Genomic DNA, 55,546 nt, shown 5'->3' with positions numbered 1-55,546 from the left:
CCTAAACTAGTTTAAGATAACCACACAGGCATTCAAGCATTCTGCCCAGAAAAAAACAAGACAGAAACAACCCAACAAAAACAATAGCAAGGAAGAGAACAACACAGCAAGTAGCCAACCATGAACAAGCCAAACCAACACCCTTGTCAACCCGTAAAGCACAACACAGACATTCCAGTTTCTCCCTCACTAAACACATGCCAACCGATTCTTTCTCCCTGCAAACACCAGCCACACCAGAATACAGCAAAACCAAAGCATAACCAGCAATAGGCCTTACCAGTCAAACCCATCCGGAAATCCACAAATTTTGAAAAAGACAGCAAAACACAATGACAGCAACCAATCCAAATAACACACCCTAAACACAGCAAACCTTAACACCGCTAAATGTTTCAGACCAGCAAAAAACACCAGACAGCAATAACCCAGCAACAACACCCTAAACACAGCATACTCAACACCCTAAATGTTTTTAAGACGAGCAACAACACAGCAAAACCCTAGCAACCAGAGTATCACAGCTACCCAACAACCAAACAACAGACACCTAAACTCAAAAAAAAACAAACAACCTAAATGATTTAAAGATAACCAACCAGCATCATTTCAAGACATCTGCCCGAAAAAAACAAGACATGAAACCAACCCGCACTAGCAAGGAAGAAACAACACAAGCCCGACCATCTCCCTCCCACACAGCCGACCACTCCCAGTTCTCTGGCTGTATATTTCTGTGCAGTTATTTACTATTTGTTCAGTTCAGCCAAACCAAGGAATAGAAAATAGTTCATACATCAATTAAAAGGGAAAAATTAAACAAGCAAAATTAAACTGAATGTTCATCAATAAACTTCACCAACATCTCCTTCATTGTTTGTTTCACATCTAAATTTAGGATATCATCAGTTATTGCGTTCAATTTCAGGGTCCTTTACTGCGCTGCAATAATACATGTATTAAAAAAATTAGCATATTGAGATTTAAACAAAAACAATAAAATATAAGCATGAATGAATTATCACCATGCTCTCCGTAATAACCACTCCATTAACCAAATTAGTGCCTCGACAATATCATTTTTAATGCACTATCGTATTGATTCTAAAAATTCTACCACTATTGCTGAATGCACTTTCAGATGCTTACTGTTGTTAATTGCGAATGCATGAGTATATCACATGCATGCTGAAAGACTGTAAGAAATCTATATTGGTTCCCCTTGCAAACTATAAATGTCTAAATCAAATATGCTATCAATCTTAGGTTCATCTAGGTAGATGTCTAATTCAGATTTCCTAGTTAAAGGCATCCTTCTGGAATGAAGCCAACATCCTGTATTTTTGAGAATTGAGTATTAGAAATAAAAAAATGGAAATAAAGTGAATGATAAATATACATATAAAGATCAACAATGAACCTGCAAAAATTTAGAACTTACATCTTTGTTAGGACACCCTTGTGCACGACATTTCTTCTTGTACTTTTTCTCCTATTGGGGATTATTCGTAATTGTATTAAGCACACAATGAAATTAAACGTGAGTTTCACGCTTTCCAAGTTCGGAGTTGGAGTTTGCTCCAGGCCAATACAATTTTATAACACCACTCAAACAAAATTTCATTTTATATTCTCGAGACATCTAGAATCGACTGCCACAAGTGCAAAATATCACTTGAATTCTGACAGTACTTTTTCAAATTTCACAACTCATTCAGCAGACCATTTTCTTTAGAGACTGATGCGAGCCTACTCAACAAAACATTTTTTAAAGTTCGCGCATAAGCTGTTGAAATCAAGGAAGATAAAATTTTGCTGTGTAGGATATTTGACCAAGAAAATGAGAGCAAGTATTTCAATAGAAAGATTCCAAGAACTTGCAATTCTCTTCAGCTTTTATCCCATTCCGATAGATGTTGGACAAGTCTTGCTAATTGAATCAACCAATCTCTAAATGATTGAAAGCGCGTTTAAAATAATAGCACTGTCAAGCCTTTAAGGAGAAGGTGGAATTCCATCGCGGTTGGTAACATCCTGACGTAACCTTCGTCTCCCATCCAAGCAACTTTGTGAAGCAACCAAATCAAGAAATTTTGTTTTCTAAGGCCTGAGATCCCCTTAACATACCTTAACTGCTCCTCTTATTTTCCCCATTGCACTATCAATCGTCTTTCAAACCCTTCTTGAACTACAAAGATAGATTGAATGTGCTGTGCAACGTATATGAAAAAAAGCGACCCCTCCATTATCAAGGCACCAACCACAAATTTCAAATGATTTTTAGAAATCTACACAATAATTTGCAGAAGCATTATCCAAAGTAATACTAAAATAGCTTGTTCTCTATCCATTCAACCAGAAGCAACGTGTAACTGCCTCAAATATGAAAATGCCATCATGGGGAGTGGCATGGAATGAAAAAGTAATAATTTTTCTTGTTGCAAATGCCCAATCTTATCAATATAATGAACAGTCAAACAAAATAAACCATCAGTATTACTATAGATGTCCAAAGTCGGGATGCTTAAAACAAATTCTGCGTTAGTGGACTTTTAGATAACTGTTCCATTTTAAATTACACTTCTCTTAGAGAGAATAATTTTTTCAATCATTTCTAGCAGTATTTCTAGAAATTAAATTGCAAGTCCTGGCGAACATTATAACAGAATGCTCGAAGCCCAACCCATTTCCACCACATTTCCATCATGCAAATAGAAGGTAATCAATCCATTATTTAGCATGAATGTGATAGAAGCACGTAAAGCAAGTCACTGAATTCAGCATGATCAAACTTAGTCCAGTACACATAGATATTGAAGATTTCATGGTTAGGTTTGTAAAGATCACACTGTCCTATATCAGCCATATAAATTTCTTTATCTTACAATTTTCAAGGTGGCGTCTAAGAATTAACCGTTCCATTTTTGCTATCGACTAGATAAGTAGCTAGTGACAATTCTGTGCATTTACATTTTGTTTCGCAATCCAACTCGTATTAGGTACATCTCATAATTTGGACCCTCAGAAACCATTCTGGGAGGTCATTCTTCGTACGTTCTTAGTAAATTAGTACGCATCATTACAGCTTAGCTAATAGTGCATAAGTACTCCGCGGCATTCCTTACGGAGGTACGTATTCGTGTTAACTAAGTCTTGTAATCTCTGCATACCCCGATTGTGTCAGCAATATAGGAAAGAATTCTCTCTCATATTGGTCATTTTGGAATTACTTCATCTAACAAAAAAATTAAAAACAATAAACTATCAATACTTAATGGAATTGAATAGCGCACTGAAACTAACAGCAGATTACTGCAGCTAGTTACTAGATTACAGAAGAACTACACTGAATCAACTAGTGACAACTCCAGAAATAACAGTAGAAACTGCATCAGAAAAACGAATCACTCTAGAAGCAAGGGCTAGTTTGCATAGAACTAACAGCAGAACTGCATAAAATAACAGCAGAAGTCCTGCACAAGAATAACGATGGCGACTTGCCACAAATAATACCAGCACATAGAGCATCGACAGTGCTCAATCCATTTGCACAGAATTAATAGCAGTTAGGAATAGAAATAACAGCCAGAAACTAAACAGAAATAGATGCATGATGATAGAGCTCGCTTGGCTCGTTATCAACCACATAAGAATGACACTGAAATAACCTGAACAGAAAAAACCAGCAGAAACTGAACAAAGAAAAACTAGAAAATCGTAGCTCACTTTTGCTCGTCGTCCACCAGAAAATAACAGCATAAAATTGCCACAAAAATAACCACAACATAGAGCACGACATGGCTCCAGATCTCGATTGCACAGATTAACAGTAGTAAAGTGACAGAAAAAAACCGTCGAAACTTAACAGAAATACGATAGCATAGAGCTCGACTTGGCTCGTTTCAACCACATAATGACATAAGTGCATCACTGCAATAACCTAACAAAAAAACTAGCAGAAACTAAACAAAGAAAACTACAAAATCGAGCTCGACTTGGCTCATTTGCACCAGAATATCGGAAAAACCCTAACCCCAAAAGGAACTTCGCATTTCACAACATGTAGATCAAAGGAAAAAGGAGAAGAAAGGAAAGAAGATGAGAGATACAAACAACAAGAGAGGTAAGTGTTCTTGTTGATCCAAAGCAGATGTGCACGATGAACACCACGAAACCACGGACCAAGAATCTGCCACAGAAGGAGAAGAGAGTAAACCGTCGACAGATCGAGGAGATCTGTAGAGAAGAAAACGATATTCGGAAACGGGAAACCCTAGATAAAGCAGCGAAGCAGCGAAGGAGAGGAGAGCTCGACTTTACGGCGCGTGAAATGAGAATGACGAAACCCTAACCCTTAAGGCATTAAGTCGTAATGAATCCCGCTTACGCACGCGGCACGCCGGCACACGTTTTACGCCGCGTAAAATATACCGCGGGTCGAAACGGGTCGTTAGCGGGTTACCGGGTTAACCCAGACCCGACCCGAAATTTCATCCGGGTCACTTTTATGAACCCGAACCCGACCCATTTTTCGAACGGGTCGTGTCCAACCCAAAAATTCCGGGTCGTGTTCGAGTCGGGTTTTCGGGTCGTGTCAATTATTGACAGCCCTATTTATACATATATCATCTTATGGCATTAGTTTTTAATATATTAGATAGTTTTTAGATCTAAAAATTTCTTTCATTGTTATCAATATTATAGTTTTTTTTTTAAGTATTTATTCTTTTTCCAATAAGTCATTCTAATGTGTTTTGATCTTTCCTACAAATTTTAGTTTGACAAAGTTATTTTTTTATAGTCATCCATATTTTACCAATAAAAAAAATCATATAATTGTTGAAGTCAGCATAATAATTTATTAATATTATACTCACCATCAAATATAAAAGTTCCAATTTTTTAATATGTATGGAGTTTATATTATGATGTGAAGGGGTTCTTGGTTGCAATAATGTATTTTAAAAAATATAAAATTACCAAGAAGAAAGGATAGATGAAAATAATACTTAATGATTTGAATAATGTTCTATTAAAATGACTTATAGGTGAGGAGAGGGTACAATAAACCACTTCAGTTTTAAGTTCTTCTTAGACAATTTTGATCTTTTTGATAAAACCCTTTGTCTTACAAATACACAAACTACTTGTTTTTTAGTAAACATTAGAAAATATAAATTCAAGTACGTGTGTCAAAATCTGATCCAACCCGAAAAATTCTGGGTTCAGGTGAACCCCTTTGTCAGATGGGTCAGGTTTAGGATTCCTACCTATTTGTAAAATCGGGTCGGGTACGAGTTGACCCGGAAATCCAAAACCAACTCAGGTTGACCTGAAAACCTCTCGGCCACACTCACATCGCATCGAAGATGGAGAGAGAATCCTTGCTAGCTGCCTGGCTCGTTTCCACCTGCAGGCTGCATTAACACAGTTCTCAAAAACCCTGCTACTGTCTGGAGTTCTCGTCAAAATCGGCCAAACCCGTAGTCTGCAGGGATCTACACAATCTTAAGCTACCCGTAATTCGTTGATGCGTTCATGCGTCGAGTGCAATCTCAACTCCCACACCCCCCAGATCTTATCTCTAGGTCCTGCCTCGCATCCAACCAATCCCCACAAGCCCGCACCCCGGCCCCCTGTCCCCACAGTCGGGTTCGCGTACCTCGTGCTCGCTCAATCGTGCTCTCACAACCAGGTCAGCGGGTCATGTCGGGTCAACCAAGTAACCTGGCGGATCGGTCCGGGTTGGAATTCCTATTCCATTTGTAAAATCGAGTCGGGTTAGGATCAACCCGTTTGGACCAAGGTAAATTCAGGTTGGACCTAAACCAGACTTGTTGACCCATTTTGACACCCTAACTTCAAGTTTTATATCTTAAAATGCATCCAATATGTGTTATAGATTTTTTGGTTTGTAGCATAGCATGCTAAATCTTATATTTTCTTAGCAAAAATTTCTACCAAAGTAAAGAAATTTAATTAGCAAAGAAATTGAAAATATTACCACTAAATTTAAAATATCTTGTTAATGAAGAATAAGTTCTCAAATTTTAAAACAAAAAAAAAAATTGCTAGATAGAAATTGCATGGAGAAGTTCCAAAGGTATGGCTACTTCTTGTTATGATTGCACCTCTGTTGATTGTTAAATTTCTCTTCTTTTATGCAGACTATAGAGTTTAAAACCTTCTTTTTCTCTGATATTAAGATTTTTAAGAGATTTCTAAGGTCGTTAGAGTAGAGTTGGAAGATTAAAGGTTGGTGAAAGGTGGAGAGAAAATGTTGACAAGTTTAAAATTTATTGGTATATTTTTGGATTATAGAGGTATTAAGTTAATGTGTCATACTTTAAAACTATGGGAGCAAGTTATGGAGCATAGATTGCGGCGTGATACTAATGTTTCTCAAAATCAATTTGGATTCATGCCGGGTAGGTCGACTATGGAAGCCATACATTTATTAAGAGGTTTGATGGAGAAATATAGAGAAAATAAGGAGGATCTACATATGATATTTATTGATTTAGAAAAAGCATATGATAAAGTTCCAAGAGAAGTGCTATGGAGAGTTCTTGAAAAGAAAGGAGTCAATAATGCTTATATTCAAATCATTAAATATATGTATGCATGAGCTATTACTTGTGTTCAAACACAAGGTGGATTGTCCAAGTATTTCCCTATTTCGGTTGGGTTACATCAAGGATCAGCCTTAAGCCCATATCTTTTTGCTTTAGTCATGGATGTTCTCACTAGACATTTGCAAGAGGATGTACCTTGGTGTATGCTTTTTGCTGATGATATTCTTCTTGTTGATAAGACTAGAGAGGGAGTTGAAGGTAAACTTGAGTTATGGAGGTCAACCTTAGAGTCTAAAGGTTTTCGCTTGAGTAGATCTAAAACGGAATATATGGAGTGTAATTTTAGTAGTAATAGACCTAGTGATGGGATTGTGACTTTGGGCGATCCCCTCAAACTTAAGGGAAAATTCTATAAGATGGTAGTGAGGCCTGCAATGCTTTATGGTGCCGAATGTTGGCCATTAAAAGAGAAGCATAATACTAAGTTAAGTGTGGCAGAGATGAGGATGCTCAGGTGGATGAGTGGCTTTACCCTTAGAGATAGGATACGAAATGAGCATATACGTGGAAAGGTTGGAGTAGCTCCAGTAGAAGATAAGATTAGAGAGAGTCGCCTTAGATGGTTTGGTCACATAAAACGGCGACCTTCCGATGACCCGGTTAGGAGAGTAGAGGTATTAGATTTGACTTATGTTAAGAAAGGTAGGGGTAGACCTAAAAAGACATGGTTAGAAAATATTAGGAATGACCTTTCTTTATTAGATTTATACGAGAATTTGACTTTTAATAGGACACAATGGAGAAAAAGGATTCATGTAACCGACCCCACGTAGTGGGATAAAGGCTTGATGTTGTTGTTGTTGTTGTTGATTTTTGGATGAAATTTTATAGTAGTAGAGGTGGATTTTCTTTCATAAAAAGAAATGGATGAGAACATTTAGATCAAAATATTTGGATGTTAGCGAACAAATTGAGATAATTTTAGTCAACTATTTTTAGGCTATTTTTAGGCATTGGATGAACATTTAGATCAAAGTATTTGGATGTTAGCTTTGGATGAACATTTAGATAATGCATTCAATCAACAATTGTATATACGATCGTCTAGTCAACAATTTTAAGTTAACAAGTCTTCTTGGGATTTATTTGTAGCCATTAGAAAAATTTATAGGCAACTATGTTTATAAATACCCCTTTCAATTTAAAATCATTATAAGGGGTTTTTTTAGTGATAAATCAAACTGAGTATCAAGTGTTCATCCAAAGCACTAATGGACGATGAGTTGGTGGTCATTCTCTTATAATCTATATAAAAAAAAAAAAGATTTGTAAGTAATGTAAGTGTTTATTTCTAACTTGTATCTAGATATTATATTGTATATCATTATTAGCTATTGTTTTTAGGTCACCACCAAAATTCAAGGGAGCTTTGTCTTATGCTTTGTTTTTAAGGATTAGGCCAAATGGAACTTAGAAGGTGTGCTTATTGAACCAAGTATGGTTACTTCTTGCCCTTAGAACTTATAGTGGCAAGTTGGTGGATGGTTTACACAAGGAAAAATGTTGGTCAGATGATCAAAATCACATAACTTTTTGTTTGCATTATCTACAACTTAGTATTTTACAAATTTAATTTGCTTGAGAAGTTGAGTTTATCATTTCTATTGAGCTTCATAGTCCATTGACTCATCACTAGTTTAATCATTTAGCATACACCATAATTTTGCTTGTATGGGATTGATTGTTGTATTTGATCAATTGATTAGAGGTGTCGAAATGAGTTAACAAGTCGGGTTCAGGTCTAACCTAAAATTGACCCGATTATTATTCAATCAATCCAAACCTAACATGTTTAATAAATGGGTCAAAAAGATGATCTCAAACCCAACCTACTAGCAACATGAATGACCCGAACCAAACTCGATAACTCATTTTGATTAAAAGAAATTATAACTTATTAAACAAAAATTTTATGCTAATTGATCATAATAAGAAGATGATACCAACAAATAAAAAATTAAACAAAAAAAGTTAAATCAATCATTTTTCAAGTTAAAGTTGACCCGACTCATTAATAAATAGGTCAAAATGAAAAGAATCAAAAATATTATATACAGTTATTGTTCCTGGACGGGACAAGATGTTAATATGGGTAAATCCAATGTGCTGTTTGGTAAAATGGTAAGGAGAAGTGCCAGGAAGAAGATTTTGAAGCTTTTCAAATTCAAAGAAGCAAAGGAGTTTAACTATCTCGGTGTCAAAATGGCATGCAGGAGAATGTTATCCTCTGATTTTTCTCATATTATTGAAAAGATTGAAGGAAAGCTTAATGTTTGGGGCAATAAATTCATCTCTTTAGCGGGAAGAATTGTGCTGGTTAAATCTGTTATTCTTGCTATACCGGTTTTTTTTTTTTTTTGTGACTCATTCTTTGGTTCCTATAAGCATTTTAAGAAAAGTGGACAAGATTTGTAGAGACTTTATATGGAATAAACCTGGAGGTGCAGTGAACTGTGCAAACCAGTTTCTATAGGAGGAAGGGGATTGTGTTCTACTGTTTCAGTTTCTGCCTCGGGATCTCTCAGAGCAAAGTTTGCTTGGAGTCTTCTCTGCAACTCCAATTCTTTGCTTAACTGAACTATTTTAGCAAAATACGGGAATATGTGGAATGAAGGCTCAAAAAATAACAGCTCTATCACTTGGAAAATTCTCTCAAGTGGTATGAAGGCTCTCAAATCCTTGGTTAGATGGAGAGTTGGTTCCGGATCTTCTATTGACATTATGAAAGATGTTTGGATCTTTGATAAATGTCATGATAAATGGCCCACTTTCATTGCAATTTCTAGTTCTGATGAAGAATTCCCAAATTTAAGAGAATTTATTAAGGATGGGAATTGGAACCTGGTTTTGTTAAGAAGATGGTTTGGGCAGTGTATGGTAGATTGCATTTCTCAAGTTCAAATTCATAACAATTGTAATGACCAATTAGAGATGATTTCAAAGTTATCTGGGAAGATGATTTCGGCTATGTTAGCTAATTCTAATATGGTGGATAAGGATGAAGTTTACAGTTGGATAAAAGACCTTAAACTTTCTTCTCAGGTTGAGTGTTTTTGGTGGCGTTTACTTACCAATGCTCTACCAACTAACGATTTTTTATGCTATAGAAGTGTTAAACAATAGCTTTTGTCCAAGGGGGTGTTTGGAAGTTGAAAACACTAATCACTTAGTTGGGAATTGCTCTTTGATTATCTCAGTAACAACATTGCTCTTATTTTGGGGTTTCAGTATCCCAACTGTTTCTTCTATCAGCCAGTGCATTGTTGAACTGAAAATTTTATCTGGTACAAGTCGGTTCATTGGGAATTTATTCTGCTCTATGGTTTTTGTCTCTTGGAAAAGCAAAAATCAGTTTAAACATAGAGATGATGAATTCAGTGCAAGTTTCATTGCTTCGCAGGCTATCAGTATGGCTTCAAATGCATTGAACTTTGGCAATATTTCAGGAAACTGGGTTCTAACCGGCCAAGGCTGATCTCTTCTCATTGGAACCCCCCTCCACCCGAGTGGATTAAATTTAATTTTGATGCAGCATTGTCACAATCTTATTTGGCAGGCATTGGTGGTGTATTTAGGGACCATAATGGGAGGTTTCTCTCAGCTTTTGGAGTTAAATGCTCTCATTGGGATATAGGAGCATTGGAACTAGCTGCTTTTCGACACTTGAAGGTAGTCATTACAGATATAATGCTGGAAGCTAAAGGTATCTTCATAGAAGGCGAAAATTTCAATGTCATCCAACATCTTCAGAAATCTGTGGAACACTTGGATGGGAGGTATAGTGAAACTAATTTTGAAGACTTATCTTTTCTTAAAGATTTTGGTTTTGTCATTTTTTATTTCTGTAATAGGAGTGCTAATAAGTTGGCACATTATTGTGCTAAATTAGCTTTGGATGGGGATTTTGTTTGGGATAATCTCACTTGTAATAAGGTGCCTCATTGTTTTTTGTCGCTTTTGGTGGAGGATGGTGATAGGGGTGTTATCACCTAGTAGGTTGTATCTAGGTTGTTTTCTTCTTTGCTTTTAATGCATTTGGCATTTCTATAAAAAAAAAAACTTTAATATTTACTTTTCAAGTCATATCCAAATTGAGTTGATAAACTTGGTCATTTATTGACAACCCTACAATTAATAATAATTGTAGATTCTAATATCATTGAGTAAAATCCTTTTTGTTAGGACGGATGGCTTTATTACTGCTTCGTAAAACAACTTTTTAGTATAAAAATTTAACCATCCCAAATAAAGCCTTAATTGATCCCCTAACTTTTTCTAAAAAACTACAATAAACTCTGATAATATAAAAGATCAATTTAATCTATTAATCGGAACTAAATTGATCCTTCCATAGGATCATTTAGATCTCTCTTTAAAAAAAAAAAAAGCTAAAATAAGACTTAAATAATCAAACACCATTTTGATCATTATCTCTAAAGCTAATTTATTGGAACTTAAACACCACTAAATAATCAACTGCACACACCAAGCCCCTTCTCTTGCACGACAGAGAATAATTCTCAGCAAAATACTTGTAATTCTTTCCAGACCCTTACTCAACAGATGTTGTGAGAGAAAATTCATATAAAACGAAAATTTTCATAAAGATCTTATACAAAAGTTCTCAAGTAAACAGCATCAACATAGGGAGTATCTCTAATTCATCATAGAATGCTAAAAAAAATAATAAAGCAAGCTGCTCTGAATCCGAATGCCATGAAAGTTGCCAGCATTAAAAGAACTGAACTCTAGAAAACTGGAAAACATTCAATAAAACACCAGAAAGTGATCAGATTTTTCTGTCAGCCACCCCCAATATCACGAAGCTCCCAAAGAGATTTGTTTTCTTTTCTGACATCCTCTTGGATTGAACGTTGGATGGTCTTTACAACGAATAGGTACTGTTCAGGTGAGGAAAAGAGACATGGATTAGTATTAATGATGAAGATTTAAGAATTATAAACAAGCTTTTTAGCAGAGTAAGTAAGCATATGTGTGACCTGAAAGGCAAGGATAAGGGGTATAAACAGCTTTCCCCTGTTGTTTGGATTTGGCCCTTCTATCAACTTCTGATCCACAGTGATGGATTGGCCGCCACTCGTTACCACATTGATGATTGTTTCCACCAAGTTTGGGATCCATGCAATACCATTTGGAAGAATCTGAATGAAATCTTATGTGTATCATGAAGGATGAGAGCACACAAATAGCATGAAGAGAGAGAGAGAGAGAGAGAGAGAGAGAGAGAGAGAGAGAGAGAGAGAGAGGGAGAGAGGGCTCATTGAATTACCTTCTCCCCGCTATCATTAGTCTTGCATCTGCCACTGTTCTCAACCAAGACCACTGGAATACTATTTTTCTGAAACAATTTAAAGAAAAAATGTTAGAAGTTTAAGAGAAAGTAAACGTCACATCATGTATATCAATCATGGAATGTAGAGAAAATTAAATGGCTGGATCAATTACATGTTTTAATAGATGGGGTTCAATGGCATATCATCAAACATCTGGCACATATTAAGACAGCTAACGCTTATGTTGGATAAAATATGCATGAAGGAAATAAATACATATTCGTTTTGGGATTATAATTCAAAGGGACCAAAGGCAAAAATGCTTTTCAGCCAAGAGGTTGAGTTGAAATTGAAGTAGATAAAAGAGCCTTATAAAATCAGGAATTAAAAAATCTCGGTTTTTTAATATTTAGCTTTACCTACGATCCAAGAGTTCATCAATACAAGTTTCTAATAACTTTGCAAAAGAGTGTATTCCCAGGCTAATTTGTATGGTCATAAGTGTGGTTCTAACTTTCAAATTTAAGTATTCAAATTACAAACAACATTCATGCAACTTCCCACTTGCAATATATGAATAAATTCTTTTGGGTGAGGCAAATTTTTAGGTTGTTCAAGCTTCCTAAAGTTAATGTTATGTGGCACCATTTTTCTTTTAAGCTCATGCCTTAAACTAGATCTAAATATTTAAAAAAAAAAAAATAGTTTAGGATACTTCCTTTTCTGAAAACGTAATAAATTCTCATCAAATTTCCCTTGTTTCAATGATTTAAATTCACCAAGCATTCATTTAAGATAATGTTAATCTTTTTTAACAACAATGTCATTTAAATTCAAACAACACTAAATTTTAGTCCTAATCATTCCCTTTGTCTCTCCACTCATCCAATACATTCCAGTTTGTCCAAATAATTTTAGTTTTGGAAATCTGACTAGTCGATCATTAGACATCAATTACTAATCAAAAGTTATACATACTTCATTATCCCATTAGAAAAAGCCTTAGGATATATTCTCCCATCAATGATGGACACATTAATTTTAACTTTCCTAATTATGTCATCATTATAAGATTACCCTATATTTCTTTCATAATTTCATTTACATACTTCATGACATATCTTGATTATTTCTCACATAGTTGTTGTGAGTATGTTCTTCATTCAGGCTAGATTCAATATCCAGTTCTTGCAAGTGAAGTTTATTAGCTACCGAAGTATTAAGCTAGTCATAAATTTGATTTATTTCAATGCTCATTTGGTCTTAATTTCCTAGCAAAATTTCAATTAATTTTGCAAAGTAATCAAAATATCATCCCATTAGTTATCAATTAATTTATCCTAATATTAAGCACCACTTCTATATGACCTTGGCTCTTTTACCAATTTGATGTAAGAAATCTTAGGTTCAATAATTCAAAGCAAGGATGAGATGCGCAAAAATAAAAAAAATAAAATTAAAATAAAATTAAAAAAATACCCAAGATTCTACATCATAATTCCTCAAGTTTTAATTTAGGCAAAGGTTATACGCTTAATTCGTTCCAAAAATTCCAGAAGAAACCTAAGAAGGAATATAAAATTCCACATTGATTAAAATACACATCACAAAATAATCGTTCCAAAAATTCCAGAAGAAACCTAAGAAGGAATATAAAATTCCACATTGATTAAAATACACATCACAAAATAAAAAATATGAAACAAACCTGCTAAAATCTCAATCACACATATAAACTAATCAAAAAATAGTTTTGATGAAGGATAGCACCAATTAAAAAATTCATGTCTCATCTCAGTACGACAAGAAACATGCCCAAAAAAATTAGCTTCAAAACTTATAAAACGCTCAAATAATCCTTATCCAATAGCATGTAAACATTGATTGGAAAACAACAATTTTATTCAGTCATTTATTGAAAATTACATACCTTTCGGGACTTATTTATAACACAAATATCTAAAACAAAAACTTCACAAGATCGTCCAAAACCTGGCTTATAATTGCAAATTCTTATTCATTCAATCATCAAAACAATAGAAAACAATATTTCCTTCTATGGCCACACCGCCAACCACTGCTCCTGAACTTTAACTACAGAAGAAAACCGCAGACTACAAAGGAAAAAAAATGAAATAGGCAATAAGCAAAGCACATGAAAACTTGAGCAAATCACAAACCAGATATGGCCTGAGTGGTGTATAAGGAAAAAATACAATAAGCAAAGCAAGTGAATCCCAACTTGCGGTCCAAGGCATAATAGGAATGGAGCAATCAAAAGTTGAGCACAGTTGAACCAACGGAAGATGGTTGCAATTAATATAAAAACAAGGTTGGAATTTGAATTTTATGTATATATATATATATGGAGACATTGTAGCTTTTAAAAAACCGCTGATATATCTATCGAATTTAAAATTTCCTAAGAGTTATGCCTCTCAATGAAAATAAAAATAGTATTCTTAATTTAATATAAGTTGTTTTGAAATTACGTAAAATTACAATTATTTAAAAATCAGGTACATTGTAGCTTTTAAAAAACCACTCTAATATATCTATAAAATTTAAAATTACCTTAGACTTATGCCTCTCAATGAAAATAAAAACATTATTCTTAATTTCAGATTAGTTGATTTGAAATTATCTAAAATTACAGCTAAATTACTTTTGTTAAATTACATTTTATTTTCAATAAATTATCTAAACTTGATATTAAGCACTACAACTAGAAATTATTATGATATAACCTAAGCTGTATCAAATCTGATGTACGTCATTTTATATTCTATAATCCTAATGCAGATCTAGCATTTAATGTAGTTTCAGATGGAAAAAAAACAATGCAACAAATGTACAATTTTTACAGGAAACAGAGTTATTAATCTTAAAACAACTATTTGCTACCATTGATTAAACTGAAAAAAAAAAAATTATAGCGTTTAACTAGAAATCTAAATGCAAGTGATAGAAATTTCATACAAAGGAAAATTAAATTACAACAAATCAATCAAAATTTGATCATTTTCAACGAATGACAAAAAAAATTAATTAGAAGAAAAGGAGGAAACGGATAGATACTTAAAAAGCAAGATTTACACTTGCACAAGAAGATAACCTCTCTAAGAATTTCAACTTTCACACTTGATCAAAGAATTGAATCCCAAAAGGAGAAGCATTGACACATCCCAAAAGAAGATTTTATCAACCATAGAACTACTTTTCACATGCTTCGAAGGTCAGAACACCTCTATGTATAAAAACTAACCACAAAAGAAAGTAACCATCTCTAAGTATAAAATTGACAGCATGAGAACCTATTTAAAAATTATGAAATATTAGAAGAAAACGGTCATGGAAACCTTTGCTTACGTTAGAGAGATGGAGGACCAGAAATAGATAAAAGAAGTTGATAGGAAATACTTGAGTTCACAAGTAACCCTAAGGAATACTTGAGTTCGCAAGCAAACCGAATCGAAATCGGTGGGGAAAACAGCAGGAAAACTGCTGTTTTCAGCAGTAGACAGCAGCCAACGCAGGAAAACAGGGAGAAATTCGAAGGAAAAAGCACGAAACAACTTGTATTCCACTAGTAGATGATTGAAAACAGCAAAGATACAATTGTTCTTCGATCCGAGAGGAAGAACGACTCTCCAATTCTCCGGCAACGCCAAGAGCCCAAGCAAGAAACCCTAGATCTCAAATTCTCTTTCAAATTCAAGATAATCCCCAATTCCCTCCTAATCTCCTAATTAACAATAATGGAGAACTACAAATTACCTAAACAACCCTTACATTCAAATTTTTCCCTCCCACCTATGCATTAAGCCCCAAGTGGGCTCCTTATTGCCTTCTTGATCTGATCTTACCCCCATAAGCTCGAGGGGTTCTAACATCACTTCACAATCCTCCGTCATTGTTGCTGGTAACTCGACGCTAACTGCATACTCCCCCAGAGCTCTCCTCAACAGTGACACATGGAACACCGGATGTATAGTAGCGAAGGGGGGTAACTTCAGACGATACGCTACTGCTCCAATCTTCCCTAAGATCTCATAGGGTCCAAAGTATCTCGGGGCCAGCTTCTCGTTCCTCCTGCTATCCACCAATTTCTGCCTGTAGGGCCTTAGCTTCAAGAACACTTTCTCCCCCACTTCATATTGTATGTCTCTTCTGTGTGTATCCGCTCGCTTCTTCATTATTTGTTGTGCCCTCTCCAGATGTTTCTTTAACTCTTCCAACACCCGGTCCCTCTCCTCTAAGTACTATTCGACTGAAGAGACATGTGTGTTTCCCTTCCCATAATGTACTAAATGTGGGGGGTCTCTTCCATAGAGCACCTTGAAAGGAGTCATCTGGGATGCCGAATGGTACGAAGTGTTATACCAGTACTCCGCCCAAGGCAACCATTTAGCCCATTTCCGTGGTGTTTCAGAAGCAAAACACCTCAAATATGTCTCCCACTTCTATCAGCCCGTCTGTCTGTGGGTGGTATGCGGTGCTCCTCTTGAGAATTATGCCCTGCATTCTGAAAAGTTCTCTCCAAAGCTGAGTGAGAAACACTTTGTCTCTATCTGACACAATTAATTCTGGAATCCCGTGTAATCGAACCACTTCCCTGATAAATGCTGCCGCCACTGATACTGCGGTGTAAGGGTGTCGTAGGAGGATAAAATGTGCATACTTACTGAGTCGGTCCACCACAACAAAAATGACTGTGAACCCTTCTGAGAGGGGTAGGCCGTCGATGAAGTCCATAAACACTTCCTCCCATACTCTATTTGGAAGTGCTAATGGTTGGAGTAATCCCCTTGGCGCCATTGTCATATACTTATTTCTTTGGCACACCTCACACCTTGCCACCATCTCCTCAACATCCTTATACATCCCCTTCCAATAGAGCTCCGATGCCAACCACCTATAAGTCTTGTGCACTCCTGGATGACCCCCAACTGCACTGCCGTGGAATTCCTGCATTAGGTGAGGAATGTATACTGATGTTCGTGGCATCACAAACCTTCCCTGGTATAAAAGCCTCTCTCCCTCCAGATAGTACCCTGAATGGTTGCTACTGTCCTTCTTCAAACTTTCCCTGATCTTCTTCAACTCTTCGTTCTGCATGCTCTCTTCCTTGATGGCCCCCCAATCAACCATTAGAGGTACTGAAACTGCCACCTCCTGAAGTTCTCCCACACACCTAGATAAGGCGTCAGTTGCCTTATTCTCCACCCCAAGACGATACTGGATCTCAAAATCATAGCCTAACAGCTTTGACAACTACCTCTGATGCTCAATCACCATCCTTTGCTCCAGCAGGTATTTCAGACTCTGATCAGTACGAACAATGAAATGCCGACCCAACAGATAAGGGCGTCATTTCTGAATGGCCAAGACTATGACCATCAGCTCTCTCTCATACACAAACTTCAATCTAGCCCTGGTCGATAGCACCTGACTGAAATATGTTATAGGTCTGTGATTTTGCATCAACAAAGCTCCTAAGCCATACCCTGACGCATCGGTCTCCACTATAAAGATCTGACTGAAATCTGGAAGAACAAACACTGGGACTGTCGTCATAGCTTTCTTCAACCTCTCAAAAGCTTGGGTTGCCGCCTCCCCCCATAGAAAGTTGTCCTTCTTCAATTGCTCAGTCAACGGCCAGGCGATGGTGCTGTATCCCTTCACAAACCTTCTGTAGTAGCCAGTCAATCCTAGGAAACCCCTCAATTCCCTTATGTTCTTAGGCATTGGCCATTTCTGCATTGCCTCAATCTTTGATTGGTCGGCCGCCACTCCCTCTTCAGAGACCACATGCCCCAAATATTCCAACCTGGACTGGGCAAAACTGCACTTCTTTAGGTTAGCCTTCAGCTGATGGGCTTGTAGGATCCTAAGAACCTCCTTTTAAGTGCTCCAAGTGCTCCTCCTCCGTTCGGCTGTACAGCAAAATGTCATCAAAAAAAGACTAGCACAAACTTCCTTAGATGCTGACGGAACAATCTATTCATCAAGGACTAAAAAGTAGCCGGAGCGTTAGTGAGCTCAAACGGCATCACCAAAAACTCATAGTGCCCCTCATGCATTCTGAATGCCATCTTCTGAATGTCCTCCATTCTGATTTGGTGGTAGCCAGACTTCATGTCCATCTTGGAAAATACTACAACTCCGTTCAACTCATCTAGTAACTCATCGATCACTGGAATGGGGAATTTATCTGGTACTGTCTCCTTGTTTAGCACCCTGTAATCAACACAAAACCTTCAGCTCCCATCCTTCTTTTAGACGAGTAAGACAAGACTGGAGAAGGGACTCACACTAGGTCTGACAATCCCTGCCTCCAACATCTCCCTGATCAGCTTCTCAATTTCATCTTTCTGAATCTGGGGGTAGCGATAAGGTCGAACACTAATCGGTGACACCCCGTCCTTCAGAAGGATGGCGTGCTCCTGCTCTCTGGGTGGTGGCATGCCTTGTGGCGATTGGAACACCTCTTTGAACTGCTGTATGAGTAGTTGCACCACCAGTGGAATGTCTCCTTCTTCACCCACACTGACCTTCTCCAAGCGTTGCAGCCACTAAGTATCCCACTCCCACCTCCTGTATGGATTTGATCATGGATTTGAGAGATACTCCTGCCCTAGATAGCCCTGCATCACCCTAAATCATCATCCTCTGTCTCTCCACCATTAGTTCTATCCTCAAAGCGCCCCAATTAACTTTGGTCTCTAAAGTCTACAGTCATTTCATCCCCAGGATGACATCGATACTCCCCAACTCTAAGGGAAGGGAATCCTCCATGACCTGGATCCCTTGAATGGACAAAATCACTCCCCTACAAACTCCTATCCCCATCTCCACCTTCCCCGTGCCCATCATCACTCCATATCCTCTCGTGTCCACTAATTTCACTCCTAACAGATGTATAATCTGGTAGGGGTGTCAATTCGGGTCAACCCGCCGGGTTCGGGTCGAACCCGACCCGATCCATATCTAAACGGGTCAACCCGAACCCGACCCGTTTTTACAAACAGGTCGGACATTTCAACCCGGACCCGACCCGACCCGACCCGCGACCCGGCGGCGTTCTTCCAATCTCTTTTTTTTTTCAAATTTGGCAAACGTTCTCTCAAAATTGATCCCACCATGAAGGGACTGGAGACGGCTGTGCAGAAACTTGATAAAGTTGCAACAACTGGTGTTGATACTTTCCTTCATCTTGTAAAACACGCAAAGCAGGAGAGTCAGAAGCAGCAGCTTGAGCTGCACGGAGCACGTGAAACAGGTCCTTGCCTAAAAATGATCTCATTGGGCGGAGCAAGGATATGGAGCTTGTTATGGAGTGGCTGAGGAATCCATCAAATGAGCATCGGGGAACTCATTTGTACAGAAACATTTTTTTATTTTTTTAAATTAAACGGGTTTTCGGGTTGACCTGGTAACCCGCCGGGTCAACCCGACCCGACCCGTTTTATCAAACGGGTCAAATCTGTGAACCCGAACCCGACCCGTTTATCAAACGGGTCGGGTCCAACCCGGATTTTCCGGGTCGGGTTGTCGTGTCGTGTCAAATATTGACACCCCTATAATCTGGTTAGAGATAAAATTATGTGTGGCCCCACTGTCGATCAATACCACCAACTCCTGACCCCCTATTTCTCCCCTCACCTTCATAGTGTAATTTGGTGTGAATCCCACCACAGAGTTTAGAGAAACCTCAACTACATCCAGATGTAGCTTCTCCTCTTCTTCCTCCCCTATCCCGCTCTCGCCTCCCTCCTCAGTTTCCTCGTAATCACAGACGGTGAGAATCTGAAGAGTTCGGTCCTTACACCTATGCCCTGGCATGTACTTCTCGTCACATCTGAAGCACAACCCCTTAGCCCGCTTCTCCTGGATCTCCTTCTTCGTCAGCTTCTTAAAATTTCCTCCAGGCCCCCCTCCTCCTGTCCTCTCCTTTGGTGCTTCTCGTAGTCCTCCCTGTGCAGTTCCTTTGGGGGCTAGGAAGGTAGTTATCATCTTGTAGGATCCCCCAGAGGTACTGCCACGAGCTCCCCTCTCCAGGTGCTTCTGGTCCTCCACCAGCTGTGCCAACTCCATGGCCTCCCCCAAGTCGCGTGGTCTCATCACCCTGACGGCTGCCCTGATCTCCGATTTAAGCCCATTCATGAAGTTCCCCTCCAGCACGGTCTCAAAAAGATGGTCTAATCTGCTCGCGAGGTACTCAAACCTATCACGGTAATCGGCTACCATCCCCTCCTGTGTCAGGGCAAAGAACTACTCGTAGAAGTCTCCTCCCCTACTTATTCGGAAACGCTCTAAGAGACAGTCCTTGAACTCCCTACAGCTTCGAATGGGCCTCCTCATGTCCCGCCATTCGTACCACGCTAATGCTTTCCCTTCCAAACACAATCCTGCAGCTGTCAGCTTCTCCTCCTCTGTCAGCCCATTGACTGCAAAATATCGCTCCACCTTATAAATCCACCCATGGCCGTCCTCACCCTCGAAGATGGGCATCTTCAACTTCCTCGCCTTTGGATATCCTCAATTTCTCCAGTATCCTCCATAACCTCCCATTCCTCGAAGTGGAAGAGCTCCCCAAGTGTCCCGATCATCCCTCCGACGATTATACTCGAACCCCTCTTCATACTCTCGCCTTCTTCCTTCAAAATCATCACCTTGACGCTGAATTCCTTCAAATTCAACACCTCGACGATGAAGTTCCTCCCTTCTTCCTTCAAAATCAGCCCCTCGACGTTGAATTCTTTCAAATTCAGCACCTCGGCGATGAAATTCCTCCCTTCCCCTTCAAAATCAGCACCTCAACGCTGGATTCTTTCAAATTCAGCACATCGGCGATGAAATTCTTCCCTTCTTCCGACAAAATCAGCCTCCCGTTTGTCGTATCCCCTACTCAACTCCTCCCTCGAAAGCGGTTCTAGCGGAGGCATCCCATCGTCTCCCTCTAAAACTTCCACTTCCGGATTTTCCCTACCCCTAAACGGGTTAGGGTTTCCTCCCCTTCTATGGTCGCCGACGGTTTCAGATGATGCCGATTTTTGCTTTTCTTCAATCATTTTTTTCATTAATTCTTCTAGCGTGGCAAATCTTCCATCCATCTTCTCATGGATTGATGAAAATTGACTTTGAAAATCTGAGATCTTCTCTTCGAAATCTGTCTTCAATTGTCCTAGCTCTCCTTCCAAGACCTCAACTTTTCTTCTGGCCATAGTTCCTTCTTAGAACTTGAGAGATCTTCTTCCGATTGAGACAAATCTACCACTGTAATTTCAGAAATCCAGCTGCCAAAGGTCCCAAATCGATGCTCTGATACCAATTTGATAGGAAATACTTGAGTTCACAAGTAACCTTAAGGAATACTTGAGTTCGCAAGCAAACCGAATCAAAATCGGTGGGGAAAACAGCAGGAAAACTGCTGTTTTCAGCAGTGGACAGCAGCCAACGCAGGAAAACAGGGAGAAATTCGAAAGAAAAAAAGCACGAAACAACTTGTATTCCACTAGTAGATGATTGAAAACAGTAAAGATACAATTGTTCTTCGATCCGAGAGGAAGAACGACTCTCCAATTCTCCGGCAACGCCAAAAGCCCAAGCAAGAAACCCTAGATCTCAAATTCTCTTTCAAATTCAAGATAATCCCCAATTACATCCTAATCTCCTAATTAACAATAATGGAGAACTACAAATTACCTAAACAACCCTTGCATTCAAATTTTTCCCTCCCACCTATGCATTAAGCCCCAAGTGGGCCCCCTTGGATTTAAATCTTCATTTTATATCTATTTACATATGTTGCAATCACATGTATGTGATTTGTTAACTAGTCGGTTTAGACCGGATCCAACCTAAATACAATTTGTCAATTTGATAATCTGATTAAAACTTGAATTGATAATATATAAAACCAATAAATTTATCTAATAATCTAGATCGACCATCTTCGGCTCCTTTCCTTTTTCTCATCTTCATTACCCATCACATTTATTTCTCCAACTTTTTTCCTAGGTTGCTTACCCAATATAAGAAATTTTGGAAACTTCAAAATCGACCAAAAACTTGAACCAAAAATCCAACTTAATATGGGTCATAGATCATCATTAGCCTTATCCTAACTATTTGGGATAATACTTTATGAATCAACAATTTTTATTCATTCTTACTAAGTGTTGCCGGAGATGTTAAGCCTATCTTCTCAAAGCATTTTAAATTACTTGATCATAATTTCATATAACCTTACAACTACCCGTTCTCCTTACTGATCCTATTGACACTAGTTCTATCTACTTGTCTGATAGTGTATTTTCTACCCTTAATTGTATAGAAGAGTGTAACTAAACCTATTTTCAATAGATCAAACTCTAGTCAATCCTCTGATATAATCATTCATTAATTTATTCATACTAATTTTGTCACACATTCTTGTTAACATTCCCATTTATTGCATGTTCGACTTAAATATGATTGACTTTTTCTTCCACAACAATTGGATTCATAAAAATATCAATGACATACTCTTATAACACAAAACTCCTAAGGCACTTTTCATTTTAACCATCTTACTTTAACCATAGAAATTATATTCTCAAATACTCTTCTATATGATAAATCCAAGATACTTAATCATACCTAAGTACCACATTATCTTCTAGTAATATTAATTGATAGTTGTTAATATCACACCATTAAATATATGCATCATGCTCTCAGCTTTTAATATATTAATTCTATGTCATCTATCTTATAAACATTCTTTCCATTGTTAAAAATTTTCACATCTTTCAATTGATATTTCACAAATTAGAATTATGTCATCTATAAAAACATAAATCAAGGCACCTCACTTTAAATACCATTGTAAGCATCTCCCCAGTAAATACAAAAATATACGGCATCAAAGTCAATCCTTGATATGAAACTATATTAATCGGAAACTCCTGTCAAGATTTAAAGGAATTTATCTACGGAAAAAGATTTTTTGGTTACCAAAATTATTGAGAAGCATATAATAGCATAACTTGGGCTTCTAAATTATGGTTTTAGTCATAATTAAACAAACAACAATATGTTTGGGACCTAACATATTGAAGAATGAATTTAATCCAACATATATTGAATATGATACATATCGAGGACTTCTTTCACAATACATCAACAGGGGAATAAAAGGAAACTTGAATGCAATGATGGATCTAAAATTCTATTCCATACAAAGATATTTGGAGCTCTAAAAATTATGTAGTGAAAATATCTCAAAACTTAAAGCTAAATTAACATTCACATTAGAACAGAGATAAAAAGTGAGGGAATAGTTCAATCCTTGAATATGCAAGATAAATATACCTTAAATTTAAGCGGATCTAGATATATGAGGTTTAGTAAATTATTTTGGATCAAAATTTATGATTTTTATATTTTCATGAAGTGAATGCTTCCAACTTACTTTTATTATTTATCAAAAGCAATTTGGGATCCATTAACATAATTAAGTCAAATCCTTTAAGATATGTGCTCAACACATTCGAGGGAAGATTCCTTATTATAAAGTGAATTGAGTATTTCAATTACATTGCATAAATTAGAAAAAATAATTTCATTTGGTTTCTTCAATTCCATGAAGCACTTTCATATGAACTAATCATATGAGGTAAGAGTTGACCGCTCAGTTGATTAAAATATATTATATGTATGTATCTAAAATATTCAAATAACTATAGATTAATCAATAAAATCGAAAGAACTATAAAAATAAAGTTCATGTAAAAGATTTTATTTGCAAGGCATACATAGCATAAGAAACCTCTCATCTTTGCTCTTACTACTTCAATCCATATATACAATGTAGCCTAACTTGACTTAGCCATAATGATAAGGATGTAAATGATGAGGTATTCCAATCATCTTTATCCATTTTATAGTGCCGGTCAAAGCATCCAATATGTGTACCAAGATTCTTAAGTGATAAAGAGATGGGAGAAGCAACATTATGTCATCCTGAATAGTGAGGACGTGAAACCTTTTCAATAGTAAATTTCATGAAAATATAAACTTTGAAAGCAGGATCCAAGTCAAAGGAATATTTTTACCTAAAAAAAATTTTTTTTTAAAGTACCATCTTTTATAAAGGGGCAAAGGCTTCATAAAGTTTTAACTACACTATATGTCATGACAGTGTAAAATCAACATGAACTAGAAATATAATAAATTTAGGCATTGTATGGTAATACTTTTATCCTGATTTTCTTTTTCAAACCTTGAAATATCATACTGTTAGCCTAATTTTCTTTTTCAAACCATGAAATATCATAGTATGTAAGAAACACACAATAAAAAAAATGTATTATCTCCTCTATGATTTAAATGTGGTAATACTTTTATCCTCCTTAACTTTTCAAAACTTGGAATATCATAATATGTAAGACGACGACAACAACAACAACAATATCAAGCCTTTGTCCCATGACGTGGGGTCGGCTACATGAATCCTTTTTACCTCCAATTTGTCATGTTAAGAGTCAAATTCTCATTTAAATCTAACAAAAAAATGTCATTCCTAACATTTTCTAACCAAATGTTTTTAGGTCTACCTCTACCTTTCTTAACATAGGTCAAATCTAATACATCTACTCTCCTAACCAAGTCATCGAAAAGTCGACGTTTCATGTGACCAAACCATCTATGGCGACTCTCTCTAATCTTATCTGCCACTGGAGCTACTCTAACCTTTTCACGTATATACTCATTTTTCATTTTATCTCTAAGAGTGAAGCCACTCATCCACCTGAGCATCCTCATCACAACAACACCTAATTTTATGCTTATCTTTTAATGTCCAACATGTTGCGCCATAAAGCATTACAGGTCTCACCATCTTATAGAATTTTTTCTTAAGTTTGACAGGTACTTTTCTATCACACACAACAGGCCCGATGCATTCCTCCACTTCAACCATCCAACTTATATTCTACTAATATATCCCCATCTATTTCACCATCATTTTGAACAATAGACTCGAGATATCTAAAACATGTACTCCTATTAATGACCTGATCACCCAAAGCCACAATCCCCCCACCAGATCTATTACTACTAAAATTATACTCCATGTATTCGATTTTAGATCTACTCAAACATAAACCATTAGACTCTAAGGTTAACCTCCATAATTCAAGTTTATCTTCAACTCCATCTCTACTCTTATCAAACAAGAAAAATATCGTCAACAAAAAGCATACAACACGATACATCCTCTTGGAAATGTCTAGTATGAACATCCATGACTAAAGCAAAAAGATATGGGTTTAAAGCTAATTCTTATTGTAATCCAACTAAAATAAATTCTTGTTGTAATCCAACTGAAATAAGAAAATACTTGGTCAAACCACCTTGTGTTTGAACACAAGTAACAGCTTCTACATACATATTCCTTAATGACTTGAATATAAGCATTATTAGTCCCTTTCTTTTCTAGAACTCTCCAGAGCACTTCTATTGGAACTTTATCATATGTTTTCTCTAAATCAATAAATATCATAGGTAGATCTTGCTTTTTCTCTCAATATTTCTCCATCAAACCTCTCAATAAATATATTTCTTCCATAGTAGACCTACCCGGCATGAGTCCAAATTGATTTTGAGAAACATTAGTGTCACGTCGTAACCTACGCTCCATAACTCTCTCCCACAGTTTTAAAGTATGACACATAACTTAATTCATTTATAATTCACATATTCTTGTGCATCATCTTTATTCTTTTAAAAAAAAAGGAATCAACACACTCCATTCATCCGGCATCTTTTTAGTCTTCAAATAATATTGAAAAGTTTCGTGAGCCAAGAAATTCCTTCATCTCCCAAATTTTTCTACACCTCTATTGGAATATCATCAAGTTCAATAGCATTTCCATACTTGAATTTCTTTAAAGCCTCTATAACTTTGATTTTGCTAATATGCCAATAAAAATAAAAATCTATATTTTCATTTAGGGAGCTAATGTCACTAAAGTCTATCATGATTTAAAATTGCGCAATATGAGGCCCGCCTTTGCGCAATTCCAGTGAAAAGCGCCTTGAGGCTTACGCCTCAAGTTTTTTTTATGATGAGGCCCGCCTTAAGGCATGCCTCGCCTCACTGGCATGAGGCTTACGTCTCACCCAATATTATATTAAAACTTACATAAATCCTGAAGTAAAGCCGCGAACAAATCACACTTTGTGTATCCCCTAGTCTCAACAACTTCTTCTCGACTTCCTTAACCTCTAAACCATCGCCTTCGCTACAACCACCAACCTCATAGCCTCCTTCAAGGATCACTTGAAAGCCGCACACCGCCACGACCTCTAAAAATTTTGGAATATTAATCTCATCTTTATGTTGATGAAAAATATTTTTGAAAGAGGAAAATGGTTGAAATAAATGAAGAAGAATTATATTGGGAGGAATTGGACTCAACAGATGAGACGGGAGAGATCAATTTGTTATAATGATGACTCAAACAAAGATCCCCTCAGTGATAACAAAACAGATGATTGTTTAGTTGTTGCCAACTTTTCAGCCTTGTTTAAAAATTAAATGTAGATGAGTAGGGAATTGCGAAATAAAGAGTTTGAAGTTAAACTTAATGTTATATGATATTTTTATGTAATTTCTATATTTAATAATTTTTTACTAATGTAATATTTGTATTTCAAGTATATTCATGCAATTTATCATTAGCTACTTTACGTCTTGTGCAATTTTTTATTTCATATGTATGACATTGTGTTATTTCATAGTTCAATAGAAATATAATGCCATTTTTTAACATATTATTTGAGTATTATATAAAAATTTACTTTTAACATTTATTTGCACTTAAAACAATTTTTTTATTTTGAGGCTCACGCCTCAAAATATCTTAAAGCTTACACCTCGCCTTACAAACAAAAAATGTCTCAATACCTAATTGCGCATTTTTAAACATGGTGATGACAGTGCTGATGACTTATGAGTTCTTATGCAATAAGTTATTGCTATTTATTTTTGGAATTATATGTTAATGAAAAGAATATTGTGATTTGGGAAAGATGGAGTTTGAGTTGAACTATATTTCATGTTGTTTTATTATTGGGATATTTTGATTTCACTTCATATCTTGTGCATTTTTATATTTTATATATTATTTACTCATTAGTATATACAAAATTTATTATTTTATGTTTACGCAATTTTTTGATTTTGAGGCTTACGCCTTAAAACGCCTTGAGGCTTACGCCTCGCCTCACAAATGAAAAACGCCTCAATACCCGATCACGCAATTTTAAACATTGAAGTCAATCATATTCTCACAATCTTCATTAAAAAGCTTATTAAAATATCTCATCCTCCTTTGTTGAATATCTTCTTCTAATAAGAGCGCTTTTTGATCTTCATGATTGATGCACTTCACTTGAATTAAATTATTCTCCTATATTTTTGCTTGGCTAACTTATACATATATATTTGGCCCTCATTAGTATCTAGTGTATCATATAAATCATTAGAAGTAAATTTTTTTGCATCACATATTGATTTCTTAGATTCCTCATGGGCCTCTCTTTATATTTTTTTCCAATTTTTCAAATTTTTACACTTAACTAATTTTTATAATAAATCTTTTTTTTTTTTGCACATTTTGACTCCACCATAAATTTACTTTTCTATTATGAGATTTTCCTTTTGATATTCCAAGTACATCATTTGTTATATTCTTAATATCACTAACTACTTTTTTCTCACATAACATTAGCTTCCTCATGTATAGTCAAAATCTTAAGATGTGAAATCTTACATTCAAAAATATTTGTTGGTGTTCTTTACATGCCCCCGTCATATGTGAAAAACATGTAACAACAAAAATATAGTATCTCCTCCACAATTTCAAAACCATGATAACACATTTGCAAAGCAATTCATCCACTCTAAAAATAGTTATAAACTTTGAACAGAACAACATTATGATAGTATTACCAAACGAAGCCTTATGCCTCATTTAATAAAAGTACGGGGTTGTTTAGGGATTAGATGATTGTGTTTTGCTTTAAGTAGATTTTTCTCCCTAGGATTAAGGCTATGTGGATTTTTGCTGAAATTAGTTCTCTAGTTTTGCTTGGACTCTAGTCGCCGGCTAGAGATTGGGAGAATAAGATATTCCTCTTGAATTGAAGATCAATTGTATCTTGTTTGTTTTCTTTCATTTTTCATCAATTATCAAATTTCCCTAGAGTTTTTCCATGAGATTTATTTAATTTCTGCTGTTTTCTTGCTGAAATTTCAAATTTCGCCCATTCTCTTTTGATTTCTGCACTTGTTTCCTATCAGTAGCATAACAGAGGAAGATAAAGAGAGAAACATTGTTTCATTTGATAGTGCAAAAGACACCCTGAAAGCTAGTTAATTTATATAGTGATCATTATAATGCATTTTCAGTATTCTAATATTCTAATTCAAGCAATCAGATCCATTTATGCTTTATCATACACCTATAAATGAATCAAGTATTCTGTATTAGGTTTCTTCTAGAGATGAATTACCATTCTAAAGCAAAATTTAATGGGAACATGTTTGTGTTCACATAGTTGTTTAGCATGCCCTAAGTACAGGAGAAAACTCATTGACCCATGGCCCATCAGCCTTACCCAAGCAGGTCTTCTGGTTGAATTTTATGTTCACTTATACAATTGGTTTGGCTATATGAGGACGGATTAGGATATGCAAGGTAGAAAGGATTGTGGCTATTGGAGTTCGAGGCTAGATCGCAGGAGCTAGGGTCGAAGTCTGAGGAGTTCAGCCTAGGTATGAGAGGCTCCGACTGTGTCGGGTGCAGGCAGAAGTCGAATGGGAGCTTCTATGGCTTATGGATTTCGGCTCGGTAAGGAGGAAGGGAGTCCAACATCGGGCAAGGTAGGGGAGCTCCTTCTCTCTCTCTCTCTCTCTCTCTCTCTCTCTGGGCCGGAGAAGCAAGGGAATCAGGATGGAGGTGTTGGTTTGGGAGTGAGGGTTGGCAAGGAAGAATGGAGGTCGCAAGTCGGATGGTTGTCGTGGGTTGGAGCTTGCAAACCGAGAGAGGTAGAGAAGAATCAGAGGTCTGGGATTTCTGCGAGAGAGTTTGCAAAAGGTCTGGAGCATGGGAGTGTCGTGGGAGAGATCGAGATAGCCAAAGGCTCTTCTCGTTTTAATGATGCCAAGAGAGCAAGTCTCGGCATGCGAGCGACAAGACGATTCGGTGCTACAAGGTATGGGCTATAGTAGAGGCGAGATGGGTAGCTCGATTTGTGGCTAAGGTATGATTTAGGCAATTTTTTTTTTCTTCTTTTTTTTTTAATTACAACAAAGGTCAACATTCTAGAACTCTCCATAGCACTTCTATGGAACTTTATCACATGCTTTCTCTAAATCAATAAAATATCATAGGTAGATCCTGCTTTTTCTCTCGATATTTCTCCATCAAACCGCTCAATAAATATATCGCTTCCATAGTAGACCTACCTAGCATGAGTCCAAATTGATTTTGAGAAATATTAGTATCACGCTGTAACCTATGCTCAATAACTCTCTCCCATAGTTTTAAAGTATGTCACATTAACTTAATTCCTCTATAATTCACATATTCTTGTGCATCATCTTTATTATTTAAAAAAAAATATCAACACATTACACTCATCTAGCATCTTTTTAGTCTTCAAAATAATATTGAAAAGTTTCGTAAGCCAAGAAATTCCTTCATCTCCCAAATATTTCTACACCTCTATTGGAATATCATCATGTTCAACATCTTTTCTCTACATCATTTTCTTTGAAATCTCTATAACTTTGGTTTTACTAATATGCCAATAAAAACAAAAATCTTTATTTTCATTTAGGTTGCTAATGCCACTAAAGTCAATCGTATTTTCACAATCTTCATTGAAAAGATTATTAAAATATCTCATCCACCTTTGTTGAATATCTTCTTCTAATAAGAGCACTTTTTGATCTTCATCATTAAAGCACTTCATTTGAATTAAATCCTTCTCCTATCACATCATTTGTTATATTCTTAGTATCACTAACTACTTTTTCTCACATAACATTAGCTTCCTCATACATAGTCAAAATCTTAAGATCTTGAATCTTACACTCAAAAATATTTGTTAGTGTTCTTTAAATGGCCCCATCATATGTAAAAAACATGTAACAAAAAAAATGTAGTATCTCCTCTATGATTTCAAAGCCATGATAACACACCTGCAAAGCAATTCATCCACTCTAAAAATAGTGATAAACTTTGAACAAAACAGCATTATGACAGTATTACCAAACGAAGCCTTATGCCTCATTTAATAATGTTTTAGCAGCTTTGCTTTTCAAACCTAAGATTTCACATTTTTATTTGTGTGGGAAGATGTGACAAAAAAACCCTCCTCCGTGGCTTAACGTCCATGGGCAAGCAGGGCATCACAGATGTATGGTAGCTTTTCCATTTCTATAAATGGAAGTGACTAAATTTCGTACCAAATAACACAATCTAGTACTACCAAACAATTCTTTAGAATTCTCAATCGTACCATTATAGCCAGAGAGGAAAACAAACATATCATAAGTGTCACTTATTTGTCAAGCAAACTTGATAGGACTAAAGTTTGTTCAATAAAACCAGTGAATTTTTTAATTACTAGCAGCCAAGATAATACAAAGAGTTTTATATAACTTCAATCACATGTAATTTAAGATATTGTTTAGGAAAAGAAATAATTTGCTTCAGATAACCTATAATTCCAACCTGGAGGAATAATATTTTCATCTTCATCCATAGATATTATGCTGAAAAAAAGGTTCAATGAGTGATGATTTCCCATTAATATTAAAAAAAAATTATTTTTACGATGTCAAAAAGTCCCTTTATTTGATAATAAGGGGCAATAAAAGAAAAGTGATTATTCAAATAAATTTTTCAAATTTGCTTTTAGCATCGCCAGTACAATGATTTTACTTACTGTTAAAACTGAGAATTTGAGAGGAAAAAGCTTGAATTTTATTATGCAATCTACTCCCTATTTATAGATCTATACAATGTGTATTGATAAGGAAACAAATAACTCTATAATAATGAGAATACAATTATTCCTAAATCAATGGAAGGAATTAATGCTATCCAGGTAGTCTTCCCACGGATTACTGTTCACAGTCGTGGATTTCTTTTGGAACCTGAGGTTGAGATTTAACACTTACCATACTATCTAAATATCTAGCTTCAAAAGCAATTAATCCAGCATTTTGAATGGTATTATCACAAAACATTTTGCGCTTGGCACGTCTAGTTTTAAAATGTTTCAACATACCATTACTAAAAGGACAATCCACACCAACTGTGTCCAAGTTTCATGCTAACTTAACTTTTCTGGCGTAGCAATTCTGGTAAAAGTTCTTATAGATTATTTGGTATTCCATAATAAACTCATGTTTTAAGCTAAAAGGACAAAAAAGTAAAGAGATAACCCATCATCATCTTTCAAGTCATGCAGGCCACTGGATTGAAAGTTAAAGTTTTAATGGGACTAAAAGTTTTCTTAAAACAAACATATAAACAAAGAAATATTAGAAAGATATGTATATCGTAGGATAAATTCAATCAAGTTTTAAACTTTGTATTGGTCTTGTCCAAAAAGCACAAGTATTGCATACCGAAAAGGATATTGAGAAAGTTAATATTCTAGAAAAACATCATCTCTAGCAAGGTTTCACCTCCTTCATGCAAAGCCAAAGAATAGTGAGGCTACCAATGTCCATGAGAAGAGACTATAATGCCTAAGTCAAGGATTGAATTCAAAGGCCATGAAAACTCAAAAGAACTATCTTCAGAGAGGGAATGAGATTATATAAATATATATATCCTTACCTTACCCCTCGGGTGGTCTTTATAGTATTGGGATGTAAAATATATTGGTTCTCTTAGCGATAAAATAGTGGAAAACTGCATATCATTTTCAAAATCTATGTCAAACCAGCATGGCCCTACGACTAACAAGTGGATGGATTGGACCTCTAGCACTGACATTGGTATAGTTAGAGATCAATCGCGACCCATCAATTATGAGTTGATGGCCCAGAAACCCATATTAATTCTATTGATTTGATGAAGGCATACATGGGAATTTTGATGTAATTTGATGATATGGAGGTTGAAGGGACAATAATTTATTTCATTATTTGCAAATTGTTGTGCAGGCATCACGGGAGCATGAATTTTAATATCCTTGATCAAGGAAGTGGGATTAATCCAAGCTTCGTATTTTTAAGAGGCAAATCAATTGTCTCCTTATTTTTGTTCTTCAGCAAAAATCGTTGTTGTCAATTCAAGAAAATCATTGAAAGTCATAATGTAACCAGAACAAACCTCAATACAATAATTCTACCAATATGATGGCAGAACCCGAGTACAAATAACCCAAGAGCATGCAACAAGATTTAGAGTAGTCCAAGCACGCAAATCAAATAGGATGCATTGGGCCCGATCCTCACATGAATGGACACAAGGTTCAAATATTAAAATAGAGACACAAAGGGCCCAGGATTTTGTCCTAGACATGGCAAGGTTTGATAAGGCCTCACAAGCTACTTAAAACAAACACCTATTGTTGCCTTAATTAAGGCAGCGATAGAGCACCTTAAATGTGATTGGAGAACATCAAAACCTACCCTCATTTTGTGGACATTGGAGCAGCCCACCAGCAAAGCAGACGGGCAATGTGTGCCAACTAATTTGGTGGGCACTAGTACCCACCTTTAAGGTAAGCACACTCATAATTAATGCTGGTATGTCATTATTAAGGCAAGTATGTTCTTGCATGCAAAGTGTCCACCTAAGGCAAGCTTATTACTAGCTCCAACTGAATACAATGCTCGAACATGGTGGCAGCAGCTTCCATGAGGTTCATAAATACAGCCAAGTTCAAGCGCATTATAATGACTAAAGAAACTTCATCTGAGAAATATTCAGTAGGGAATGATGATCGATCTTATAAATTAAAATTATTTTCATACTGTTTGGTGCATGAGATAGACATTGAGCTCTCGAACTTATTGATGTTAACATGGTTAGCTGTGCATTCATATATTGAGCTCTCAGCCCAAACCCCATTTGTGCATCATTCAATCAACTTTGAGGCAGCAAAAAATGAACACGTATATTACATTTCCTGCCTATATCTTTTCAATGAATCACTCATTTGATGTTGAGGGGAAAATGGTGATCTTCGAGAAACAAGCTCTCAGCCCAAACCTGTCAGTGTATCACTTGCTCGACTAAATTGAAAATGGAAGTCTCATGTACCAAAATTTATGGCCACAAATTTGTGCACTGCTCAATCAATGTTCGGAAGTGAAAGTGATGAATCCAAATACAAGGCTAGCTAAGCCAAATACTTTAAGGGTGACATGTATATACAAGTACAAAAAAATTGGAATTTGAAGAACTTTATTCTTTATTCTTTATTATTTATTCTTTATTCTTTGATATTCATGTTGTACCATTTTTTTGGCAAACCATACTGAATAGGATGTCAAGAGGTGTAGTGGTGAGAGAGGATTGGAAAGGCGATATCCTTAAGTCATCTCTTCAAATGAGGTATATGTCATTCTTTATGTTCATCCATAGAAGTGAGAATGGTCATGAATTATGATAATGTTCCCTTTCAAGAACTATAATCAAATAATAAACTTACTTAGCTTAAAATAAAAGATAATATCTTGATTGTGTCGATCGAGAAGATAACCATTTTTTGGCATTGTTATCATTTGTCAAATGGCATCATCATTCAACTTTCGGAGAGCTAAAAAACCTCCCTATTGGGTTCCTCACAAAAAAATATCGTTCTTTGTTACGGCCAACTAAGGTCTTCCTCAAGAGTAATGAAATCTTGTGAAGATGGCAACCTCCCTTTATGGCAGAGATAGCATGTTGGCTTGTCTTGATTGTTGTTGGGATACTAACTCTTTTGGAAGGGCCTTCATCTAAATCCACCATTTTGTGGCAGAAGATAAATGATTGAATGTGAGAATTTCTTTAGATGTTGGAAGATCCATCACTCCTCAATTGGGGACAAACAAGAAAGGATCTGTAGTGCTTGGTATTAAACCCTCTTCTTGACCGATGAGCACAAAGACGGGTTAAAAAAATCCAATTGGATCCTAGGGTCAAGAGGGAGAGTCTAGTAATTCTTGAAAAAAAAAAAGAATAAGTTAATCACAGAAAACCATTCTTCTATAAAGAAGCCAACCATACTAGAAGGAGAAAATAATATAAGATACTTGGTGAAGAATTCTCACAAAATCCTGATAGTCAAAAAGATTACCAAATGTTGCCAAACCCTACTGGATATAAAGGACCTCACATTTATTTCGTTTGTTAGAGGAGGGGAGAGTTAAGTGTCATTGTTGTATGCTTATCTTCTATATTTACTTGTATTATATCAATGGAGAGTAATGACATTATAAGTCCCATCACTCGGTGCCTTAACGTATGAATGAAATTCTGGATTTGTAAAAGCAATTTTAGAGGATTCATTGAGAAAATAATTAAGCCTGGCTAAGGATTTACCTAGCATTTGTAGCACACTAGCAAAGAATATCAAAAAATTATACGCCAAGGATGTTGACGTTGTCATCTTCATTATGAGCTTGAAGGAGTTCACTCTAAGTTTCTAGAGGCACAACATAAATTTAAAAATATTTGGCATTGTCGAATGAATAATAAAATGACCTTCAACACAAGGTACAGATGACTTGCTGCAACTCAAAGCTAAATAGTACACATAATAGTTTTGGGGTTACAACTCAAGTTATGTGTAGTGGAGTGGCAAGAGAGATTGTTCTTACACTATTCATGCAATAGAGAACTATTTGCAATCTTTAGATAATGCTCAAGAATTCAATCATCAAGAAGAGTGGATTTGTGAGATTGTTCAGAGAAAGGAGCTAGATAAAGTAGTAATCCATTAGTTAGAAGCTTTCAATATGGGATTTTATATAGGTATTTGACTTGCATGACAAAAAGCAGGGATCAGCGTTGATGATTACTGTTATGCTAAAGTTAAAACTTCAAGCAAAATGAAATGCGAAAAGAGAACAAACACATCAAAAATCTCAAATACAAAACACAAGTTTACATGATTCGATGAAACCTACATTCACAGTCGCACAAAGATCAAATACTCCACTAAGCTTGAAAAGAGATACATGGTGAGAATATACTTTAAATAATTAAAAATAGATATATCATTTTAAATGAGTTACTTTTTGAAAGGGAACACAATCATATGTTGTAAATACAAAAGTTGGAAGAATAACAATTGATATTGATTCCCCTTCTCTCTTCTCTTCTTCACTGTGAGAGCTTCTCTCTCTCCTCTTCTCTCTTCCTCTTCTCTTTTGCTCTTTATTTTCTTCTAGTTATGGGATGCTTGCAACCATTAATTTCTTCCCATTTTACAGTGTAATATGAAGTGGCAAATATGAAGGACTAAGAATGACTGAGGCTTAGGCTAGGTAGCCACCATCTTAGAAAATCAAATGAAAATGAATTTTTAAGTTAGGTAGCTAGCATCTTGGAAGTTAAACTTGAATAAATCTTCAATTTATAGCCACCAATTTTGAAAACTCAAGACCAAATCTTATCCAAAATAGTCAAGAGAAATTAGACTCCATATTTAGCATATTATAATATCAATAAAGGGTTGAAACACTTCGATTAGAAGGTGGCTGTTAGACCGGTACTAGGTGGAACAAGGGTTCCCCGCCCAGTAGGGGGCGGGAGGCTTTGGTGTGGGGCACAACAGTCAATTAGACATTAATTAAGGATGGGTTTGGGAGGAAAAATTCAAAAGTATGAGGCTATTTAGGGATTAGAAGATTGTGATTTTTCTCCCTAGGGTTAAGGTTATGTGGATTCTTGCTGAAATTAAGAGTTCTCTAGTTTTGCTTGAGCCTAGCTGCTAGCTAGAGATTGGGAGAGCATGATCCTCCACATGAATTGAAGATCCATTGTATCTTGCTTATTTTTTTATCATTTTTCATCAATTATCAAATTTCCCTAGGGTTTTGCCACGGGATTTATTTGATTTATGCTATGTTCTTGCTGAAATTCCAAATTCCAGCCATTATCTTTTGATTTCTGCACTTGGTTTCCTATTAGTAGCATAACGGAGGAAGATAAAGAGAGAAACATTGTTTCAATTGATAGTGCAAAAGACACCCTGAAAGCTAGTTAATTTATATAGTGATCATTATAATGCATTTTCAGTAGTTTACTATTCTAATCCAAGCAATCAGATCCATTTATGCTTTATCATACACCTATAAATGAATCAAGTATTCTGTATCAGGTTTCTTCTAGAGATGAATTACCATTCTAAAGCAAAATTTAATGGGATGCTTGTGTTCACATAGTTGTTTAGTATGCCCTAAGTACAGGAGAAAGCTCATTGACCCATGGCCCGTCAGCCTTATCCAAGCAGGTCTTCGGTTGAAGTTTATGTTCACTTATACAATAGGGATGAGAGAAACTCTTTAGCTTTCCAAATTTGCTCTTTCCACGAGTAATCAAAAATATGCTAGAATGATGGTAGAATTTTCTTAATGTTGGCTCTTCCACGATGGCAAATATGAGAATATCACAGCACTAGAAAACGTTTAAGTTTTCAATTTTATCCAATCCACAAATAAATAAATAAAATTATAAATCTGCAAATTAGTTATTCTTCTGATCTAAACTCATCACCACTTTAGATAAAGAACAAGTTAACCTAAAATCAATTTATTTCCTATTTCATCCCCACTCTGGCTAAAAGAGTAATTAAATTTTAAAATTAACAAAACTAGTTATTTGGTAGTTAAAAGGACAAGTAATAATCAAAGAGATGTATATAAGCGATTAAACTCTAGCAATGGTCAGTTGGTTAATCAACGTGCATGATTCAATTCCCTCTCATTTTTCAAAAAATAGTTAATTGACTAAATAAATCTAACTTTATTTAATTTATTTTTAAAAGAATTTAAATTTTGACCATGTGCATTGCGTTGTGGGAGCATGCTAGTCTCCTAATAAGATTGTATTCAAAGCATGGCAAATCAAGATAGATCATCACTGCAGGAAACAAATTCTACATTCTAGGAGCCCATCCAGTATCCACAATTCCAGAGAAATAACAGTACGAACTATTAAAGATTCCCAACTCTACTTCCAACAAGGAAGAACAAGAAGATGATGACAGCCACATGGTAGATGATAATAGCAGATGATTGCATCACGTATAGACTAAACTTTAGTCCTGTTCTTACCATGGTTTTCTTTTACAAGGAATATGTAAAATTATTGATAGTGAAGAACACAAAAGTTTGCATCTCCTCCTTAAACATTTCTTTTCATGATTTCTTTTATAAAGAAAATCTAACAATGCCTTTTACAATGGAATGTCATAACAATACCATGTTTTTGCACTTCCCCATACATCGCTCTACTTTTCATGGTTTTTCATTGAAAAATAACTATGTCATTCACAGCTAGATATCATAGCACTTCATAGGATCCTTTTAAAGCTAGATATCATAGCCTCAACTATGTCATATCTTACTTTTGCACCATATGTCACATGATATATCCATATCATCTAAATCCTTGATTTGTGCAAAAAAAAATTAAAGAAAAAAATTGAGGCTATCATTTCAAAAAAAAAATAATATTAATATCACCGACTCAGTCCAAATTTGAGTGAAAATTGAGCAAAAAATAAATCAATAAATATCCATAATTTAACAGGATTCCATCAATGAAGTTTGCATGTAGAACTAGATCTTACCTGAAACTCCGCTTTCGAAAGTCGACCACCCAAACGAACATACGTTAGAAGGGCTTCTGAGCGTCGGGCAACAAAGTCATCATAATTTAATCCATCTGGTGGAGATAGTTGAGCATGAGTTAGCACAACCAAACTCCTTCGCCATATTGTTTTGCCAAAAGTATCTGTAATGGCTTTCACAACCTGTTTGTCCAAGGTATCCATTCTATATGCATCTAGTCGGTCCACATAAAGAAGTACATCAATGGTCTTGTTCAGAAGAAACCTAAATACAATCAAATTGATGATATTGTTAATGAAAAATGAAAATAATAATAATAATAATAATTTTTTGGAGCAGGAGCTTCTAAATGTAAATCTCGGAACTTTATTCAATTCAATTAAAAAAAAGGCAGTTCAGATATGCCCCTGAAGGACCTACTCCTAGACAAGCAAAAATATCTTATACTTCCTAAAACTGAATTGTTTTTTATAACATCGATTGTTAGGCGGAATAGATTATAAATTACATTTACATTTATTGAAAAGTGGGGAAAAATTTTTAAAAGTTGCAAGATATTGAAACATTAGCAAGACATTAAATCATAAACACCAAAAGATGATGAACTCTAATTCGATTAGAAATCATTAAAAGTAGACACATTTTTCTCTTCGACAGGCCAAGTTATCTGCGAGGAAAAATTATAGCCATTATATTTTCATATCTATTTTATCAATTGATCAAATTAAGTAATGATAACACCCATCAAAGTAGATAACACTGTGTGATAGTTTAAGAACTCCAAGATGAGTGTCTACCAAAGACATTACTTTCCTCAAGGGTTCCAAAAGGCTTGCACATACATGAGATGCCATCATGCCATCACATTTCCATGACTTCAATGTTTTTTTTTTTTTTTTTTTTTTTTTTTTTTTTTTTTTTTTTTTTTTTTGGGGGGGGGGGAGAATTTACATACATACCACTTTAAACCATCATATTTACATATCTAACACCCAAAACTTTAATATTACATACATACCACCTTATATTTCTTTAATATCAAATGTATCACTCATATTTCCTTCCTACCACTCATATATTTCATTTCTACCATTTATATTTGATATGAAAATGAACTATGGGTGGTATGTTTGTAATATTAAAATTTTATGTGTTAAATATATAAATATAGTATAGTATGGTATGTATGTAAATCTCCCTTTTTTTTATTTTACAAAAGAAAGCTTCCAAGAAATATTTTGAGATGTCAAAAAAACAAATAATTCATAAGGCCCTATCAAGAATCGTAGAACTAGCCTCTTTAATGCTAGAGTGAGGCTACATTCATCAACTCCCTCATATGCATTAAGTAAACCCCTTTTCCCCTTCTTTACAGGCCCACCAACATCAAGGAAGCGTCATTTAGATCACGTATAGATTACAACATCCATGTGAAGTTAAAACAAGCAGTTTAGTATGCAGTTATCCTTCCTCAGAACTAACCTCTTTATGATTCCAATGGCCTGTTCATTCACATATCCTCCTTCAACAATACCTGGAGTGTCAATAATGTTCAAAGTGAATCCTGCCTGTGTTCTTGAACACATAATCGGCCTCAGCCCTTCTGACTAGAAAAAACGCCACAATTTGTAAAATGAGATTAACACCATCAAAACAATCAAGAGAATCAATCTAATTCCTTTCAAAACTAGAAGATCAGACAAACCTGGAAGGCACTGACTGAAGCAACCCGCTCCCCTAAAATGGAATTAACGGTGGACGACTTCCCCATACCTCCTTTTCCCATCACTAGAATCGTCAACGTGCTCACATTCTAAGAGACCCAAAACAGAAAGAGTGTGTGTGAGAGAGAGAGAGACCATATAAAAATACCTAGCCCATATCAAAATTACATCTTTTGAACAAAAAAACAGACCTCTTGCTTCAACTTCCCGAGCAATTCAATCAATCTCGTCTGCGTAGCAGGCGGGAACTGCCGGATTCCAAGCCACTCACGAGCCATTACGAAAGCCATTGTAACTCACTACCAAGGACAGCAATACACAATAAATTATCACGCGCCAAAAAATATCGAATAACTGTCTCGATAAACAGGATTGAAACTTAAACCCCAAAACCACAACGAAGAAAATTGCCACCGGAGGTAGAGTAATTCAAGACCAATCCCTCCCTTTTCTCCATTGGCGCATTAAGCAATATAAAAGGAAAGCGCAAGTTTTTATCCATACCTTAGTATCTCTGAAAGAGAGCGAGATGTCGATGGGCAGGCAACCTGAGAGAGACCTCGCGTTTGGATAATAGGGCGAGAGGGAGGATAGGCTGCGAGAAGCCCAAAACCCAAATGAGAGCCGCTGAGCTCGGCAAGAACGTCACCGCTACTGCGAGCCTTCTTCGTTTATACTTTATAGTGGGATAAGGTATGGAGAGGTAATAATTGGAATAATCAATTGAATAAAAAAACAAGAGTAAACCTTATTGAGATAAATTTCATATTTTTTATATTAAAATGAATATTATATATTGTATTTCACATTATATTAATTTTCTATCAAAATATCTTGATATAATTTTTTTCTAACTAATTTATAGGACTTGATTTAAATTTTAAATGGTTTAGAAAAAAATTAGAAGTTCAATAAAAAAAAGGGAAATATTATCTTATAATTAAATTAGAATTAGATTAAATTTTATTTTAAAATTAGTTTTATAGCTAGATATTGCCTTGCAAAGTAATTGTTCATGCATTTATGGTAAAATATTTACCAAACGATTTTGTTTTAAGAAATAATTTTACATGTTGATAAATGAAGAATGGAAATATGCATGTTGGTTAGAATTGAATTAGAGAGAGGATTGTTAAAAGTGGTACAAATTGGGAAATGTGATAGCTCAACAACAAAGGGAGCATATAGCCTTGGGTTGGTGAAGGAAGCAAAGGCCCTATTGCGGGTACAAAGCGGGTACACAATCTTGTACTACAACGAAGAGGCGGATGGATAGGGTTTGCAAGGGGTGGAAGACCTAGTAAAAGGTAGTTAAGGTCTTGCTACCTTCATCTCCCTCTATTACCCACCTTCCAAACTTTCTACAATATTCTCTTTAAAAAAAAAAACCAACTTGTACCTTCTTCCTCTTGCAAATGAAAAATATTCTAATTGAAAAATATTGTAATTTAAAAAAATATATCCTAATTGGCCTTTAAATGGGAAGGAAATAATGATAAATATTTCACTACATAAAATATTGCAATTTCCAACTGACTTTCCAGCAAAATACTTGTCACTGTAAACATCGGCGGATTTTCCATCGAATTTCCATGTAAGACTTTCCAATGGAATTTCTAGTGGAACTTTATGCCGAAAATTTCGCTCGTTTAAGTATGTTTGGCACACCAAAAAATTTGTCAATAAATGCCATATTTCAACTGTTTCATCACTTCTTCTTGCATTTCGTACGAAACGGTCATTCACTCTATTCTCACGTGAAACATACCTCCACAGCGTGCCCCTCCGTCCCCAACATTCTCATTCGTCGTTTGCATATCGATTCCTCTGACTCCGTTAAGATCATTGTCATTTGTCATTCCTTCATCCATTCGCATTGTGATTCCTTCGCTCAATCTTCTCAACTCATCGATTAGACACATTCGGTAAGTCTTCGCCAATACATCTTGAGTTTATATGGATTTGCCTTAACTCCTCCACTGCTCTTAAGTTTTTAAAGTGTATTCAACAATTATGAGAGTATGAAGAATGTTTTACAAGAGGGAGCTTTGAGATAATAAGGATTAGAAGGAATTTTCCTAATGTGTTAAACTTTAGTCTTAATAAACAAATCCTTAAGAACATACACCCATGTTAACTTAGGTCTATCCATTTTCAATCCTAATCGCATGACATTTATTTTTATCTACTCATCTAATAGTTGTATTTTACATCATTCATCAAATATGCACAAACAACAAAAGTTTATTTTCATCTATCATAACTTAAATAGATGTAACTCCAACTATTCCACTAATATAATCACTCAATTTATCCCTCATTTCTCCACACTCCATCTTAACATTCTTATTTTTTCCACACTCAACAAAAAACAACTTTTTGCTATCTTACAAACATATCTCTACAATTTTACAATACCCTACGCACACACTACAAGAAAATAGTCTAATACCGACGGAATTTTTGGAGGTTACAAAATCGCCAAACTGCTAGAAAATTTGATGGTATGTGATAAGTTTGACACCATTACCGGTGGAATGATCGCCAGTTTTAAGTGAATTTGTTACTTCTGTCCTAGAGAATGCTGATACTCTATCTCGTCGCTACAGCTCCAACCGACGCCAGCCTTGATCCTCATCCCCCCCGTCGCAGGTGATCTCCTCTCCTTCCTTGTTCTTCTTCCTTTCCTTCCACAAGAGATCATCCTTAAAGTAATTAGAAATATATAATTTTTAATTTATAAGATTTTGCATGTTATAGAGACGAAAAAAGGAGAAGCATAAGTGTTTATGTGATATTGTAATATGCTAGAATAGTACACATTATATGGTTTAGGTGCACACTAATAAGAATACATTTATTAGAGTATCAAAGCTTAGATTAATTTTTTTATATAATGTGCATATTTATATGTTAAGTAATTTAAGATGAACCTTAATAGGCTTGTCAAGTGTTAACTAGTGATGTGATTAGACTACGAATTTGAACTATTCTAAGTTAGGTCATCTTTGAACTAAGTCAATGTGGAATGAGCATGAATTTGAGTTGCTCTTAGTTTAGCATCTATAATACCAAATTGATTCAGTTGATCTCAATACATATTTGTTCTTCATGAATTATGAATATAAGCTTTGATAATAACTTGTATAAGATGCCTATTTCAAAGAGATTAGATACCAAGATTTAGTTAGCCAAAATGAATTTGGTGGTGGTTGGAGTGGATAAGGAGATGATGGGGCAGCCGAAGGAGTTGGGCAGCAATTAAGGAATATCTTGAGATATTTTAACTGGGTGACAATTGGCTGGTTGCTTCTATTGTCAAAATAATTTATTTTAACTGTAATTAGATATTAAAAATGTTTTTATTCCATCAAATTTAAAATTTTAATAGCTATTTATGAATTTCATCATTGTTAAATTTTAGTACTTTGATGTAGATTACATTTGAGTCTCAACACAAGCGATAAATTTTTAAATATAAATTTCTTATTTTAAATCCACGTGACTTTCCAAGAAGATAGATATTTGATATGTAATAGATTGCTATTGGGACGAAAAGGAATGATAGATGAATTTATTGGTGGAGAGTTTACCATACGTGATCAGAAGCTGTTAGAGTAAGATATAAGTGAAAGGTTTATGGCTTAGGTTCGTAAGGGTATGCTATTGAGAGCAGTACATCCACCTCAGCATTTTATGATACTAGTTGAGTTGAAGAAAATGTTAGCCAGCCAGTTGTTGCTATGATAAGAGAGATACAGAAGATGAGATAGAATCACACTGAGATGCAGGTGAAGCTGCGGTCATATTGAGCTGAAAATTAGAAGAAAAAAGAGTAGGAGCCTGTGCATGAATCATATGGCATCGAGGATACAAAAGATGATTAGATAATGTTAAAGTTGTTGGAGTTTGAAAAACATTTTTTTTATTTGAGAACATTAATGTGAACTCTAACTTTTGTTGAATTTTATATTTTGAAGGTTCTTTATATTGCTATTTTTTGTTTTATTATGTTCAAAAGTTTGTTTAATTTGTTTATTTATGTTTTCAACTATTTTAGTATGTGTTGATTGTAAATATTACATTAGTGCAACTTATTTTGTGCATTTTATTCAACTGTTGTAGGTACAAAATGTAAAAATGTGTGTGGACAGAGGGGTGCCTATCAAATTTTTTAAATTCCTATAGGTTTCCGGCGGCTTACAAACCACCTAGCCATCAAAAACGTCGATATCGGATGGTATCAAAGCCTCCAAATTAATGAGTAAATTATTGAAAATTATGAATAATTTTTTGGCGATCAAAATGCCAGAAATTATCGACATTTATTGCTACAAGAAATACCGCTAAGAGTTTCCAGTGGTTCACTAGCAATTTTCGGTGGATAAATCATGGGTAATACCGTCGGTAAATTCCAGTAGCAATTTTGCATAAATCGCCGCTCAAGCCGCAGGTAGAAACACAACGTTAATTCATCGTAAAGTCGCCGGTAAGCCACCGAAAAATATTTTCGATGGAAAGAAAAGCTGTCAAAATGTGTTTCCTATGAGGTTTATACCGGGGAAAAAATTTTGTAAGAAGACCGCCACAAAATGTTAATTTTCTCCATAAAGTAGCCCATTTTGGTCAAAAAAATCTGTCAGTAATGGATGATTTTCATGTAGTGACAATACTCTGATCTACCCTTAATATCACCCACCATCATCTCAATTCTCAAGGAATCTAGTTCACCTACCCATATACATCATATGTTCAGCCATTCTACTGCCCACCACCCTTTGATGTGGGGCCTTCCACATTTATGGAGCACAACTTGAGACTGTATCAGCACCAATGTGTTCATAGAGCTTGAGGGCGACACATACGTAATATTTGCTTTAAATTATTTAGATATTTTGTGAAGTAATTTGTTCAACCTAATGTTTTGTACAACTTTTATCAGTTAAAGCAACAAATACACAAAATACATAACATCATATAAAGCAAGTTTGATGCTCCATATCTTTTATGGAAGAAAATCCCCCATGAAGTTCAAGATATGTAATTTCACGAGTTTGAGGTTAGTTATTAATAGTAATAGTAATAAATTGCATTTTAATTAGACTAATAATAATTATCCTATGGTTTACTCTTGATATATGGATAGATTTCTACTGATTATTTTAACATAATGTAAAGATTAAAAAAAAATTTAGAAGCGGCGATCGACTTGCCTGCAAGACATATTTACATGCATCAGAAAGTGAGGCAAGAGACCATTGTGGATCGGTGAGAGTGTGGGCTAACTTTACCAAAGCTTGGGGTAGCCTAGATTATACTATAAGGAGGGATCAAAATAGGCAGAACAAAGCTTCGAACATTGGGTGCATGGGTAGCGCCCTCTATACAGCGGGCTCAGTTCTATATACTGAGCACAAGCCACGATTAGTAAAAAAATTAATATATAATTAATATCATCTTAGATTTAAATATTTTGTTCACTTATGAATACTAATCTAAGTATGCAAAAAGAGATATTGGGTAGAGAACCCATGACTGTTGAGTTACACACTCGCACCAATCAGGATAAAAAGGACCAATAGTGGGTGGACGTGTAAGTGAAGTGGGACTTTATGAGTCACTAAATTTAGAATATCAATAGACATATTTTTTAAGTGACACATATATAATGATAAAATGTAAGTTATGTTTTCTAGGAGGAGTATACACAGCTTTGAGAGAGTCATGCTGCATATGGTGAGGGATCCTCTGCAGAATCAGTAGATTATTCTGGCTATCGCATATGGTCACAAGCAATAGGTATAATACATAAGTGAAGATTTATGGATTAGTCTCACAGGCCTATGCGTTCGAGAGATCGTCCTCTAATTCCTCAAGCTTCTTAACTAGCATCCATGAGGGGTTGGTTAGCCAATTAATAGACGGCTTCCTTGAGAATAGAGTTAATTAGAGCAAGTTTGAAAATCATAAGCGGACATGTAAATGCAACAAAATCAAATACTAGAGGAGCTTCAAAGAACCAGGGAGCAATTTAGTGGAAAATAGCCTGCATCGCCCAAGGACAATGAGGATATAGATTCAGAATAGAGTTTATATAGTTGTAAATATTTTGTTAGTTTTTTTTTAATACTTAAGAATTATAGGGTTATTGCATAATTGTCTGGTAATTATGGAACTATTATAATATTTGAGAATATTTTGAGGACAATGTAATTAATATTTATGACAATGTTGAAATATAGTGTATTTTAGCTATTTTAAGTGTTTGTTACTACTTTATGTTATATTGTAGACTAATTGACAAGAGAGGGCATTTTTTATCTATACTATAAGTTTTCGATGAATTTTTGTCAGAAGATTGATACAATAAATTTTGGACAAAGATACCAATGGGAATTTTCGCTAAAAATTCCGACGAAAAGTAAAAAAAATTACATTCAAAATACGTTGGAAATCCACTAGAGACCCACTAGAAAAAATCAATTAGAAATTCTTTTCTAATGCTCATTTTCTTGACATAATATTATCTATCAAAAATCCTCCCGAAATATTTTTTTTATGCTGAATTTCAAGGTTTTATTATTGATTATTCCACTGTAAATATAAACATTTCCTACAATGTTTGCCATTTGCTAGGCAAGAGGTGAAGAGATATGTCCCCCTTCGAGAATAGATATGCAAAAGAAAGTAGATCATTAAGATTTGTAACATTTTTTTTTGTTGAAAAAAACAATAATACGAAAATGGGTTTTTGCTTAGTATATTTCATAAAAAAAGAATTTAAAAAGATGTAAAATTAGGTTTGTCTGATAAGTGTTATCTCAGCTCATATTAAATATTCATGATAATTCATATTATTAATTTAAATTTTTATAAACTAAAATCAATATATCTAGATTAATACATGTCTCAAAGAAAATGAATTCTCTAAGGTTATTTATTATCTATGATATCTTTAAGAAGCACTCTAGATAAAAGAGACTTGTTTGATTTTAATTTTACTTTTTGGATATCAAGGAGTTGACTATGATTTGAATAATTATATATAGTATGTGTAAACTTACTTTTGTGCAATGCTCCGCCTTGATAACATCTCGTACACATGAAAATACCAATTATCCATATAAGTGATATTTCATCTAAAATTTTTATTTTTTAGTGATATCATACGTGGGCACATCTTCTTCCCATAAAATCTTCAACTCTTTTGTCATGTATTATAAATATACAAGCATTTTCTTTTTGAATTATGTAGTCTTGGTATAATAATTGTAAGAAACATATACTATGTAGTCGTATACATCTCTAAAAAAATATTAAAAGGGGGTAAGCATAATATTCCAACATAAATAAGGTGAACCAATTTAATTATATAAAGTGAATATGTAATACATGTCTATCATTTCATAGTTCCAAATCAAACTCTAAATGTATATGTTAAAGTTATTCAACATTTCATAATCTTATAGATGAATATGTTAAACCCATAGCTTTAGTAATCCGCCGGAAAAGACGATACAACGAAATGTATCGAGCGTACTTACCGGTGAATATGATCCGTCGGAATCTACCGTCCCAAGTCCGGCGGATATTCCGCCGTTAATTACCGGCGCAACAATTGCGTCGTAAACCAATCGTGGAATTTCGATGTCGCAACTCCGGCGCCTTATCCGCCGTTAATTACCGTCGCATTATACGACGGTAAATACCGGAGCATTAGGCGCCGGAATTCTACATTTTTCACGTCGGCAAACAAAACGTTTAATGCGTCGGTAGTGCGTCGGAAACTGCGCCGGAACTATTTCCGGCGCAACATATGCGTCGGAAAAAATTTATCGACGCACCCAAAACCGGTGGAGAGCTTTGCGCCGGAAACGAACGGTTCCGTCGGATTTTATATTAGTTCCGGCGGATTATGTCCGCCGGTAATAACAGGTTTTCCTGTAGTGATCCTTAAATTTTTATAAGACATATTTTAACATATAACAGTCAAATAATACTCTAAGGGCCATTTATTATTATAAATTTGTAATTCCTTAAAAATTTGATATATGTTGATGCAAGTGAGATTTCCAGGATCGTTAGGTGTCTGTTTTATAAACTGATTTAACTTGAGTATTCTAGACATAATAGGCTATTTTATGAATAGTTTTACATATTTTTTAGAGCCTTGATTTGAAGATATAAAAAATTACAAAAAATTTATGTCAAAAACTAAATAATTTACATAATTACTAATATGACCTTAACATATTTTATTATAAAAAATCCCATTATGCTCACAAAACTCTATAAATAGCCATTTAATTTTAGTTTTTGCAAGCCAAAGAAGGAGAAGAATGAAAATAAGAAGAATAGAGAGAGGAGAGAAGAGAGAAGCTAGAGTTTGAGGGTCATAGTACCATTTTTACTAGGCAGATCAATTGAGAAAATTACTCATTTCAAGGTAGGCTATTATTATATATCCTCCTTATGATTTCACTGATTTTCTTTATTTTATATTTTATAAATTTTAATTTGGTTTGAACTTATAAAAGTTATTATATCTCAATTTTTAACAAACTTTTATTGTGTAACTTTTAGTATATATGTTATAATTTAAATCTTTATGCATCTATTAACATGATAATATAAAATTTTATTTGGTATTTCTATATTTTGAGAGAAATATTATAATTTCAGTAATTTAGATTGTGATAGCTCATATTTTGATCTAGGTATATTAAAAATTTTATGATTAATTATAAGTCAAATTAATTTGAAAATTATATCCGCCATAAGATAGATATTATTAATGTTTTTTAATAACATTAATTTTTTTATAATTTTTGAGCTTTTCGAAACTGTCAGGTATCCGTTTTGTAAACCAATTTTATAAAAAAAAAATTAAATAAAATATGCTATTGTTATGAATTTTTTCTATAATTTTTTAAATATTCAAATATTTATTTTGGCATCTAAAAATAGTGTTTTAGTTCAATTAAAGCTTCATAATATTATTACATATGATCTCTGATAATTTGATTAATTTTTAAAAATGATAATTTCTACTCAGGGTTTTCTATCGCCTGCCATTATAACATATTAGTACTTACTGAATTAAGCCTAATTAAGTTTTAATTAATGTAATACATTGAAAATTAGTATGCATGTGTAGTTTAGTAATAGGTTGTCATTATTATTGTTATAATATTGTATTACTAATATGTGTGTAAAAGATAATCACTAGTTGGCCTGTTGGTTGGATATTGATTGACCTGAATAAGATGGTGATCCAACGGGATTTTCTTTAAATATTATGATTTGATATTATCCTCTACTAATTCATCTTATATTTATTAGGAGATATAAAAAGATGATTACTATACTAGCGAGCAAAGAGTGACAACTCTATTTTCTGAGTTAACAGTTTATTGATACTGAAAAATATCATAATAGTTAAAATTCTTACTTGTTTAGTTTGACTATTGAAATGCATGTTAGTGATGTATTGTTCATATTACTGTATAGATTTATTGTTACTAAATGGATTTAATATTACTGCATTATTTTATTGCTCGAATAACTGGCTATTACTGTTACTATTATAGACACTGATACTATTTGATATTACTAGTTCACTGTATTGATATTGAATATGCTAAGCATGTGACATATTTAATAACATGTTTATATAGTTATAAAATTTTATTATATCGATCTAAGTTTGATAGTTCTTTTTTGATGCTTTAATTTTATCACTTTATATGATTGATTTATTGATTAAAAGTATTGATATGACGACTACTTTATTGATTCAATAACCATACTAGTTTACTAATTTCACAAGTATATATTTTACTAGTTTCCATACCGTATTATTTTATTGTTCATAGATTATACTTCTCTACATATGAGCTTTAGATTTTCTACACTGATTCATGATCATGTAATTAGTATTGTTGTGATTTGACTACTGACATTCATATTACTTCTTTACCATGCATTCAATTCAGTTATATGATTATTAAGAAATGAAAGCAAATGTATATATTGATATTTTGATTGATAATTTTTTATATATTATTTTATTATAAAAAATCTAAAATCACTAACTATTATTTCTTAATCCATTAAACATTTCTCTACTCAGCTTAATAGAGAGGATTAGAGAAAATTAAGAGAGAAATAGAGGAGAGATAAAAGAAAACCTAGATTTATAGGTCGTTGAGTGATTTTTGTCTGTCGACCCTGGCGAGAAATTTGCTCGTCTCATTATTAAAAATCATTATCTTATTTTTTATTTCAATAATTTTATTTTTTTGATATTTTTTAATTAAATTTATATTTCTATTACTAAAAAATATGTGTAATATTTTATATGTTATAGATATTGAGATTATGAATATTTTGAGTATTTATTTGATATTTTTATCTTTACAAAAATTTATTTTGACATCTAAAAATAGTACTTTATTTTTAATGAAAGCTTAAGAATATTGCTATATATGATCTATAATAATTTGTTTAATTTTTAATAATATAATTTTTATTTGGTGGTGTTTTCTATTGCATGTTGTTATGACGTGACATGTTTTTGAATTAAGCTTAATTATGCTTTAATTACCATTATGCATTAAAAATGAGTGTGAATATGTGTTTGAGTTATAGGTGGTCGCTATTACTATTATATTATTATGATAATAATGTGTGTGTAAAGACAAATAATAACTAGTTGGTCCATATGTTGGAGATTGAATGACTTATACATGATAGTGGGCCAACGAGATTTTCTTTAAATATTTTGGTTTGGTGTTATTCTCTACTAATTCATGTGATATTGATTGGGTGTTATTAGGAGATGATAATTATGCCGATGGATAAAAAGTAATGTTTATGTTTGTTGAGTCAACAATCTCCTAATATTGATATGACACTAAAAAATATTGTGATAGCCAAAATTCTTATGTATTTTGTATGACTACTGAAATATATGTTATTGAGACATTATTTATATTACTATACAGATTTATTATTACTACATTATTTTACTGCTCCTGTCATGTGACCTTTATTGTTACTAATATAGACACCTATACTATTTGATAATATTGATTCACTATATTGATATTGAATATATTAAACATGTGACATATTGGATAACATGTGTACATAGTTATAGGATATTATTATATTAATCTAAGTTCAAAAGTTTTTTAGATGCTTTGATTTTAACACTTTATATGATTCATTTACTGATTCAAAGTATTGATATGATGATTGCTTTATTGATTCAATAGCAGTACTAATTTACTCATTTCACCACTATATTATTTTATTTACTTCCATAACATACTATTTTATTGTTTACATATTCTACTACTCTGCATGCAAGTTTTATTTTTTTTGCACTGATTCTTGGTCATGTAATTGCCACTGCTATGACTTAATTGCTTATATGCATATTACTTTTTAGCTGTACATTGAGTTCAGTTGTATGGATTTTTATGAAATGAATACATATGTATAAATGCATATTTTGATTGATAGTTTTATTTATGCAGCTATTTATATTGATAAAAAAAATTTGGTAGCCCTAATTATGTAAAATAGAAAGATAAAAGATAATTATTTCAAATTAGATTCTAGGCATCACATAAATAACTTTAGAAATCCTATTAATACAATTTTATGATTAACATACTTATAATAATTTATCTATTATGGTAATTTACCAGTGAAAATGAGCATATTGAATTTTCTTATGAATTTTATTATTCCTGATTCATATATAAACCTGATATGCATTAAATGATATAATGAGCTAAATATTGAGTATGGCATCAGATGTTTATTACATTATGCATTATGTGAAATATGAGTCTAGAATAAAGGTTGGCTATTATATGATTCAAGATGGTGAAGATATGATACCCTATGTAGGAGGCTGGGCCAATAAATTTTCCTTAATATGGGTTAGTAGTGTGAATTAATCTTTTACATGATGAGAGTTATAAGGAGAAATGTAATATGACTATGAATGCCAATAGGTTGCGATGCGATTCCCATGAGTGCCAAATTTAAACATATAAAATGATTTATATGAATTTTATGCTAAAAATTGAATAATTGGCATAGTTACCAATGTGCTTCTAAGATGTTTTATTATAAAATATTTCTTACCACTACAAAACCTATTAAAACTCCATTTACCCTTTCTCTTTCATTTTTCCTAAATCCAGATAAGAGAAACAGAAAAATAAAAGAAAAAAGAGAGGGGATAAAAACCTAGGTTTGGGGGTTATAGAGCCTATTTTGTGGGTTTGTCCAGTTAAAAAATTTGTTCATATCATGATAAACTACCATTACTCTATTTATTATTTCAATAATTTTATGTTTTATGAATTTTAATTTAATCAAAACTTGTAAAAGTTGGAATATCTTGATTTTTAGCAACCTTACACCATATAACTTTTTTGTATATGATAGATGTGATCCTCTTGAGCATTTTGACTGTAGTATTATTAAATTTTATTTGGTGAATAAAAAAGGTATGATTTTCTAAAGTAATTGCATAGTTTATAAATTTTATGAATTTCTTTGTGTTTTATGAAACATTGCATTTTCTATATGATGTTGACTTACATTGTATAGAAAAATATAGCATTTGCATGTAAGCAAGGAATAAGCAAGGAATGTTAGTTGTTAGCACTATAATTAATATGAGTTGACTCTTAAAATTTAATACCCTATGTAGGAGGGTGGGCTGATGGACTTTCTTTTAAATAAAAAGTTATTGGTGCAATCTTAGTTGTAGCGTGTAATCGATTGACCAAATTACACTGATGTCCTACCTAGCTTGCTCTTCATAATTATACTTATGATTCCATTTACATAATAATGCTTTGAATTAATTGATAGATGAAACTAAAACTGTATTGATAGAACATGCATTGATGCTGATACAATATAACATTATATACTGATATAGCCTATTAATTGATATTCCTTCTTATCAATTTTCTTAAAGTTTGATAGATCTCTTTTAACTTTACTGATAATATAAATTGATAATTGATATTGATTAGAACTAGAGCAAGTATATTGAATATTTTTTCTTGCATTGAAGGTAATGATAAGTTTTGATTAATTGCTAGGCTTTATAAGCTCATTATATGATTTTCATATAATTTCATGTAAATATAAGGAGACTGCGGTATGAGGCTAGACATATATGCTAGTTTAGTTCTATTTTTATTTTTTTATTTTATATAAGTTCTTTTATATCCTGTGGTGCCTATTGTATATATGCTTTTGAGTTTTGAAGCTTGTAATAGAATATAAATATTGACAATAGTATTGTTAGTATATTTTTCATGATTTTTATTTATTTTATTTAAAACAATTAATCAGCTTTGAATGTGAAATTGATATGATTGTATATAAATGAGTATTGCTTTTTAATGAAAAGAAAAAGACAAAGAGAATAGAAATGATTTTTTTTTTAACTTTAGATCCTGGGGCATGATAGAAGATATTTTTTTTTGTAAATTTTCATAGTTGAACTTGGAAAATGACAAAAAAATGAGAAGTTGTATAATAACAACATTAGTTCTATTCATTTAGCTAGGAATGATGCATTCCATGCCAGTACGAAACACATTCAACTTTAATATATTTCATCATATAGTTTCTGGAAGATAGTTAGTTATCTTTCGAGAAGATTCACACAACCAAGAATCCTACATACATGCTGACAAAGACGGTGATAGTTGATAAACTGAAGCTATATGTAGCTTCAGTTGGTTTTCACTGCACTACATGTACTATAATCGGTGCTACAAATCAGGAGAATAATTGATCGCAACCAATTTCCAAATGGGAGATTATTAGTTATACATGAAATTTAGTTGTGTTGATTAATCCGGTTGTACTACTACCTTGGACCTCAATTCCATCAGTCGTGCTCATTGGGGGGTCATCACCCTGCTTGGGTTCGAGCGCTTATTACGAGAAATATTTTTCCTTACAACTGTGGAACTATATACCCTAGTGCAACAATGTTGTGTACCCAAACGCTACAGTGTTCTGTACCCAAGCGATGCGGTGCTGTATAATTTTCTTGGAGACATATAGAGATTGTAGTGTTGCAGTGCTTCAGACCCCGGTGTTGCGGCGCTGCTATGAAGCACTACAAAGCTCTAGACCCTAGCATTGTGGCATTGTTAGACATACTAAAGATAGAGAGTTGAATGTCGCGTGTTACGAGGTAGGCTGGGCAATTTTCTTTCTCATTTTCATGAGGCTTGCATCGCTTGGTAGTTTAAGTTAGTTTCTCTTTGTTTGTTCTCGAGGGAATGGTGCAAGAGTGAATAGAGATAAGGAGAGAGTGAAAGAGAAGAAAGATTTGTATTATTTCTCCCAAATTTTCATTGTGAATTTCTTGGTGTGGTATGACTATGTTTTTTTTCTCGGATTTGAGTTTTTTGACGTTAAATAATGTCGTTCTTTATTTTCACTGCAATTTTCTATTTCTTGTTTGTGTTCGCTACGCAGTTTAATTCCCTAACTCATAACATATGTATAACCACATTTACAAAAAGCTGTTACCATCCCAAACTGACTCGTAGTTTTAGGTTGTACTCACTTGGATAAACGAGTACGTAGGTTGTATTATATTGAATTTTTGGTAGCTCAATCCTACATTGGGTTGGCTAGGCAGGAACATAGGCATTAGAATTGACCGAACCACATAAAAATTCTCTGCATATGTTGTCTGTTTTTGTTTAAATTTCTTGCACTTATTTGTATACCTTGTGCTAGTTACTAAGATCACTCTGCTAATTTTTTTATATTATAATTGGTATTGAGTGGCCAATCTTTAATTCTAAATTACTTATATCTAATTCATTAAAATTTTCAAAAATCTTAATTCATCACCATTTTGGGTGCTTGCTTCTTCCTCTGTGCGAAGTTCTCGGATTCATCTAATGGTACCTCAGTGAAGTCTAACTAATCCATGCAGTTCTAACACTGAGGACGACTGAGAAGAGAAGGAAACGATGACGATGATAACTCTGCAACTCCAATGGAGCTCTCGATTGGGTCTCAAGCACAGGAACATTACATCATATTTTAATAATAACATTCATTTTAATTGAGCTCTGGTCCATTGCATCAATGGAGACTTCATCTCTCTAATGAAAGGAGAAATATGGAGTGGTATTTTTGTAGTCGTTAAAAAATTTGAGTGATGTTATAACTAAAGAAATATTTTGTAATATAATATAAAAACAACATTATGTGTTGATATGGGATAAAAAATGCTCATGAGTAAGCACAAGTTTTGATGTAGGATTTTAATTAAATTGTTTTAAAATTAGATTTAGGTTTCGTTTGGGACGATTTTTTTACTGCTTTTAATGCAACTTTTGAGTACAAAAAAGTTAACTTTTGTACTAAAAAGATGTTTTAAGAAGCAGTAAAAAAGCCATCCCAAACGAAGCCTTAGAAATATCTAAGCTCTAATATCATTAAACTTATAATCATACTGAATGTCTCAATGACATGAATCTAATGACAATATTGATGATCGGATCCGACTCCCAATGAGCGCAAATCAAAGACTTATGCTTCGTTGGGACTACTTTCGTATTGCTTCTTAAAGCATCTTTTTAGTACAAAAAATTAATTTTTTTACTAAAAATCTGCTTTAAGATGCAATACGAAAGCCGTCCCAAACGAAGCCTAAGTATTATTAAAATATTATTATTAAAGCATCAAATGATCTTTAGATTTTCGTGTACTTATAGGACCAATGCATGTTGATTATGGACATTTGTAATATATGATAAACACTAGTGAAATAATTTCAGTCAAGCTAGGTCCTGTATTTTTTTTCAGATCTTATTGTCTTTTAAGAGCTGCATTCAACTTATAATATATGTATATACGTGACATGTTCATCTAGTCATTACTTTTAAGCACACAACAAATGTATATATATATATATATATATATATATATATATATATATATATATAATTA

At 34.2% G+C, this 55,546-nt stretch overlaps 1 protein-coding gene across 3 annotated transcripts; it reads right to left on the bottom strand.

The window, feature by feature from the left end:
* Positions 1-11,199: 11,199 nt before the first annotated feature.
* LOC110092511 (translocase of chloroplast 34, chloroplastic) lies at positions 11,200-40,184 on the bottom strand. 3 transcript variants are annotated; one of them, XM_020817091.2, is made up of 8 exons: positions 40,025-40,184; positions 39,712-39,819; positions 39,502-39,609; positions 39,279-39,403; positions 37,796-38,060; positions 11,926-11,994; positions 11,636-11,797; positions 11,200-11,536 (listed from the first exon to the last, which is right to left on the bottom strand). In XM_020817091.2, exons 2-8 carry the CDS (start codon positions 39,808-39,810, stop codon positions 11,438-11,440), a joined length of 927 nt encoding a protein of 308 aa, XP_020672750.1. In that variant the 5' UTR covers positions 39,811-39,819; positions 40,025-40,184; the 3' UTR covers positions 11,200-11,437. The 3 variants fall into 3 exon arrangements, with proteins under 3 accessions (XP_020672750.1, XP_028556225.1, XP_028556208.1); XM_028700392.1 differs by lacking the exon at positions 40,025-40,184 and adding an exon at positions 39,906-39,978; XM_028700375.1 differs by lacking the exon at positions 40,025-40,184 and adding an exon at positions 39,935-39,977.
* Between the last annotated feature and the right edge of the window lie 15,362 nt (positions 40,185-55,546).

Source organism: Dendrobium catenatum, unplaced genomic scaffold (genome assembly GCF_001605985.2).
Source record: "Dendrobium catenatum unplaced genomic scaffold, ASM160598v2 fragScaff_scaffold_9, whole genome shotgun sequence".
Lineage (NCBI taxonomy): Eukaryota > Viridiplantae > Streptophyta > Magnoliopsida > Asparagales > Orchidaceae > Dendrobium > Dendrobium catenatum.
This window is presented reverse-complemented; position numbering and strand designations above follow the sequence as displayed.

Bases quoted from the DNA above. Each gene is read 5' to 3' on its own strand.
- LOC110092511 (XM_020817091.2), bottom strand. From the start codon at position 39,810: ATGGCTTTCGTAATGGCTCGTGAGTGGCTTGGAATCCGGCAGTTCCCG. The intron at 38,061-39,278 runs GTTAGTTCTGAG...GATTGTATTTAG, and splicing joins GCCATTGGAATCATAAAGAG to GTTTCTTCTGAACAAGACCA. The intron at 11,798-11,925 runs GTAATTCAATGA...GATTTCATTCAG, and splicing joins CTAATGATAGCGGGGAGAAG to ATTCTTCCAAATGGTATTGC.